Source organism: Oxyura jamaicensis, chromosome 2 (genome assembly GCF_011077185.1).
Source record: "Oxyura jamaicensis isolate SHBP4307 breed ruddy duck chromosome 2, BPBGC_Ojam_1.0, whole genome shotgun sequence".
In the NCBI taxonomy this organism is placed as follows: Eukaryota; Metazoa; Chordata; class Aves; order Anseriformes; family Anatidae; genus Oxyura; species Oxyura jamaicensis.
In genome coordinates this window covers 137,587,066-137,653,393 of record NC_048894.1, presented here as the reverse complement: position 1 = coordinate 137,653,393, position 66,328 = coordinate 137,587,066, and the positions used below count along the sequence as shown (strand labels likewise).

At 48.3% G+C, this 66,328-nt stretch overlaps 1 protein-coding gene and 1 long non-coding RNA gene across 2 annotated transcripts in view; both read left to right on the top strand.

Moving 5' to 3' along the window:
* Positions 1–6,869: 6,869 nt before the first annotated feature.
* Positions 6,870–20,006, top strand: LOC118161071. The gene is made up of 3 exons (XR_004747834.1): positions 6,870–7,756; positions 13,409–13,555; positions 19,909–20,006. It is a non-coding gene; the product is annotated as an uncharacterized LOC118161071 (long non-coding RNA).
* Positions 20,007–57,133: 37,127 nt separating this feature from the next.
* NCALD (neurocalcin delta) overlaps positions 57,134–66,328 on the top strand; it is a 45,435-nt gene continuing 36,240 nt past the window's right edge. The window contains exon 1 of the mRNA XM_035316887.1: positions 57,134–57,455. The gene's annotated coding sequence lies outside the window, so the exon portion shown is untranslated. The remainder of the gene's footprint in view (positions 57,456–66,328) is intronic.

Below are 66,328 nucleotides of genomic sequence, written 5' to 3'. Positions count from 1 at the left end.
AGAATAGAATAGAATAGAATAGAATAGAATAGAATAGAATAGAATAGTCCATTTGTTGGAAGGGACCTATAAAGTGTACCAAGTCCAACTGCCTGACCTCTTCAGGTCTAGCCCAAAGTTAAAGCACATTATTGAGGGCATTATCCGAATGCCTGCTGAACACTGAACTACTCTAAGTAGACTTAGAGAGAGGAAATCCATTAATTAATTAAATTTAATTAATTAAATGCATTAATTTTCCTCTAGTGCTGCTGCAGAATACTTCCTTGTGTCAGCTTCACTCCAAGCACTGACAAGAGAAAACTTTGTTATTGTTCCTTGGGTGGCAGCTGCTAATACAGGTAGAAAAACTGGAGAAACCTCTATTGCATTGACCAACATGGTGCAAGTGAATTATGTCAGAGATCTTTTTTTTGTGGTGTACGCAGTTGAAGGGAACAGTACAAATGCATTGCTCTTTGCTCATCCCTATGAAACCATCAAAGATTTTTCCTTCAACTTTTGGGTAACTTAAGATGCCACTAATATTTTTTTTTCTCTAGTCCGGTGTGTCCTTTTTACTTTTGCCAGTGTTTCCAAGAAGACAGGTAAATAAATAAGCAGGTAAATTTACTTCAAGTGTTTCTGCAATGCAGTTCAGCCCTGATGCATGTCCTGTGGTTGTGTACGTGTGTGTGAAAAGTCTCCTGGGCCCTCTAATAAGCAGGGGGCTAGCACTGCGTGCCAGTCACATCCAGACAGTTTCCCTTGGAACCGTGTTATTTTCCCGCTGAGGTGTTTGTATTGCTGCTCACCACTATGGTTTGATGAGTGCTCGTTTCCTACAAAATTTATCTTCATATCAACTTTGATTGCTTATGACACAATGCTTGGAACAGATAACCAGATTTTTAATGATTTTTTCTTCCTGACATGCTTGGGTTTCCCCGACTTAGTAATACATTCAATGCAGTTGATGTCACAGAATCATCTTTGTTTTATTTTCCTTTCAAGAAAAGCCAAACACATCTTCAAGCATTACCTAAATGAGGAACAACTCACCTCAAACTGTAAGCATCACAAGTTTTGATTAAATAGACCCAGAGTTCTACAGCAAAAGAATTAAGCCAAGGCGCCTGTTGGGACAGGTCCCATTTCTTGGTGTGCAAACCCTGCTTGCACCACGCCTCCTGGGAGTGTTGCTTCACCAGCTTGCCATGCTTGGAGGAGTACACGAGTCCTGACGGGAGAGATGTGAGCCCTGCCGCTTCTGTTTGGCGTGCTGCAGTAGCAGAGGGCTGCAGCAGTTGTCCCCGGGCCGAGGTGATTGACTAGAAGTGATTTTTCACCAGGTGACATTTGCAATAATTACATGGCGCTTTGCTCGCTCCAGAGGAAATAATCAGCGTGACCTTCAAAAGGCTCTGCAGAAAGCGGGTCTTGTAAAAACAATTATTTGAACCTCCTGCCACGGCTGCTCCTGGTGCAGATAGGAAATTAGGAAAGTGTACTGTGTGGAAGGTAACTGCCATAGGTGAGCAGAGAGCCAGGCATGAGGATCAGGAGACTCGAGGGAAATCAGATTTCCTTCTGAAATCCTGCAAGTTCTCCAATTCTGTTTCTTTCTGCCGAGGAGCTGCAGGCAGAGGACAGACTGAGATGAAGTGCTGGGGCAGGGGCTGGGCCAGCAGAGCTCCTGCACAGCTGGAACGAGTCCATGGCTGCCCCCCCCCCCCCCCCCCCCCCCAGCTTCTGGAAAAAAGATTTCAGAGTGCCACCTCACCTGGGATTTTTCATGTGAGACAAGTAGCTCTGTCCCAGCCACAATCATACCCCACAGAGCTCCCAGCACATCTCCTCTCCCCATGCTCCTGGTGGCCCTGGCTAAAATCTGAGCCTGAGCTGCCTGCCTGGGTGCTGGGTGATCCCGTGGTTAGGTTGCCTCCATTTTTTCAGGAGGAGAATGGCTGCATAAATGCCCTGCGAAGAAGGATTGGGTCCTAAGGCGATTAGGGCCACTGAGATGATGGAGGGCCCTGAGCACCCCTCCTGTGAGGAGAGGCTGCGAGCTGGGACTGCTCAGCCTGGAGCAGAGGAGGCCCAGGGGATCTCATCACTGTCTGTAAATCCCTGAGGGGAAGGCGCAGGGAGGACGGAGCCAGGCTGTGTGCAGTGGTGCCCAGTGCCAGGACAGGAGGCCCTGGGCACAACCTGGCCCCCAGGAGGCTCCCCCTGAGCACCAGGAGCCCTTCTGTGCTGTGCGGGTGACGGAGCCCTGGCACAGGCTGCCCAGAGGCTGTGGGGTCTCCTCCTGGGAGCCCTTCAGAAGCCGCCTGGACGTGGTGCTGGGCACCCTGCTCTGGGTGTCCCTGCTCGGGCATGGGTGGCACCAGGTGGCTCCAGAGGGACTGGCCAGCCTCAGCCACTGTCACTCTGTGATTCTGTAAGGTGACATTGAATGTTGTTAGTTCATCCCAGCCACTCAGCCCTCCCACGTGAGGTGCCTCCATGCCAGGCGTGCCGCTCCTGCCCCATCTGTACTGCTCGTGTATGGATGCAGACGTCAGTCTGAGAGAGCTGCGGTCGAAGGGAGCTGCTTCAAACCAGCAAAGCCACAGCATGCAAAAGCCTGGGTTTTGATTTGCTGCACTCAGGCCTTCTCTAAATAAACTCAGTCCAAAAATAACAACCGCTGGTTTACTGATTTTTTGAACAGAATAGCGAAACCAGCTAGTAACAGTTTCTCAATAACAATATTGTTTCTGATATCCCTGCACCCACATCCTTGCTGTTAAGCAAACTGTGTCCAGACTGGAATATTTAAAATTAGATTTATTTTATTTTCAGTGAAATTAAACTTATTCTCTTTTAATTAAAAAAAAAAAAAAAAAAAAAAAGTGAACAAACTTTAAATAAACAACACATAAATACTCATTCTCAAGCTGAGAGAAAGCTGGGACAATGACTCATTTTGGTTGATCCTGAAAAGGAAACCAGAAGTCTTGTCTCCCCATCCTCTCTTCCAGCCAGTAAAGCATGCTGTCTCATTAGAGGAATATAATTAGCTGTTAGCTTAATTGGGGGTTGCTAGACATGCCGTGTGGACATGGTGACAGTGCAGCCGGGTGCCGGCCCCCGGGCTGTGCTGGAGCCCGCAGCAGGGGCAGTGGGATTGCAGGCACGTTTCTGGCTCTGCCTTCCCACAGTGCTGGGACAAAGCCCTGCGCAGTGCTGGAGGTCCCTGCTCGCTGTGTTTTCTTGCAGCTGCTCCGTGCAGAAGCTGGGTTCCCTCCAGCGGGAGCCCTGGGGCTGAGCGGGGACGTGTGTGCTCTCAGCCAGAGGAGCCCCAGCTTTCCCCTTGGGACCGTGCAGGCTTCCTGTCCTGCAGGCTGTGGGGACACCCTGCTGACCAGAGAGGCTGCTTCCACCTGCCTCGCAGGTAGTGCAAACCCAGCAGGGCATCCCCCTGATGGCCAGCACCCCGTTATCGTGATTATCGCACGTCCTTCTCCGAGGAGCCTTGTAAGGCGATGGTAAGGTCTGCGAGCGTGCCAGTTCTTGGAGCCAGGCTCCCCGTACCTTCTGAAGCGGAGCCCAAACATCTGCTGAGCAAGTGTGGATTGGTCGGAGAGCTCCTGGTGACTCAGAAGAGGAAGCTGAGGCATGGGCTGTCTATTTTTAGCTGTCAGTAAATGTACCGAAGTGCTGCGCTGCTGAGCCGAGGGAAGGGCGAGCGATCCCTGTGTGCCCTATTTAGGGAATAAATGTGAGATTCTTGCACCAATTTCTAACCCTGAATTATAGGTAGTGCTGGGGAGAGGGGTGCCCGGGAGGAGGAGTCCCTGGGCATGGCTCTGCGTGGCTCAGGACAGGCTGCTCTGCTGCAGAAAGACAAGCAGCACGCCTGCAGGAAAACACACGAGGGATGTGGGCAGCCACCTCCGAGCGGGTTGCACCTACCTGGCCGTGCTCAGCCCGCCTGGAAAAGGCTGAAAAAAAGTGAACTTCAGGGCACTGCCAGGCTTTTCTCTTACAATGAACAGTAAGAAAGAAAATGATATAACAATTTTTGTATTTATATATATAATAAATACTTAGTAAACATATACACACTGTATGTCGGTATGAAGAAGGTTCTCTTCACTTCGTATGAGAAGCCGAGAAGATATTCAGGGAGACTGACAGCTTCTAGGTTCATAACAAAGACGCAAAGACGTGTTACTCAACCAGAGAATTAGCAGGCAGAGTGTTGCCACCAGATACTGCAAACACCAAGAGTATATTAGGGTTGCAAGAAGGATTAGCCATTAGTATGTATGAAAGGATACACCCAGAGACGCTGGTAAATGTTAACAAATCCAATTTCTGCCTGAAAATTCTTCTGTTATTGTTGACAGTAACTCCAGTTTTGATTGAAAAGGAGAAGAAAAAAAAAACACTTTACTTTCTACAGGACCATGCCTGTGCTGCATGGGCTCGGTTCCTTCTCTTGTCTTTATTTTCAAGACTTTCACACCTCAGATGAGTGAGAAACCTTTCAACCTTCAACCAGTCTTGGCAGTGCAGTAGTTTCATGGGGCAAGACGGCATGAAAGCGTGAGCTGACCACTATGTGAAAGGAGCCTGACTGCAGAAACTGGGTGAGGCGCTAGGGATCTGGTCGGATTGCTGCTGGTGCAGCGTGTGTTCTCTAAAAAGAGAGCAAGAAAGCTTATTCCACCTCCATCTGTCATCGGCGGTGGGGTGGGCTGCTCCGCCGCAGGCACTGCTGTTCCTTAAAAGCTTCCAAATGCCACTCCACAAAGATTTTGTGGAGTTTTATTTGCCTGCAGTGGTTGTGGTCGCAGAGCAGCGTGATGGACTCGGTGGTAGGAGGCAGAGCATCTGTGCCAAAATGGCTTCAGAAATGAGAGATGATTCAATGCAACTAAAAAATTCTGCTGGAGAGCAAAAGGACAAATGACCCCCAGCATGGAAAAGGAAGACGATAAATAGACTCTCAGGTTTTCCTCATCATTCTCTAAGCATTAGCAGTGAGTAAAGGAGATGTAGGAGGATCTGTGCTCTGAATGCTCTAGCTTTCATTTTTAATCAAATAAATGGATTTTCTCTTTGCCACTGCTCTGCGCTGGAGCTTGGGAGGATGATCTGCTGCTGGAGATGGCTGGGTTGATCCAGCTCCCTCCAAGCCCGTGCTGTGGGTCTGCAGGCCTGGGGTTGCACCTCGGAGGTGTGAGCACTGGTGGCTGGAGACATCACGACAAATCTTCTCCTTTGTTCCCTCTCCTCCCAGCATCGCCCACGTGGATGGAAGAGCCAGGCTCATTTGTCCGTTCTGGCAGAGAAAGGCACAGGAGCTACACAGAAATAGCATTTTCCCTGTGTTTTCCTGTAGCAAGCTGGCACTTATTCTATTATTGGTGCAAATGTTGTTGAGAGACTGAAGACTAAATGTTTAAAAGAAAGCTCTGCATGGGCAGCATTGGAGCTAAGTGAGTTTGGTGGCTGAATCACCCAACAGCAATCGCTTTAACTTGCTGGGCTACGACCACAGCCGTATCTTGAAGAATGACACATAACAAAAAATGGATATTAAAGTTCTTAAGTTTCCCCTGCAGAAACTCTATCTGGGATTGCCTTTCCTTGTGGTGGCTTGTTAATTGTCAGGTGTTCCTCATGGAGAGCCACAGCTTCTGCTCTCTGTGCCTCCAAAGCACCAGCCCAAATTTAGTCCCACATGCATGTCTGGGGCACCTGGGCCTCTGAGCGTGCATGTTTAATGTTGAAACGGGGTGTTTGTTGTTTTTAGCAATTTCCTTGTAACAGTCTTTGCTATGGAGAAGGGATCAGCTGTCTGCTTGCTGACCTTTCAGATGATGTGTCCTTCTCTTAGGTCTGGGTGCTCTGCTGCACAGCAGTTGCTTGTGGAACCGCACTGTAATATTGCCATTTCTGCTCCATCTTCATATATTCATTTCCTTTTATATCTCTGAAGAACAGTATTATGTTTCATTATTCTTCTACTCATACATGGGAAAACAGTTTTTTAAAGTGCCACAGCATCATTTGTACCTTTATTTTATTACTTTTTTTTTTTTTTTTTTTCCACTGTAGAAGGTAGTCACTCCTCTTTGTCCAATCACTTCTACTTTAAAATGTTTTGCCTTGTTTTCATCATACCATTACACCTTGGCTGACCTGCCTCAGCTAGCTGGGTTTAATCAGTGAGAAAGTACACGGTGTGTTTGCTTTTCCCTGAAAACCATTTTCTGCTCTGTAACAAATCTGAAGCCCTATAAAGTGCACCGACAGCCTGCACAAGTGCAGCTGGGGCTAAGGGGAGTGGGGTGGCAGCGAGCACAGCTGACTCCATTGGTATGAGAGCAGGAGTTTGCAGCCACCTCTGCTCCTGGCCCGTCAAGGCTGTGGGTGTTTTGGAGCTGGGGCTCTCGCTTCATGAGTAATCCATTGAGCAGCCCCTCGGGAAGAAGCTGGCGCTTGCCCTGCAGATGGGATGGTGCCCATTTTATGAGACTCTCTGCTAAAGGCACGAGGATTTCCTCCTGAAGGAAATCTTAAAATAGAAGCCATGGGCTCCTGTGGCAATGGGCTACAGAGCAGCAGCCTTTAGCAGCTTTGTTTTTACCTGTTTGGGGCTGAGTTTTCTTGGTAGCCTCACCCCAGCTCAGATATTAGAGCTGTGGTGAGCAGAGAGGTCAGTGCCTTGAATGTTTCCCTCCAGGATGCTGACGAAGTGCTTCAGCCCCTGCACACCTTCCCCTTCAATGTGAGAGACCTGCAGCTCTCCCAAGCACCCTGCAGTGGCCATGGGCATGGCTACAATCCCACAACTTTCCTTACTGACCAGGCTGGGACCAAAGCCTTCCCTATCTCCCTGACAGCCCTGTCTTCCCCGGGACCTGGATCCACGGGGCTCCAGCCCAGGCTGCCCAGCTCCCACACCCCTGCCGGCGGATGCGGGGGGGCTGCGGAGATGTAAGAGAAGCAAGCACAGGGTCAAGCATGGTGTAAACACATGAATATATGCTTTGGCAGTGGGTTGGCTGAGAAAGCCTGAGCTGCCTTTACCTGCTCCTTGCTGAAGGACAGGATCCATCCCAAGGTGTGGCGATGGCTGGTGCCCCATCCGCCCTGCTGCCTCCCACCTGCGCTGTATTTTACGTCGCAAAGCATTAATTATTGCTGTAACAAGCATTCCTGACCTCATGCTCTAGCAGCAGACAAAGCAAAAGGCAGTTGGGCATTCACGTTGACTAAGTGGCAGCTGCAATTAACGTACCTCTGCGTAATTACAGCGTGGCACCTGGCCGTGTCTGTGAGGCTTGAGCAGAAGCCAGGCTGTGTGGGAGGAGGGTTTCCCCAGAGGCCCTGGTGAGCGCAGGGCTGGGCGGTGGATGGATTACAGCTGTGTGTGCGTGTTTAAAAATAACCCTCTAACTTTGCAGAGGAATGTATTTGTTATGGAGCCACTGAAAGGCCGGGGTAAGAGACCCGGGAGCAAGCAGCTGCTGGGAGCGAGCCAGGAGACGGCTCCTGGGCACGATGCTCCCCGGGAAGGCGGACTTGGGCTGCCGAGCAAGGAACCTGCTCCTGTTTGTTTGCTCTCTGTGTTCAGGGAAACAAGACTTTGTGTATGGTTTGTGGGATAAATAAACACCAGTGCACCGAGGAAATGCTTTGCTCATCACCAGTTGTGTTGTAGTGGAAACAACCTGGCAAGACCCCACATGTTGGCTAATCCTCGGGCCAGATGGAGGTAACAATATGTTTAAAATGTTAATTAACTAGTTCGCTGCACGTCTGATTTACTCTTTTTGAACAAGTTGCTAAGAAGACTTATTTAACAAATGTGTTTACCAGGGCATCCTGGTTTACTGCTTGCACCCACAAAAGCTCAGCCTTAACAGCGAAGTTGTGAGCTTGGATGTAACAGCACGGCTAATCGCTAGCACGTGTGAAGGTCAGGGCCAAAAGCTGCAAAAGGACAAGGAGCATGGCAGAGAACTGAAATAAGGGACACACACACCGTTATTCCTGCAAGAAAAACACAGGGCTCTGAGGTTTCCTCCTTAAAAATACAGTTGTCAAAATTAACTCTTGATGATGGTGGTGCATCAGGACAAGAGGGAACTCCCTTGAGCATAGGATTCGTGCACGTATTCAGGTGGGTGTTCTCCCAAAGAGCATCCCTACAATACAGCCCCAGCCCACGCTGGGGTGGGAGGGAAGCAGGCGGGCAGAAAACCTGTGTAGCTTCAGTGGAAGGGATTGCCTGTCCCCAAGGAGAGGATGAGGAGGAAGGGTGATGTGAGACAAAAAATGGGGCTGGAGCTGGTGTGCAGAGGAGCTGAGGGGGAGAACATGTGGGGACAAGGCCTAGTGGAGCACTGTGGAGCTGCAGGGCTGTCCTATCTCATGCTGCGTGCCTGTTGGTGTAGACTCAGCAGCATGGGAGGAGAGATACATCAGCTGGTGTGCAGTGGAAGGTAACTTAAGTCTGCCAGGAGTGAGAGCTCGCTGAGAGCTGACTCAGATCTGTGGTTTACCTACGTGTATCTCTGGAGCCACACCGGTGTGTGGGAAAGACCTGCATGGGCCTGGGAGGCATTTATTGCAGGAGAAGAGACAATAAAACCTTTTCTCGTGTCGAGGTCAAGTTGGCAGGGATGGCCACGAGGAAAGTGACTTTACCTTCACAGCAGGCGGTGTTTGCAACCGGAGGGCGTGCTCTCGTGGTGTGCTCTGTGACATGGGCCTGCAGAGGATGGCCGCCTCCTCTGGCCTAGTGCTTGCTGCGGTTCTGTCTGCAGAGTGCATCTGCTCAGGGCATGGCAGAGCTGAGCTCCCCCAGGAACGTGTACAGCACCGTGTTGACTCGGTCCTAGATGCAGGAGAGGTGTTGGGATGTCCGAAGGCTTTGTGTTTGCCCGCTGGGCAACTCTGCCAGTGGAAAAATTCCTCTTGGTGCATCTTACGCCCCAGAAGCTGCCTCAGAAAGCCGTGGCAGCAAAACATCCGTGCTGTAAACTGAACATCCCTCCAGTGGCACCAGCCTGGAGCTTTTATTTAGTCTCGCAGCTCAGGCAGCAGATTTGCCTGCTGCAACGAGACGCGTGGAAGACGGGGTTCTCATAGCTAGAAGAAAATGGTGCTCTTCAAACAGCTTGCAGAGCTGCTCTGAGGAGGAGCTGATCTGTGAGGCAGAAAGAACAAAATTGGGTCATATCTTTCCAAAGTGGAGACGATTTTTAAGTCTTGTATGGTCAAACAGTGCAGAGATGTGGCTGCTGCTTCTCAGGTTGAGCCTCGGCTCTGATTTCCTGCAATAAGGGCACTCGTGGAGGTCTGAGTGTTTCTGTCTTGCTGACGCCATCCCTGAGGCTATAAATCAGCACTTTCATCAGGACAACATTGGCTTTGTTTTTGGGAGAGCCTTTGGGCATTCTCAGAGCTATACAAATATTGCAGAATCATTATTTCCTTCTTCTTAAAGAAAGACACTTTTAAACATTTGCAGGATCAAAATGAGTTCCAAATTTAAAGCTGAGGCCCAGTGGGACATGTTTCTCCCTTCCATGGCTTTCTCCCCCTTCCTCCCTAGCTCAGTAGGTGCAAGGGGAGCACAGGCTGGAGCCTGGAGTCTCTTCTCTGATGAATGCTTCCAAGCACCCAGCGTCACTGGGTGAACAGCAAGCCCCAGAGCATGCCCTCACTGCCCATCCCTTCTCTCCTTGTTTCCTTGAGAACCCAAGGAAAGGAACATGTGGGAAGGAGGAAGCCAATACTCAGATGAACAGAAAAGCAAAACAGTGCAAGAAATAATTTAAAGCATGGGTCAGGCAGTCCTAGGGCACTTAACCCCTCCTGCATGTCCATTCCCAATGGAATTTCTGCCCTAAGAGCCACCCTGTTGATCAGAGGCCTGGCATGTCGGGCAGCAGAGCTGTATCTAACCTGGAAATAGTGGTGACAACAAGGGGAAAAACGAGCAGGAAGGACAAATAACAAGTTTACTTTAGGTATATCAATAACTAGGCATGGCATGTTTTGAAAGCATTGGAGTAAGGTGAGCTTTGTGAAGGAGGCTGAAGGCAAATACGATAGCAGCTAGGTGTTTTCCTGACCTGGCCTTCATCTTATTCATTTAAAGAACTTCCCTCTAACTACTCCTAACCTTATAGCTTAATTGCTGGGACTGGGGAAAAAATGTAAAAACTGCGATAAAAATAGGGCTTTTACATTGGCTAAGCAGCAAGATGTCTTGCCTCAGAACCCTGAAACAGCTGGAGGAAATAAACCACCACAGGATAAGTGTTGCTTAAAAAAAGCATCTCCTTTTCTGATATTTCATGTAATCAGAAATTTTCCATTGCTGCCTTTAGTTACACAGGGGCCTTTCATACACCCGTTATCTGTTGATCTCTGATAAAATTGCACAAAGGAGGCAACTCATTAGCTCTCACTTCTGCTCTGAGCATGTTTTGATGTGCAGATCGCTGACAGCACAAAAAAAAATCCTTTCTAGCTGTGTAGGTAGCTATAATAGCAGTATTGACAGTGTGTACCTGCTGCAGGCAAAACACAGGGGATTCTCCATCTCCTCGGTGTTTCATCTGAGGAATAATGACCAAGGGATGTGAAGAGTGATTGTGGGGTTGAACCTGATACAAAGCACGCCCATGAAACCTGCTTGCCAAAATGATGATCCAGTTCCAGTAATTCAGCACCCATTACGGCATCTGAAGTCAGGCCCTTGAAATAAACTTTAAGTTTTATAAATTCTTGCCATTACCAGCTAGTTATTGATTAAAATAATGATACCTTTTATTTTTATAAAGGCTTTCAAGCTCTGCCTTGTACAGACGGCTTCTCAGACATTTAACAATTCCAGGCATGAACAGTTTATCTGAACATTTTGCTTGCAATGCTGGAGACGACAAACAAAGCACTGTTGTGTTAGTGTGGGGAAGCAGAAAGCAAAACTAAATGAAACACTTCAGTTATCTAAACTGGCTGGAATTAAACAGCATAAATGAGAAGAAAGTCACATCATTTTTTAACTAGAGAAAACGTCAGACATCAAAGCTGGGATCTTTTAAAAGAAAATTGTTGGCAGCACTCTACATGTGTGCGTGATGGGCATGAAACTTTGTTTTTGCTTTGATTTCTTCCTTTCTGCTCTGAAACATGGAAAGAGGTAAAATGACTCCATTAGAGTTAAATGCCTGTGCTCACTAATGGAACAAAGATAAAAAGCAAACAACAAATACATTACTATGACAGTGTGGCTGCTCCATCTTCTTAGCTAGCGCTTGTTTCTTTCCCTATATTAAGAGAGGATGGTTTCAGGCTCAATTTAAGGTGGGATCTATATTCCCTCTGTGGGTAAACATGAAGGCTGCATGCTGGGGCTCTGAGAGAGCAAATGGCTCTGCAGTTTTGGGGTGGCTGCCTGCAGTGGTTTTACCTTGCTAGGCAGCTGAACTCCACCACAACCACTCTGTCACTCCCCCTCCTCAGAAGAGGAGGAGAAGAAAAGGAAAGACAACTCACAGGTTGAGATTAGGATAATTTAATTAAAGGAAAAATAATTATTAAAGGAAAATTATTATTAAGGGAAAAATAAATATTTTAACTAAAGGGAAAAGGAAGAGGGGAGGGGGGAAAAAAAGGAAGCCCAGAGAGAGAGGAAAGAAATTACTCTCTACTTTCCACCAACAAGTGATACTTGACCATGTCCTTGAAGCAGGGCCTCAATATGTGTAGCTGTTGTTCAGGAGGACAGACGTTTTCACAGGAGCCCACCTCTCCCCTCTCCTTTCCTTTTTCCACCTTTCATTGCTGAGTGTCCCTCAAGGAGTTCCTCTAGTTGGAGGTCAGTAACAGTGGTACCCCTGGGTCCAGTCCTCTTTAACATCTTCTGTAATGACCCAGACAATGGGGTAGACAGCAGGTTTGCTGGTGACACCCAACTGGGAGGAGTGGCTGATATATCAGTGTCATGCTGCCATCTAGATGGACCTCAATAGGCCGGAGAAGTGGGCTGACAGGAACCTCATGAAGTTCAACGAGGAGAAGGGCAGAGCCCTGCACCTGGGCAGGAACAACCCCAGGCACCAGCACCAGCGGCCTCCCAGCTGGGAAGCATCTCTGAAGAAATGGACCTGGGGGTCCTGGTGGGCACCAAGTTGAACATCAGCCAGGAATGTACCCCTATTGCTAAGAAGGCTAAGGATATTCTTGACTGTGTTAGGCAAAGTATCACCAACTGGTGAAGGGAAATGATCCTTCTCCTCTGCTTAGTGTTGGTGAGGATGAAAGCCAGGGCCCTGCTTTGCTCTTGCTAACGGTGCTCATCCGTGCCAAGGTGCTGACGCCAGGCTGGCACGGCCCTGCTGCGGCTACAGCAATTTGCAGAGACAGACAGAAAAGGTCTGCTTCTGCACGGCCCAAGCTCCTCACTCAGTCAGTCACAGAAATTTGGTCTCTCCATGAATGGTGGCTGAAATTAGACCTGAGGAAAGTTCGTCTTTAATGTCAAGTGGCACTGTTTCATTATGCAGATTTTTTCAGAGCTGCAGCCAAATCCGTCCAGTGCTGCTTAATTGCTTAATATGATAAATCATGGCTTTTGCCAACTGCTTGCCTAATTATGTATTTTATTCACTGTAAACAACAGCTCTAAAAGGATGGAAGGGAGGCTGCGCAGGGTTTCCATTGCCAATCTGATGGGCCCGAGTACAGCAGCCATCTCCAAAGCTATATTTAGCTTGCTGCCACTGATGCAACAGAAACAGACCTCCAAGAAGTTATCTTTTATACTCCACTTTTCAAAATAATGACCCTTTTCATTATTTCTTTAGGGAAGTTGTTCTTCTGAAGGTTATTCATCCTGTCTCCTGATGATTTGCCTATTCTTTAAAATATCATTTGGCTTCTTTCAGTGTATTCATTCCAGAGTTTCAAAGCAGCCTTTGGCAAGACCTAGGAGAGTCCTCTCCTTAGCTCCTGCCACTTCACCCCAAGACTCCATCATTTTTTATTTTATTTTGTTTTGTTTTATTTAATTTTATTTTATTTTTAAACTCAGTTCCAAGAATTTCTGATAAACTGGAGAAAAAAAAAAAAAAAACCACAAAACATTTTTTCTAAAGCAACTAAAAGTTTAGTTTCAGCTCAGAGCAAATTTAACTTTTTTTAATGGAAAGCTGTGAATTAAGGGATAGGCTGAAGGTGGTGGACACCTGACAATTTGAGGGCAGAAGTTCCCATGCCCTTGGGAGCTCGCAGCCTGCTGGATGTGATCTGAGGGACAGTACCATGCAGGGTACACAAGAGAAGAGGGCAGCACAGCCACTGGTAGGCATAATGTTAGCTCACCACCCACCACACTGCCTTCTCGTGTCAGGGTGGCTGCTCCAGAAGCAGCGCTGGTGGAAGAGGCGAGACCAAACATGTTCCCACCACCACGGAGGTTTCCTGGCGTCACTTCACAAACACCCCCACCCAGCAGCGCCCCGTCAACAGAAAACAGCTTTCCACTTCAGCAGTGCTAGTGAGGTTCATACATTTTAATGCTCATATACTGACTGCTCCTTTCAATCTGCTGTAATTGAAAGATAAGCTGAATTTCTTATCTTGTTCTTCTGCAGTAGGAGTTCAGTCTTGAAGTAGCACGTTTTCCTGCTGTGTTCCAAATACATTTGAATTAAACACGGTCATAATATTGGAGAAAGCATCAACCTCTATATAAAATCACAATTTGTATCAAGGGAGCTGTATAATACTGTATTTTAAAGTGATGGTCATTACAATCAACTGTTTGGGCCATTCCAGCTGAGGAGAAAAGCATCCAAGCCATCTGTATCACATAGTGAAATATAAATGTCTTGTTTTTAAACTGCTGAAAATGAAAGGTGTTTGACTTCAGGGGATTTAATTTTTTATTTTTTTATTTTTATTTTTTTTCTTCAGATTTAACACCAGCAACAAGATGAACCAGTTCTGAATTTGATGTCTCAGCTCCCTGCTTGCAGGTACGCAGTTTTTTTTTTGTTTTTACAGAAAGATTTCAGAAATGAAAACCTGGGGTCCACTCACAGAAATATGTGCATGGACTGTGATCATAAGTGCAAAAACCACTATTTGAGCTTAAAGTAACAACAGGTCAACCCTGCATGCAAGCAGATAAGTGTGTAGTGCCCCCGGACTAGCAGCTGCATGGTGGATGGCTGCAGCTAATTGCTCTGTAGCTGCATGAGCACCTTTGAAATGCATTTTGTGCACATTCTTTTCATGTGAGCTGAAGCCACACTTCCTGTGTTGAAAACTTGCATTAAAATTTATTTCCGTAGAAATTCCAAAAGTTATTAGAATTATCCTTGTATTTTGTGAGCAATGCCTATGTGCTTCCTGGTTATTTCTTTTTTTCTTTTCTGTTTTCTCCCTCTTTTTTGAAAGCTGAATAATTATCATGGGAAGTGGCACTTTTTTTTTCTTCCTTTTTTTTTTTTTTTTTTTTTTTTGAAAACAGTGCTTCAAAGCTAGCACTGTCAGAGGTTACTTGCTGTGACTCAGATTTATGGACAAGGCACTGCAAAATGCTCATTTTAGCATGGTCATGTCCTCCCCATTTGTAGATCTAGCCTCAGACTTTCCAAGATTATACCAGGAAAATACATCCTGAGATTCAGGGAATTCTGCTGCTCAAATCTTTGGATAATTTGACTAAAAAAAAATTTAAGATCATCGATTTTCATTCTCTGGTCACAGCAGATTTTTTAAAAGAACGAGGTAATACACTTGAAATCTGCGCTTTATCTCAGTAGTTTTTCTTGGCGTTAAGCTCATGCTGAATAATTTAGTATGTTTCATCAAAATCATCTGAGAACTGTACAAATGAGAAAACTGTATTTCTAAAGATTTTTTCAGCACTAAAACTGCTGATGCAAGATGCAAAAGCTTTATCTTGTAGATCCCAGACTGAGTTAAAAAGCAACTACACTTGCAGAAGATTAGTTGAGGAGTTTCGTATAAGGTCACCCTTTTGCATTAGACACACACTGAAAGCAAGTATACCATTTTCAAAGCAAAGGCATTGGTTGCATGGATCGACTTTGAAGTGCTCTCCACTGCTGGTGACCTTTAGCTCTTAAATTTGTTCTACACTTAAGGTTCCCAGAAAACTGCCATAAACCTGTGAGACGCCTGAGAAGCGCAAACACAGTGGGCCCCCAGCAAAATGGAAATCCCAGGCTTTTGAGAGCACTTGCTGGAGTAAAAGCGTCTGGGGGAGTGAGGGGCTGTGACATTGCAGATACTGACACGTAGGCTGGGAAACGATGGAAGAGCTTGCAAATACAGGGGAAGTAAATGGCAAGCCTGTCTGGAAAGGCACGAAAGGTTGCAAACCTAAGCAAGAATTGGTTTCACAGGTTACCCCCATGCTCACTCTCTGTGTGCCACCACATATGTGTGGGATTTGAGTAGGAGATGTTACAGAAAGTTATTCTTAGTAGCATAGAGAGGAATGTCTCACGTGGAGTTAGTGAAGATTTGCTCTGTCCAGTCAGTCCCAGGACTGAGATGAGTTCAAAGTGGGTCAAATCTTTAATTCTGTAAACAGCAGCTGTTTATTGTTTTATTGGCTTATGGGAACTATATCATCAAGGACCTCAGAGCTTGACCTTGTCTTGTCCTATGGCAGGCAAACACCATAGATGGATCAAGCAGTTCCGATGCCTTCTAATTCACCATGATGGGGCACTCCATCCCATGGGGTTTTTGTGGCAAAAAGTCATTGTGTGCCTCTCCTTTCTGTGGCTTTAAGCATGGTGTATCCTTGAAGGACTGGAGGACTAGTGCCATGTCAGTTGTACAAGAATTATCACAGAATCACAGAACTGTAGGGGCTGGAAGGGTCCTCGAAAGATCATCGGGTCCAACCCCCCTGCCAAAGCAGGTTACCCAGAGCAGGCCGCCCAGGTAGGCATCCAGACGGGCCCTGAATATCTCCAGAGAAGGAGACTCCACCACCTCTCTAGGCAGCCTGCTCCAGTGCTGCGTCACCCTCACTGTGAAGAAGTTCCTTTGCATGTCGGTGCGGAACTCCCCGCGCTCCACTCTGTGGCTGTTGCCCCCTGTCCTATCTCCACAAACCACTGAGAAGAGGTTAGCCACATCCCTCTGTCTCCCACCCCCCAGACATTTGTACACATAGACAAGATCCCCTCTCAGTCTTCTCCTCTCCAGGATGAACAGACCCAGGTCTCCCAGCCCCTCCCCATAGAGAAGACACTCCAGGCCCCGCACCATCCCTGTGGCCCTCCGCTGCACTCCCTCCAGGATGACCCCATCTCCCCTGCACTGGGGAGCCCAGAGCTGGACACAGCACTCCAGGTGAGGCCCAGCCAGGGCAGAGCAGAGGGGGAGGATCACCTCCCTTGACCTGCTGGCCATGCTCCTTTTAATGCACGCCAGGATCCCATTAGCCCTCTTGGCCACCCAGGCACACTGCTGGCTCATGGTCAACCTGTCGTCCACCAGGACCCCCAGGTCCTTCTCCACAGAGGTCCTCTCCAGCAGGTCATTCCCCAGCCTGTACTGATACATCTGGTTGTTCCTTACCAGGTGCAGGACCCTACACCCACTTCTATTAAACCTCATCTGGTTTCCTCCCACCCATCTCCCCAGCCGGTCCAGGTCCTGCTGAATGGCAGCACAGCCCTCCGGCGTGCCAGCCACTCCTCCCAGCTCTGTGCCGTCGGCGTACCCGCTGAGGGCAGACACCACTTCCCTCATCAAGGTCGTCGATGAAGATGTTGAACAAGACCGGACCCAGCACCGACCCCCAGGGAACACCACCAGCCACAGGCCTCCAGCCAGACTCTGCTCCGCCAATCACCACCCTCTGAGCTTGGCCAGTCAGCCAGTTCTCAACCCACCTTGCTGTCCACTCATCTATCCCACACTTTCTCAGCTTTGCTAGCAGGATGTCATGGGAGACAGTATTGAAAGCCTTGCTAAAGTCAAGGTAGACGACATCCACCGCCCTCCCCCCATCTACCCAGCTGGTGATGCCATCATAGAAGGCAATGAGGTTGGTCGAGCACGACTTCCCCTTGGTGAATCCATGCTGACTACTCCTGATAACATTCTTCTCTTCCAATTGCTTGGAGATGGCATCCAGAACAAGCTGCTCCAACACCTTTCCAGGGACAGAGGTGAGACTGACTGGCCTGTAGTTTCCCGGATCCTCCTTCCTGCCCTTCTTGAAAATTATAAGTAGTTTTGAACTTGGAGAGACCTTGTCTCCATCCCTGTTCTATATTTTCCATATCCTTTCCCACCTGAAAGCCTTAATCCTCAGTTCTGAAGCCCAGACCATAAGCAAATTGGCCTCCAGTTGTCCAAAAAATACTTTCAGCTGGAAATACTTTCAACTGGAAAATCTTATTTGGAACTTAGTAAACTGTGAACAAAAGTAGGAGTAGTTCTCAGAGGCTCTTGTGACTTTGCGGATGAGTCTGCATTGACTCATATGAGTTTCTTGTGATCCAGTGATCCCTGAAGCCCTGTGATTGACCAAGAAAATTCTTTTGCTCCTCAGAAACATAGGTAACTGTGTGGATGATGAATAGTAGGAATATGTGTTCTGTGCATTGTCTCCATACGGTGATGAAAGCCCATTCACAGGAACTCATCACTACCCTCAGGAGTCCCAGGGATCTAGAGCCCTTTCTGTAACAACAAATAGAGCTCATGGGACCTGGTTTCCACCCAGTGGCCATGGACTGCTGACCACCAGGACCTGCCAAGCTCCCACACTGTTGCAACTCTCCACTCCACATCTACACCCTGGGCTCTGCACCTCTGGGTTTGGTTTGCTGTAGGTCTCAAGGAAAGCAGATTTTCTCCTCTGAAGGTTTTGGAAGTCCTTAGGTGGTGCCTCATTTACAGAACTGTTCTCTTCCAGCAGTCCTCATGTAGTACCTCAGGACCAGTGCCCTGCACATCACAGCTAGTCAGCCAACAGCTGGTCTCCAAGCTGTTGTCCCCACCATCACCAGGATTTCCATCTCATCTGGTACCCTGGGGCATTAAGGCATGAGTGTGCCATGTGGTGGGGGACAGTGCAGCCCTTGGCCCCTGCATACCCTGCTTCCAACTGCTTGTCCACGTGGACAAAGGTGTATGGGCAGGGTAGGTGAGAGGCCACATGGGTGTGTAAGCATCTCATACGATAATTTGAGGCACTTGAGAAACAGCCGTGTTGTTGGGGCCTCCAGTCTGAGCGTGTCACACTTGCCCAGTGTCTTGGTATGACAAGGGCCAGAGCATGCCCACCCAGCCCTGTATACAACAAGCCCCCCAGTGGCCCTGGACACATGGAGCATGAGCACTTTGCAACAACCTGTTGGCTTCCGAATGGCAGCAGGGTCTTAATCCAGCTTTCCTCACTGGTTTCCCTTCTGTTTTCCCATGCTCATGGTCTAGTTCTGCTCTTAAAGTACTTGGAAGTTAATTCACCGTGTTGGAGCTTGTGCTGTGTAGTTCTTTTAGACAAAGTGCCAGCCCCATTGAGACACTGAAATCACATCTCCAAGGTGTGAAAAAAACTATTATTTCTAATCTCGCAGTCTGAGTTAGTGTATTTTGAATGTGGGGCCTGCTTTAGGCAGGGAGAGGCTGTTGTATGGCCTTCCCCAGGTACTTCTCTGAGTCTCAGCAAATACAAACCTGATGGGGACCACACAGAGGGTGGAAAAACTTTGTTCAGCTCTGCTCTTGTCGGGTAACTAGAATGTATACTCAGGTACCCAGTGCCCACCTCAGTACCCACCTGTCTCTTTTTTGCGGGGTATTTACTTTTTTAAATGAGCTATTTAAGTACCTATTTATCCTCCAGAAGGTTAGCCAGTTCTGCAGGCCTCCTGTATATCTGAGAGTCACTGGCATTTGGTGCTTGTCAGGGGGCTGACAGACCCAAATAAGTTACTCTTCCATGCTCAGGGATCCTGCTCCCAACCAAGAGCTATTATTTAGGGCTCAATTCATCTTTTGTCTGAGGCTTGCCTTCGGCAGCTGGCCGGAGCTCCTTGCAGCTTGCTCTGTGCTGTGTGGTGCATCGTGGTGCCGGCCTTTTTCTAAAACTCTGCTTGCCTCCCTCTCTCCTGGATTATCCTTCTGCCCCGTGGTGTTTACCGAGCAGTGGCTGTCCCCAGGACTTCTCCAGCCCAGCAGCACGTGTGGTGTGTATGTGGGCTCGGAGACATCCCTGCCATGAGCGTGCAGGGCTCAGCAGGGCCCTTTGTGTCCTCCTCAAGCCTTGCATGCGAATCTCGTATTGTTTCCAGACAAAGGGAGATTCAGTTCTGTGCTGTGCTGGCAGCCTGATACCTTTTTCTTTCCTTTCTTGTAGAATTACAGTCTTGAAAATCAGTGCTATGCTCTTTGTGGAAGGAATTAAGCCCATTTAGCTTACTCCAGTGAAAGCAGCTGCTGTGTTTGCAGAGCAGCAGAGGGTTGGGCCCAAGGGCTGCAGGCTTAAGCCAAAGGCCAGCTGTGACCAGCCCAGGTTTTTCTCACCCAGTTAAAATAGTTAGGGGTGTTTTTTAATTGCAAAATTTAGAGTTTTGGGGGGTCCCCGGGGGGGATGTCTGGGGGATGGCACCACACCTCCTAAGGGATGTTTGAAGCACATTTTGAAGCAAATAAGACATTGGTAAAGTGCCCACAGTACTACAAGGCACGAGGGAAGAGGCCTCAGAACATTTAAATTTGCCTTACAGTTTGTTGTGGCTCTTACTGTAAGAATTACCAAAAAAAAAAAAAAAATCAGAGCTATGTGGGTGGTGTTCAAAGATGTATTTCAATGACATTTAAAGCCTTCTGAATTTTTCCTTGCAGAAGTAAGTCTCTCATTCGCTTTGAGGCTGGGATGGAAGCTGAGTTACTCCAAGCAATGTGTGGCAGCGAACAGATCCCAGTGGCACTGGGTTTCTGCTGTCTTAGTGCAGCTCCTTGCACCGCTCCTCCGTTGGGTGGAGCTGGGTTTTGTGCTCAGCTCTTGCACGAGCAGCAGATCCATTAAATATTTCATTTTTTTTTGTGGCTGTGGTAAACTCCTGAGTTGTTCGTGATTCTGTGCTTCATTTATGGTCGATTTTGGGTGCTACGTAACAGATGCCAGAAGTGTTTTGCTCTGACTCAGCAGAGATCAGTGCCCTTCCCTGTGCAGCATCTGTTTGTGTCTGAGCCAAGTAAGTCTTCCTTTAAAATCTGTCAGCCTTTTCTACAGAAATAAATGCCCAAGAGAGGAGGGGAGAGGCTGGGGACAGAAAAACTGTTGAGGTGTGGATAGGCATGTAAAAATGGCTTGGAATGTCTTCCGGGCAAGGAAATGTGCAATTTGTTAGTACTGCTGGGCTTTTCCCTCTGCTCCTTTGCCTGTGGCTCGTTTCCTCCTATTTATGTGAAGCCCAGAGCTTGTGCTGCAGGCTGAAAGCAGCAGAGTGGAGAAGAGAAGCCAAAAATTTAGGAGAAAGTTAGCCCAGCTTGTGATGCCCTTGGGAAATCAATGCGATGGGAAAGTTGATCCTTTCCTTCCTCCCATTTTCTAATTGCAGACGTTGGCCTTGTCCTTCACCTCCTTTGTTGCTGGCTTGCTTGACAGACAAAAGAGCAGGTCCTGCTCCTCCAGAAGGCTTTGGCAGTCCTGCTCAGGTGCTCTGCCCTCGGGGAGATGGTTCCCCCCTGCAGCACACGTGTCATGGCTGGGAACCTGTCCTGCACTGCAGGTCAGACCAGATTTCGAGCTCCCCTGGCGGTACGCGTGCTGCCCACCGCAGCAACCTCCCGTAGTAATGCAGAACGCAGGATATAAATAACGCAGCCGCGGTGTGTGTGAAAGGAAGCTGCGGGCTCCCCGGCTTGGGGCGGAGGTTCCTCAGCCTCGCTGCAATTGTGTGTGGTACCACCAGGAACCATCTGAGCATAAGGTTAAATGCCTCTTGTCACCAAGCTGTTTGTGGTTGGAAAAGAGGGCAAGGGAAGACACGGAGACCGCTGGAGGAACACAAATAGTAGGGTCACACTCGACCTTGCAAGGACCGCAGCCTTTTTCTCAGGGCGTAGTCTCGCTTCAAGGATGTGCATTGGTCAGGGCTGCTCCGCAGGGCTGAGGATCACACCTCAGTTTGAATCTGATATGAGTGGCTTCTCTCACCCAAGAGCAGTCCCCTCCCAGAGAAGAGCCAGCTGCCTGGAGAGATAGCGCAAGGAGATTTTTTCCTTTTCCCTGTTGCAGATGCCGTGGCTGGATGCAAGGTGGGAAAGAACAAAGACGTTTCTTGCCTTGCCGGCTCCCCTGGTGCTACACAGACATCCACACGGCCTGCACAGTACTTTGTCTGCTGTTGGGGCACCTCATTTCACACTGAAATTAAGCTAGCTGATGAATAATACTTCAGCCAGTTTGATTTTTCTGCCTCCCTCCTAGACAACTATATTTTACCTTTTTTCAAAGCTCTGGTAATTCACCTGGTCCCTTGAGCAATTGCTCATTTTATTTTGGAAAGGAAATGCATTTAGCTGTGTGTTTTTTTAATTCTCATTTTGTCCCCAGAAATATGAATAATGCATGTGCTGTCATGCAATTAGTCCACTGAGCTACTGAAGAAATCTTAACACCCAGGTTTCTGATAGCATCAGGTAGGAAGGCTGTTGCTACCCACATTTTCTGTGCTTCAGTTTTTGGTCACGTACCCTCTTAATCTCCCCTGCTGTTTGACCAGCCGATGGTTTTCATTTCTAATGAAGAAAATCGCTCTGTAAATTCATGATAACCAAAGGTTTAGGATAAATGAATTTCACCGGGTCATTAAATCATAACAGCACAAACAAAATAGGATAAAGGAATCCAAATGTCCTCACTGTCTCTTGGGCGAGGTGGTGGTTGGTTGGCCGAATATCTGAGCCATAAGACGAACCCCATTTTGCTCAGGAGTCAGTTTGAGTTTTGGTTGTTGATTTTAAACATTCTGATTTTTTTTCCCTTAGGTGTGGCAGTTGTCTTAAATGTATTTACTGGTGGCTTTCACTGGCCTGGATTCTGCCATAGAGGTGTGTTTGCACAAGCAGTCTAAGCCTTCTTCTGCAGCCGGCTCCCTGCCCTGGGGGCACCCCTCCAGGAGAAACAAAAATCCAGCACAAGTCCTCTCCAGAGGAAACAGTAAGAGGATTTCTTTTGGTGGAATAATCCTGGCGAGGGGAAGAGCTCAGGGAAGACTTCCCTGATAAATCCAAAGCTGTTTAAACTTCTGAAATGGCCTTTTCGGTTCCAAGAGGGAGCAATAACTATTTTAGCTACATGCTCCATTAGCCTAGTTATGGCTATGGACCACGCTAAGGCTAACAGCTTCAGATAATAAAACGCACAGCGTGAGCCTCAGGAACATTGCTGGTGGAGGAGAAAATATGAATATTTATCTGGGGCCAGATTTAGCCCTTTTAAGTGGGGGGAAGGGAGGGAGGGCTAACCCTTCACCCGAGGTAAAATACTGACCTAAATGGCCAGTTTTATGCTCAGACTGTTTTTTCCTGATGCTTCCTTTTCCTAACTCCCCAAACACAGTGGTCAGGGGGTCTCGTTTGCCGGCACACAAAGTGCCCTGTGCTGCAATGCAGAAGCTGAGCTCCTGCCACCCCTCTGGGATGCCTGCACGGGTGTCTCCCACCCTGCCAGGGGCACCCTGGCAAACAGCTCCGTGTTCCCAGCCATTTCAGATGCCAGGAAAGAGGCACCAAATTTGTAAAAACGTTTGTCCTGCCACACAAACAGGCTGCATCTCCCACTGCCCTGTGGGGGCGCGTGCCTTAAATTAGTTGAGAACGGCTGAGCAGGGAAGGGGCTCAGAAGGTGGTGGTCAGCTGGGCAAATCTCCTCTTCCTCCCCTTTGACACCTGGAGGCATTTTGTTTCCACCCCCAGATCAGATATGCTGGCTGGTTAATAAACTCAGGTGCAGGGCAGCAGCTTGCCTGATGAAACCGAGTAATTGCCTTTCACTTTGCTTGACCAGAATTTTGATTGCCACTGGCGTGATGAATAGGATTTTTCCTACCATTGCTTAAGGAAAGCTGTGACCCCTGGCAAGATGCTTAGTATGTGGGAAATGTAAACAGGCTTTAAAACATCAAAAAGATGAGCAGGGGGCTAAGGGAGAGGCACCGCAAGAGAAGGTCTGACATTTTGGTGGATAAGCTGGGGGGAAAGGAGGTAAACAGCCTGGTAACAAACTGGACACGGAGCACTGCATCAGGTGGAGCTGCAGAGCATGGAGGTCAGTCAGAGGAATGCATGGAGACTGAGAAATAAAACCTGATCTGATGTGGGAGAGAGCAATACGACCCCTCCTCTCATCAGCAGAAAGCACAGACCTGGGGGGAGTTAACATGACCCAGATGTTCGTGTTAATTTATCAAATAACCAACACAGTAATCAAATACAGTCAAACAGACTGTAGCTGGGTGTTGATACGCTAAGCACGAAGGAATGGCATTGGGTTCTCTGAAAGCATTTCTTTAAAATAAGCATTTTGACTTCCATTTTGTCCCGGACCACGTCCACCCTACCCCCACACGTCTCACTCTGCTCTTGTATTCAGGTCTGCTTGCCCCGTGTCCTTCATCCTTGAACCACATCTCCTCCCACCCTTCACAGCATCCTCACCAGCTTTGCTCTCCCCACCTGTTTTCAGTGGTGGCTGCACTCCTGGAGGAACAGCAAATCTGGCTGCATTTCTGGGGCTTGGCTGGCTTCCTCGGGCAGGTGGAAGTGCTCCCAGACAGTCACAGGCATCCACGCCTGGCCAGGATGGGCAGCAGCGTGCTGAGGGTGCGCCCAGCTATGGCAGGCTCCTGGGAAAGCTTCAGCTCTTAAGACCTTGGAGCTTTTCCTAAGGACGTGCAAGCAGGGTTTTTCAAGCCAGATTTGCAGTTCTGCATGGGTGGCAGGCAGCCCAGAGCTGATGGGGTTGGTATCAGCACCTCCTGCTGGGTCACACATCCAGCCAGAAGGGCAGGAGTGATGAGAGCCTTACAGGAAAAAATTACCAGGACTTTTAATGCTGGAAAAACAGATTTTCCATAATCATGTTTCTGTGAAAACAGCAAGAGCAGCTTGGTGGTTTCTGTATTTTTTTTCCCTCTAGAAAATAATAAAAAAAATAGTCTGTACCAGCCGGAAAGGAATCTGCAGCCTGAAGGGACAAGTGCTGCCATGTGTCTGAACATCTCACTGTGGCATCTCATAATGAGAATTTTGGGCAGTGTTAATAGCATCAGCTCCACTTGGGCAACCTGTCAGAGAGATTGGATGCCAGCTGCAGAGCAGAATACAACTCCAGCCTAATTGTGGTCCTCCAGGAGGAGCCTCATGAATATGTATAAATAGCTGAAAAGTATATTATGACACCTAGCTGATTCTTCAAAATGCAGATAATTGCACAGACATGGTGAAGATTGATAAAATTTGTGATTGCTTTGAAGAGGGAAGTAACTTGTGAGTGTCTGAGCTGAGTTAGGCATATGAAATTATGCAAGGGGGTTCTCTACTGAGTAATAATACTCCTCCAGCCTCAGTTATGGTGGCTCCATGATTCCTCCAACACATTTCTCTGAATTCCTGTGCCAGACCAAGAAAGAGACTGTGCATGGGAGCACTTTAAAAATGTCCATGTAAACCAAAAATAAAATGCTTTGGTAAAGAGGCCACTTACCAGCTGATAGGGTGGAGGTACCTGGCGAGGTGGGGCGGGGGCAATGGATGTGGTTGGCAGAGCTGGAACAACTAGAAAGAGGTTTGAAAAGGATGCAATTAAGAATCAGTTTAATTTCTGTGAAAGCTGTATGTGCTCCCTGTGCTATGGCAGAGAAGAAACCCTTATAATGCTCCCTTCCCCGTCACTTCTTAGGTCTGGCTGACAGGAATAGGCCAGGGAATGCAGCATGCCTTTGAAACCCGGTACACACGCATTCGGGAAGCAATCACAGCAATGGACGCACTGCCAGCCCTGCTCGAAGATAGGCTCTCACAGTCCTGATGAACAGAATTGTTCCAAAGGCATTTGTCACTATTTGGTACTAGCGTGACTTAAAGACGGCTCGGTGTATCATGCTGAGCTCCCAGAATGGAGGCGTGAGGGGTGAGGAGATGCAGACAATGATGACCAGTGCTGTGGGGAAGCCAAGTGTACTAACATATTCTCAGCTGACATGCAGCACTCAAAATCCCTAACAGTCTGAGCTCTGCTGAACGACCCTTTGTAATGATTTCTCTTTTTTTTATCATTCCACGTTATGCTATAAATGGATATTTTTCTAGAACGATCACATAAACCTCATAGTAAATAAAAGTTGTAACGTATCAGGATGACAGTCAGCAGCTAGGAAAACACAGCACGGATTGCCTGATTTTGAAGGATCACAACCCAGATTTTAAGGGGTACTTTAAGAATTTCTGCTTAGCAGCTTAACTATTCTGGGTCATATGCTGCTTTGCTTTTCTGGGGAGCTTTTCTGAGAAGAGGGCAGCCCGCATTTGGCTTTTCACAAGTGGGACCGAAGTGTTGAAGTCGTTGCTCTGAATGAGCCGTGCCTGCCACAGCAGGCACTCAAGATTTTCAGCCTAACAAGCCTGGGAAGAGGAGCAGGCTGCACATCTCCGGGGTTCCCAGTGCTCACTCGCTGCTCCCTGGCCGTATGGAGGTGACAACCTGAGGGGCTGGGGCTGTGCGCTTCGGGGCTCAGACAAGCCATTGCAGCCAGAACAAGGGATGTTTGTGCTCCAGATGTAGTTACGCTCTGTGGCTTTAGCATATTTCATCTGCCTCCTCTGAAACAAAAATAGTCACGAAAATTACATGGGAGGGGGGGAAGGTTTGTTCATCTAGGAAAGCACTTAAATGTTTGTATATGTGAGGACGGCTAACGCAGAGCAGAGCAATAACTCTTCGGCAGGCTCGAGAGCAGGTGGTTCCTGTTACCAGTTCCAGAGAGCTTCTCTGTAAAGCCAGCGAGCTGTCCGGGGCTGTGTCCTCACTTTGCCTCTGCAGGCGGTTTACATCCAGCGGGTCTGCTGTATGCATCCTGCACCCTCTGAGCCTCTGGCAAAGGGACTTTGCTCTGCTCTGCCCATTTTACCCTTCTTTTAGCCCCCTCCCCAAGTCCTCTCCCTGTGCGACTGTCTGAATGAGCCTGGTGAGGTTCATTTGTTGGATCTCCTGTGCTCCCTCACCTGCTTTTGGAGATAGGGGCATACACAGAGACCGCAGAGGGCAGCGCCTTGCCCTGGCAGGGAGCAGCAGCTAGCCCATTGCAGCTGCTGCTGGAGAACAGGCAATAACAACACCTGGCTAGGACCAACCTGCCCAGTAGGTCCCACTCAGTCAGTTACTGGCAAACCAGACCGTGTACCGGGGTTTGTTTCGTTAGCTAGCGAGATAGTATCTGGGAGTGTGGCTGGAAGGTGCCCAGAAGTGGCTCCTCATTTACGTGTTGTACGTGGGGGCAGTTACCTTCCTGTAACCCCAATGAATAATGCGTGCACAAATTGTTTCACATTTTGGGAATCAAAATGAGGCCACAGCCTAGTCTAGAGGCAAATGCACGTGCCATCTGGATGGGAAGTGAGGAGAGTGCAGAAAAGATGTATTTTTCGGGGGGCTTTCCGCATTTCATCTCTCCCTGATTCCTGTGTAGGAATGGAGGCAAAAGGGTTTTCCCATATCAGCATCTTCTGAGTTGACCATATAGTCAAATCCAATTCTCATTTCCATATTTTTTTCTCCCTGGATGTGCAACAGAGCCTTCATCTCCTTGGAAAAGCAACTTTCTGCCTGCTGATGGATATGTAACCCCTGAATTTGGCTCCTTGTGCTTTTCTCTCCCCAGTTTGATAGGCTTTGTCTGTACTGTTTAGAGAAGGGCCCTGGAAACGACAAAAATTGTTGTGTCCTTGCTCCTGAAGTATGACTGATGCAGACTGCCTCCCTCAGGAGAGTACATCTGGGTATGTGGAGCTGTCTGGCTGCCTGTCTGCTGGGGTGAGGCTGGTGCTGAAGGTGCCCTTTTCCCCACGTGGTTGGTGATACACAGATACTCCAGGGACCGGTGCTAAGTGACACCTCCTGTAGGAATGTGGTAGATACGTTTTTCCCTTGGCTAATGACGTGTGGATCTGTATCTGTGCTTCAAATCTACTTTCTCTAATAGTGGTGTCTCTCCTCTTGCCATAAACACAAATTCCTAATGCCTAAAATATTACTGATGCCTAAAACAGAGATCTTGGTCTTCCCCCTAGGCTACATATTTCTTAGTTATTGAACACCTTTATCCTTGCACTTACCGTCTGGCCAGCATCTTCAGGCTGGAGATCTCTGCAGATCCTCCCATCCAAGTGATGTCCACAACTTGCAGATTCTTTCATTGCAACTTCTGCATGTTTCTGTCTGTCTATTCTCTCTCCTGAAATTACTGCCCAGCTTTCCAAATGTCTCAATTTCTGCAGGGTCACTGCCCTACCAATATCTGCCCAGATCATGCTCTGAAGGTTGTTTTCCTAGCTCGTTGTTCTGAACACACCGATTCTCTCTATCCACCCCACTGTCAGTTTCCCTCCTCTCTTACAGTGACATTCAATTCCTGTCCCGGACATCATCCTCATTTGCTGTCAAAACGCCAGTGCCTGCCCCAGGATCGCCTCCTACCTTCTCTCCCACATCTCTCACATGTTACATTTCACTGCCTGTGCTGGAAGGAGCTCCTCACAGGCATCCAAAATGCTTCTTTGTCATTGCTGAGGCCTTTTTGAGCAAACCTTTTCTCTCCAACACTTGTAATTAACTTAGGACAGCAAAGCAGCCAGGCTGTGGAGGGAAGAAAATACTCTCTGTTGTGCTGACCGACCATTTTGAGTGGCTTGCCATTATCTGCCTTGGTTTATATTTAAGGGAAAACGTTGGAGCATATGAATTGCACTGCCTAAAGCACAAACCCTCACAAACACATCCCTGCTGACACATTTTGAAAGCTCCCTGGCTGCCTCCCTCCATCCTTCTGCAGCAGGCTGGCCAGTTCCCATGGGCAGCCTGCTCTGTGAGGCAGCACAGCATCCTTTGGCTCAGAAACCTGCAGTGAGGATTTTGGCTGCTTACTGCTCCAGATATATCAGCTCCAGAAAGCTTGGGAAGACAGTAGGGAAGGGAGGTGTGCACAGGTCTGCACAGCCAATAGTGTGCTGTTACCTCTGAGCCACTTCCCAGCCATCACAAGCCCACTGGAAGCAGCAACTGCCATCATGCTGCCACTCCGAAGGTCCCTGCGAGCCCTGGGACAGGGCTATGCTGAGCCGTCTGCTCCCCTTCCCGCTGTGACTCTTCTAAACCACCTCTTTCCCCAGGGTTTACAAAACCCCCGTCGTTTACAAAACCCTGATCCTCAGCCTTAGTCCTTTGATGTAAGCATTGGCCATAAGCTGAACGCTTCAGCTCTGGCATTATCTCCCCATAGCATCCTGCAGCGCTCCTTGAATGTTCCACATGGCAGAGAAAAAAACATGGTTAGTAAAGGGCATGGTAATCATGTAAATTCTTTAATTACCTTGATTAGTCCCAACTGTGATTAGTCCCCTGCACTGCCTGGCAATGCAGCTGAGGTGGGTTGGGATCAGATGGCAGGGGTGGGATGTAAGGGTTTGCCTTCACACAAAACATTCCTTGAACCCTGTGTCCAGAAAGGAATTTGTGGCAGATGAGATGGGGTCAGGGATGCTCATACTGGAAGCACAAAAGGACTGGGATCTGGAGGGCTTTCTCAGAGGATCTGGTGCTCACCAACTGTCTGAAATTTTTGCTCATATCCTCTGCTTCTGGTTACTTTGGAGACTGGATGGTGGCACTGGGGTTGGAGGGACCTCTGCTCTGACCCTATATGACTGCTTTATACTCTGACAAAGTTGCATTTGGTTTAAGAACCCATGCTGGTGAAATCTTGATGCCTTTGAGACTGTACCCTTGAAGTCAGTTCCTTCTGCATCCTACAGCTTCTTCAAAATTCAGAACAAGTAGACAGAAGGAGAGCTTAAAGAGCAGAAATTAATAAGGTTTCATTTTCAAAATAACTTGAGTATTGCTGCTTTATTCTGGCTTTTATTTACAGCAATCCCATGTTGATGATGTTAGAATTACATCATTGAGATTGCCGAGATACTTGGTCTGGCTTTAGTTTTGGTGTGGGATTGCGTATCTCTAAAAATCACCCTCCTTTTTTCATCCTGCAGAGAGTACTGATTATTTCAGAAGAGATTTATTTGACATTCTAAAAATATAACTCAGAAATATAAGTTTCCTCTTTTAAAAGAATATTTTGGAGACAATGGAGCTTGTTGCAGCAAGGCAGGATGTATGGTTTGTGTCAAAATATCAATATATTTTGATATACGTGCACAGTGATTTTGTTTGTGCTCCTCTCTTTTGGTGGAGGAGTCCCTTTGCTGCCCTGGCCAACTCACATCCCATGGCTGCAGGAAATCAGCCACACAGCAGGTTTTGCAGGGGTTTGTCTTACAGCAGAGATTTGTTCCTAGAATGAATCAACCTTTCCAGGATGAAGTGAGTAGAAGCGGGTCCTGAATTTTTGGGCAGTCCTTGGTGCAGACAGCCGCATGAACTTTGTGAATATATAGCTGCATAAATTACAGTCTCGTGTTCTATTTCTTGGGGAATTGACACACAAAGGAAAGAGAACGTAATCAAATACCAATGTGAAAATTGCTTTATATAGCTTAAATCTGCCTTTTGAAGCACATTTTATTTTTAACATCGCATCAGTTGTCTCCAAATATAGAGTGCTGAGAAACGCAACCTGGGGGGAGAGAAATGGGTGCCCATGGATTCCCTGCCCCTGCACAGAGGAAGAAATATCCGTGCTCTTCTTTGCCATCCCCAGGGCTGGGAGGGAGGTTCTCCCCCCAGACGTGTTTTACACCCACCCTGTGAGGCTCCTGTCTGTGAGGCTGTGATGTGGTGCTGATGCTGGCAGGGCTGGGAGGAGGAGGAGGAGTGCCCCACGGGACTTCAGTACAAAAGTCCTTCTCTGGGTCTGGCCCTCACCACCTAACCCAGACCTTCGGCAGAGTTCTGGTGCCTCAGTGGAAGACAGCCCAGCCAAACTGAAGAACGCCCTGAGAAACCATAAGGATAAGCATAAATATGCTTATTTATGCTGCTGCTGCCTAAAGCTGTGCTATTGTGTGGCCACCGTGGCTGAGATGAGCCTTTCCCTCATGCCATGCAGGGGTGAAGGGGCTGCAGAGCCATGTCCAGCAGCTTGCATGGTGCCATGTTAGAGGTGCTGGACACGGCACAGGTGCTCCTGGCAGGCTCTGCCATCTCTGCCTGCATTCAGGTGCATCTCTCAGCCTCCCCCAGAAAACCCAGCTTTTGTGCTTCCAGGCCCTGGGAGCCTCAAACGTGTTCCTTCATGAGAGGGTATGCTCAACACGAGCACCAGGGAGCATTTCTCATCTCTTCTCTGTAAACTGATGGGGGTCACATTCTCAGGAAATGAACTCTGGGTTTATCCATCCAGCTGCCTCTTTAACCCCGGCAATGCAGGCTGTGCCTGGAGAGGTGGCAGAGGAGGCGTGGAGAACCAAGACGTGCTGGGGAAGCCAAAAGGGAGGGCTCTCCTTATTCCTACCTGTGTCATTAGATGGTGGCTGCACCTCGGTGCCCACCCACACTGCTTCCTACTCCTCTGAGCCAGCTGCTCAGCTCGGCTCTGTGTGGAAATGCTCCGCCAGCACCTGCCCGTCCCTTTGTGTGGAAGCAGTGGGTAGGCCCAGCCTAGCGTGGCTGGATGTTGAAGCTTGTGGTGGCCTTCTGTGGGCAGAGGTGGGAAGGGGTGAGCAGCAGGTGTGTGATGTACAGCTGTATGGGGTTCATAATGTCTTCTGGACATCCAGCGAGACCACCATGGCCTGGCAGCCACCCCTCTGCTTGCTGGCCCTCTCCTGCTGCCTGTCCCCATGCCAGGTCTCCGTGGGACATCTCAGAGGCTCTCCATGTTGACAACTCACCCCAGACAGGTGGGGGCTTTCTGTGCTCAGCTTTTTCCCTCCATGCTCTTTCTCTGTGCCCTCTCCCCAGACCTAACCTTCTTCCCCTCCTGCTCATCCCTCGCTTTGAGACCTCCTCATCCCCAGGGTGGTCGGAGTTGCAGCACAGCCTTTCCCTCTCCAGGCTGGTTCATCATTTCCCACATCAGTGGAGAAGTGTCTTTGCAGGGTACTTGTGACAACAAAACCATTGCTGAACTCCCTGTCTCTTCCCTCCCTCTGATAACAGCTCACTTTCCTTTGGCTTTCTTTCCCCCTTAGATTTAAGCTTCTGTTCAGCTTTACACTTACCTTCAAAAATTACTCAGTGTTTGGGCAGAGGTCCAGGACAGCTCTTTTTGCCTGCAAATGGATTTAGTCATCTCTCCAGTTCTTAGCACGGGTGCTGTGCACAACCTGGCAGCACTAAGTCATAGATGGGCTCTCCCAGGAGCATTAGAAATAGATGAGGAATTCAAGGTGTTTCAGAAACTCTCAGCACAGAGAGCCTGGAGTATCACCACCTTCACGGCTATCAAGTCTAGCAGCTATTCCCCAGTGTCCTAACTCAGATCAAATAAAATTAAAATAATTAAGCTTTCCTTGAGCTCCCCATGTAATAGTGTTGCAGGGGCATGAGATTATAGAGACATTTCCAGACATGATCTACAGAGAAAAGGGGCCTGATCCCACCCTGAGCAGCCAGACGATGCCCCAGAACATGGGCTTTTGGCCTGTACCCATGCTGCTAGGCACCACGAGGACATGGGGGCTACAGAAGCCCCTTTCTCCTGTCCCTCAGGTTAAATCCACCCAGCAGCCCATCTAAACACTAGTAATTAGCCCCTGTTTGTGTCCTGGCTCCCGGGACATGTGGTGTTTTAATCCCTTGAAAGGGGTTGGCAATCCCACCTGGGCTTAGTGGGTGAACTTTTATACCTGATTACATATTTTATGGATTTTATAGTTTTTATAGGTTTTATAGTACTGTTTTACAAAGTAAGTCTGTGCAAGAACCACCCAAGTCCAGGCTGCTCTGGTGAGGCTGTTTCGGGAATTTTGCTTTCACATGGGAAGTGGTGTGAGTTCAGCCGTTATGGGGCAGGGCTCCCGAGGTGCCAGCCCCCTGTCCACCTACCTGAGGGCAGGCAGGAGAGAGCGGTCTCTTCCCCAGCACCTCCTTAAACCTCGCTCCAAGGTGATCTTCCTGCAGAGACGCCAGGCAGAGAGAGGCTTACACAGCTCCTGGGGAGACACAGCAAAGACTTAACAGATTTTAAAATGATCCCTGCCCCCGGCTGGCTGCTGCCTCCGAGCAGGAAATAAATTTTCCTAATCACTATTAACATTTTTTTCTCTTGGCATGTAAAGCCTGACTGCAGATTCAAATCTCTGTATAGTCTGGAGCTTGACCTGACCCTTATAGTGTCTTTATGGTTTTGCCTTTTAAAGTTTCATTACTGTGTAATTAGCATATTAATGCTATCAACGCAAGATTCTTCATTAAGGCAGAGCATTACTGTCCTAGATAAATGACCACATCAACCAGAAAGTTACTAAGTATGAGGCTGGGCTAGCATACAGAATGAAGGAAGTGTGTTTCTTTTGAACTCATTTTTCCTATTAATTAAATAAACACTCCCAGCGCAGTTTTGAAGTGCTTGCTCAGTTATAACCCTACCTTCAATCCATCAGACAAGCTCGCAGAGGTAGCTCTGAACAATGTCATGGAGACAGCTGCTTCTTCTGTTTCCAGATGTGTGCAGCAAACACACTGGCAAGGCAACAGAGCCAGGTTCCCTATAAAATCCGTGCTGCATACCAAACCTCCAGAGACATCTCCCAAGATGTGAGGGCTGTGCTGCCCCCCAGGGAGTCAGTGGTGACACAGGTCCTGGCTTGGCCACCTGTCCCCCAAGTAGGTGAGGTGGACCCATGCCTCGGGCACTCACAGGCATGGACATCACATCCAGGGATCTTTTGTTTTAACCACAAGAATCATGTTTGCGGGAGGTGTTCAGCACAAAGTTCTTCAAGCAAGAAGGCGATGGGGGCAGTAGGTGAGGGAGGTGACAACGTGTTGGTGGCTGGAGCCAACAGTGATCACCTTGGTGTGTGCTGAGGGTGTTGTTGGGTGGTGGGGGAAAAAGCAAAGTACCTGGAGTGCCTGAAAGTGGCCGGGTCGCTCGTCCCAATCTTAGCTTGACCCGGCTCAAATAAATCCCCTGCCAGGGATTGTCTTCACCGCTGTGTTTAAATAGCAACGTCTTCATTAACCTAAGCCTTCTCTTGAGCCTCCCGGCTGCTCTCTCTGCCAAGCTTTTCCTGTTGCCTCTATCTCAGCCCGACCTGATCCTTCCTACACTGGTGCTAAAGGCCGCAGGGTCACAGAGATGGTTAAACCCTGATGTGACATCCACAGATCACAAAGATTCACTTGAGAGGAACTTCTCCAGGGGTTCCCACAGAGCGGCATCAAGCATCTCTGCAAACCAAGCATCGCAGATGCATCTTTATCTTTCTTTCTTTTTCTTTCTTTTTCTGTATCTCTTTTATCTTCTATGTGTACATGGGGGAAGATGTAGGTTTTGGAAGAGTCCCGTGGGAGCACATAGCACAAGGTCAGCTTCTCCTCGAACAGGTGGCAGCGGGGCATGCTGGTGGACCTGGGTGGCAGGAGCCTCATGGGCAGCAGTGCCCAGTGGAGGGGTGCAGGGGCACCCACACAGAGCCCGGGCAGATAACCGTGCCACAAGGACTGTGCTCCTTGCCCAGAGCCAGGGTGCTGCCTCAGGGTATCAGCCTGCTTTCTTCCTTGTCAGGAGCGTGCTGATAAGATCACAGGAACGATCTGGGGAGAGAAGGGACCTTTCCCTGGGACTTCCTGGTGCACAATAAAGCCTTCCTGGAGGAACCAGTGACTTTCACTTGTTTACTTATTCTGCTAAATGGGTTTTATTTGTCGGTTCCTGTTCAGGACCTGCCAGACCGATGGTCACGTCACCCGTGTCTCCAGCCTTGCTGTAGCGGTGGCGGCTGATACCCACCTGGGTGCAGGGACTCGGGAGCCATGCTCAGAGACATCCTGATGGGATGAGCTCCCATGAGGTTGAGCTCCCTCTTATGGATGGCTACAGAAGGCTGAGTTAGACTTTTGGATCCTAGAAGTTTTTATTCTCCACCTTTATTTATGTAGCCCTAGCCTTGGATGGAGGTAGAGAAGCTTTCGGAGTGACGTTATGCCATGGACGGCTGTTGGGGCAGGTTTGGGCACATGCAGATGGGATAGTAACACTATTAGACTCTAAGCATACTCACTTGGGAGCACAAACCCACCTGCTGAGCCCGCTAAGTGCAGGAGGGAGGGAACAGTCTAAATCCTCTATTTGCCAGAGACACACAGCAACAAAAAGGCCATTCATCTCCTCAATAAATCTTTCCTCCTTTCCTCCTTTTTTGTAATCAGGATGGGTCAGACCTCCTTTATACAGCACAAGGCTCTAGTTTAGCTGAGTGTAAAAAAAAAAAAAAAAAAAAAAAGTACAGTAATTTTGAGATTCTATGAATGCTCTAAATACAATATATTTAATAAAATCAATCCTGGCTAACAAGGAAGCAGAAAAAACAATTCTGTGGCCATTAAGAACGGTGTTTACTATTCCGGAGCAAACATTTGTAATTTTATCTCCCATCACTAAATATATTGGCGAAATCAGAGCCTCCAGACAATGCAGAAAATAAACTCCCCAGCCCTTCACTGGGCTGAAAAAAGCCAATTAAAAATAACTTTTTAGGCAAAGCATGATCTGATCCTTTCCATTATTCTTCAAATGCATTCAGCTGCAGCTTTGCTCAGTAGGCAAAGGAAATCTTGAACAAACGTCTCACAGTTTTTTGGTCATTATCAAAAGCTCGGTTTCAAAAGCTGAGAGCATTTCTGAAGCATAGCAAATCAGCCGGGAGAGCGTGAAGGCACCGGCTGAGGCTCTGGGAAATCTGCCCTTTGTAGGGCAATTCCCTTTCAGGTGGGCACAGAGAGGTGTTCATGGACTCCCAGCCTCCCTGCTTAGCTCCACCACAGACTCCAGCAGTCTTGGTCCACCCAAGCCTCAAGCCAGCCCTCAACAGCTCTGTGCAGTCCCTCGGAGCTGCAGAAACACTGATTTCTGTGCCCAGGGCAGGTCCTGTGGGGTGGAAGAGGGGTGCCTGTGGTTGGAGGGCACTGGGCACTGATGGTGGAGCCCTGCAGCAGGTCGCTCCCCCGGGAGACAAACCCCAGCCAGGGGCAGGAATGGGAGAACTTTGTAGATGGGTCTGGGGTTTTGCAGTGCTGGGAGCGGAGGGCAGAGCTGCTTCTTGGTGCCCCATTTCCCTCCTCCCAGAATCCCTTCCCCGCGACACCAGCAGCATTGATGTGCATAATTTAATTCTCTTTCCTTTAGAGCTTTTCACATGCACAAGCAGCCGGGGCTGCCACCATCCCGTGCACAGCTGGGGCTGCCCAGGACGTGCAGCGTCTGGGTGCGGGGGTGAGCAGCAGCTCGTTGTGCCCCTTGTTGTGAGGGGATGGCTGATGGGGTGATGAACGGCTGGAGAACAGCATTTAAACAGCATTTAAAATACACGCTTGATACTTTCTCCTAGAATTAGGACAGAATTACGCTGCTTTGCATTCTGATTAATTCCTTTAGCCTACAACTGGCTTTGGATTTGCATAAACAGCGTAGCTCATGAAAACATCACGCTCCGCTACCGAAAGCCGAAAACCAGGAAAATTTTCAGCTTTTATTTTGTTTTCAGTTAATTTCCATAGTGCATTTGTCATTGTTCAGGAACACAAAATGTGTTGCTAGAACTATAATTAATGCCAGCTCAATAGAATAGTGTCAGAACTAAGATGACATTTCATTTAATGTGAATTTTAGCTTTTCTGATAAAAATGAAAAATCCTGAGCCTCGTTTTTAATTGTTGCTGACTGTGCATGTTGCCCTCTGCCCTAAGGACTCCTTGGTCCAGCCTGTGTAGCTACATTTGTAGTTCAGCTTGCAGTTGGTTTCCCTGGGTGAGGCCAAAAGACAGATCAGTAGGGTCAAGGTATGGCAGCAGTCAGGCTGTGAATTTGGGTGGTCAAAGTTGCTCTGATTTCAGCAAGGACTATGTGACCTGATGTGGGCAGCATGGCATCGGGGGGGCTGAAAGGCTGGAAGAAAGGAAATGGGCGCTGTCTGCCTTTGGTTACCGCTGGGTGATCCTCTGCGCAGCACTTGTGGGGCTGCACCTGGAGCACCGTGTCCAGTTCTGGACCCCCCAGAACAAGAGGGAACATGGACATTCCGGAGAGAGTCCACCAGAAGGCAATGGGGATGGTGGAGGGCCTGGAGCAGCTCTGCTATGAGGGGAGCAGGCAGCATTCCCCCCAGCCTGCTGACCGAGGAAGCGCTGCGCGTGTTTCTGTCGGGGAGCCGGTGCTTCCCTGTGAGCAGTGACGGGAGCTCGAGTGCAGACCCTCCGACAGGTCAGACTGCTGCTTGTCTGTGGGCAGTGAAGGGTAACACCATGCTTTGGGGTTCTCTGATGGCATTCCAGTCCTGGTTTAAATGCTCCGGGGGTCCGTGCAACCCCCCAGTCCCAGCGCACTCTGCTGCTGCCTCAGTGTCGGTGCTGGTCTCGGGGTGGAGACAAGGCAACTCCTGTTTTTTTTTATGTGTGTCACAGGCTGAGAGAGACGCTCCAGCTGCAGCTTCCCACCACTGGTGACAGTGACAAACCTCCCTGTTTTCCCAGGTTGGTAAGTGTTATGGATGAAGGAGGTCTCACACTGATTTCCTTGTTTACAAAAGAGATTCCGGCTTCTCTCCTGTCAAGTAAAAAGGCAGAGCTGTCTTGTGTTCAGGGCCCATGCTCTCTGACGTGTTTAGGACCACTCTGATACCAAGGTCATCAGTAAAACAAGACTTCCTTGCTGCATGGGTTGTCCTGGTGATCAGCGGTGCAAGGCAGCAGTGATCCCCACCCAGCTGTACCAGGGCAGCAGCCCACAGTGGGTGCTCAGCTTCTTACTGGTGCTGTGCTGGTGTGACAGCCAAACACCCCTTGTGGGGTTGCACTCAAACCCCAGACCCTCCCCACTGCCCCTTTGTGCTTAGACCCCTTTACACTTTCTTTCTAGCAAGAAGGAAGCCCAAGAGGTTTATCCAGAAGCTGGCGCTGACATTCCCACCCCATTACAGTCTCACACGCTCTCAAACAGCCCAAATACGTCAGGCCAAAGGGCACCACAAGAATTCAAACAGTTTCAGGCTCTTCTGCAAGTGCTTATCTATGTTACATCTCAGTGTCTCAACAGAATATTTAAGTCATGCATTCAGACACAAAAGCTTTCTCCTCTTTCCACCCTTGATTAACCTGCGTGGCCTGAATTAAGCCCAGGTACAAATTTTATAGTTTCCAAGGGTGAATTCCAGCCTTTCCTGAAGAGTGGCAGAAAGCTGTTTGGGGTTTTCTTTCATATGCCTACTTGCTAAGCTCTGAATTTACAGTATTGTTTACCGGATTTCTCAATATTTACATTCAGTTCCCATTCCAGTAAACAGATGACATATTATATGATACTACTGTTCAAAAACCCCAAGGAAATGAAAAACAGAAACTCTCCATTGGAACAGTAGTGAAACTGCAGCAGAAGCCCACAGACATGAAAGACGCTGGATTTAGGTCCCTCCCAATGCCTTTTTTCCGTCCATTATTTATAGATAATGCACCGTTAGTATGCATTTAGAACAGACACAAACTGTTAGGAAAATAGGAATTGCTAGATGGGCTCAGCCTCAGTATTCTTAACTCAGAACCTGTCTCCAGCAGTGACAATTCCCAGATGCTTTGGAAGAAAGATTTCTGTAAGGGATGATAATAGCAAAGCCAGCCTGTAAATCAAATCCTTCTTTACTAGAGGAACGTGGCTTGTGACAAGGAGCATGAGGAGTACAGTCTGCGTTTTTGAAACTCAGTTTAGCAAAGAATGAGAAAAAGTTGCTTTTTGCACATGAATGTCTGGAGCTGTGGGAGTCCTGTGCAGCTCTGGCACGCTCCAGTGTCATGGGCACAGAGTGTTCAGGTGAGCTCCTCTTATTAAACGTGCTGCAGGTTTTTCTTCTGTTAATACAGCAGGCTGCTGCCTGTGCCTTCTTTTCTATTTAGCTTCTATGTAGGATGTTGTTTCTCTCTCCTGACTGACAAACCTATGGTGCTCAGTGGAGGCATTGCACACAAGCTGGTGGCTGGCCAAGCTCCTTCTCAAGTGGTGTCCCTACGTACAGTGCCCTTGGTAAAAGCCAAGGCAAAACCCTTTCCTCAGAGGATGTTTTCTCTGCTCTATGAAAGCAAGGAGGTCAATCTGCAAAAGAAGATGATCCCAGATCCGTGCTGCCTCCTGGATCTACCCTTAGGTTTCCTGCTGGTGAAAGCAGCTTCAGAAGAGCCAGCAGCTGTGAAAGCAAGCAAGTCTCTGTCTGGGGGCAGACCCATGTTACGTGGTTTTGCTCCAGAAAGGGATCATTGTTCTTGCTTCATTGCAGGGAAGTTAAAGTTACCTTTGTATTGCACTTACTGTCCTTAGTTAAATTGAATAATTCTACATAATAAATCGAGCGTTGCACCTGCAGTATGCAATGCAGACTGGTCAAAATGTTCATATTAATTATGTGAAGTTTATTCAAACATGTTAATGCAAGTAACTCCATCTGGCAGGAACAGCAAGCACAGTTTGGCGTTTATTTGCAGGTACGCAAAGATTTGGTTTCTGCAGATTGAAAGGAGATGAGCCATCTGAGGGAATTTCATCACAGTGTTTGATCTACCAAATTAATCGTAAGCCCTGAGAACCTGATAATAGCAAATAAAGCCGTATCAACCTCACCCAGCTCAGAGTTATATAGGGCCTTTTCTAGCATATAATTGAGCTTAATTTAGAACCACTTTTGGCAATGACTGTACCACAACAACCCACACCACAAGGAGTTAAACGAATGACACGGGGCATTTTAAGTATTAGCTGTGGCTGAATTTTAATGTGATATTTTTTTCATAGCACAGAAGAGCTGCTGAGCAATTCTCTCTAAAGACCAGCTTTGAGCTCAGCCACGAAGAGGTGCAGCGTGCCACTCGGTGAGCGGTGACTTCTCCTGGCAGGCTGTACTCACTGTTTGTAGGCTTTATTTTAAAGTATCCCTGGGTGAAGCGATTGTAGGAGAGGCTCTGCCTTGATACACTTTAGCAAGAGAGTGATACTCCTTGTCTTACTACGGAGAGCAAACAGAGACCCCATCTGTGTTGTTATTATTCTGTTTCTTGGTGTGTATTTGTTTATTTTCTGTTAAGAGCAGAAGATTTCTTCTTTCCCAGTGCACAGAGGAAGGCAAACCATCCAGACAGACACATCTGCAGGAGTGGCCAAACCCTTGGTACGAGCTCCTTCATTCTGCAGCTGGACTTCCCAGCATCTGCAGGGATGAGGGGGCAATCTGAAAGAGCAGCGTGTTACTTTTTAAGGGAATGAGCAAATGTACAACCTCATTAACATGAGTTACTGCTGCGAAATAGCCAGGAGATATGCAAAGAAGAAGCAGGTTGGCAGGCCCTTGTGCTTTGCATGCCAAATGTATATGAAGCTGAAGAGGTTGCCATGAAAAGGAAACTTCTTGCATATTGATTTACCGTGCGAGTGCCTAACCATAAACCAGAAATACTTTAGTGGTTAGGAAATACTGAGATATAATATGTATTTCTGTGATGATAAAGTAAATTCTTCCTTTTATAATAGTATCTCCTGCAAAGCTTCTTTTTAAAGCACTCAGTCCACTAGATATACAGCAGATACAGGATAGGGAGAGCTCGGCTTTCTGAAAGCCACTGCAGGCAGAGTCCCTAGTCCTGGTATCTGTGGCTAATCTCACAAGCATTTGCACAGACTTTGCCCAAGATGTGAGATTTACAATATAAACCATAATATAGAACAGCCTCTTTATCAGCTGTCTACTGCAGCCTGTGGTTTGGTTTACCCCACAGAAGAAAAATAAATAAATAAATAAATAAATAAATAAATAAATAAGGTGTTTTGCTGCTTTGTCTTCAGCTGATTTTGTGGGAAGCAGAAAACTTGGTGCTCAGCTTACTGTAAGCTCCAGCACGCTTCACCATAAAGCTCCTGCTCCTCGATTAGGGAGCCCCAAGGCATGAGAAGCAGCAGTGAAATCGCCTGTCACCCACGGGACATAGCTGCCATGCAAACAAGCACCTCTTGTAAATGGCTTTTTTGTGCAAGGTATAGCTCAGACTACAGGCACCGTGTCCCACCAGGCACCCCCAGACCCTCAGAGGGGCTGCAGGAGGGCACGGCAGGACACCCACTGCCACAGCCTGGAGATGGTGGCAGGAGCTACCTGCAGCACGTGCTGCAGGAGCAGGCTGATGGCAAACTCATTTCCAGGGCCCTCGGAGAATATTCAGGCAAGAAATTATGTCCCTGAAAGAGATGCTACTGTGGGGGGAAATGGTGGGAGACTAACCAGTGATAATGGCAGTTTGGTTAATCAAACTTGCAGACTTCATTACTGCTGCTCCCATCTCCATGTAAGGATCCTGAAGCTGGCACACAGTTGGGTCTGGAGCGTCCATGTGCTGGCTGCTGTTTGAGCTGTGAGGTGATGATGATGAAAGAATAGAGGCACAAGTCCCACCATCACAGAAAGTGTGGGCACAGTCATAGAGTCACAGAACGGGGACCATAGAGCCCATCTCTTTCCAACCCCCCAGCTCTCAGCCTCTCTATGGAGGAGAGGTGCTCCAGCTCTCTGGGCATCTTCATGGCCCTCCTCCGGACTGGTTTTAATAGGTCCATGTCCTTCTTGCACTGGGGCCCCCAGAGCTGAACACAGAGCTCCAGGTGGGGTCTCACGAGAGCAGAGCAGAGGAGGACAATCACATGCCTCGCCCTGCTAGCCATGCTGCTTTTGGTGCAGCCCAGGATACAGCTGGCTTTCTGGGCTGCAAATGCACACTGCCGGCTCGTGTCTATTTTTCATCCACCAGTGTCCCCAAGTTCTCTGCAGGACTGCTCTCAATCATTGCAGAACATCTTTTATGATGCATTTTGAATACAGGTCAGGGACTGGTCAGAGGATTTCTCACCCCGTGTTGTGTCTCTGAAGGGGGGGGGAGGGATGGAGGAGGATGAAGAGTCCGAGCCAGGCCTCTGGATGGGTATTGGGATTTGGCATTGTAAAGGATGGATGGAGCAGGCTGCACACAGCTGTGTGTCCTCAGAGAGGGCAGACTTTCCATCCCCAGCATGGCAGAAAATGCACGATGGAAAAAGTCTTGAAAGAGAGGAAGGAAGGGATCTGGTTTGGATCATTGCTGTGGCAATGTCTGCAGAATAAGGTCAGCATTGTGCTGGAGGAGAAAAAAAAATAATAATGCCCAGTGTGTCAGCCTCAGCAGAGCTGGGCTGCTGCCCGGGCCCCATCGCTGCCCCTGCTTTGGTCTGTGCTCACACTCAGAGCATCCCAGAGAGGAGAAGCATCTCCATCCCCATCCCCATCCCCATCCCCATCCCCATCCCCATAGCAGCCCTGGCATGGCAGGGGGATACCTGCGTGTTTCTGGGGTGAAGTGTCCCAGGTTTTGTTAACTGCTGCAGGAGTGGAGATGGACCTTTCTGATATGAGATCCCACTCCCCACTGCAGTGGGTCCCTCTCTCTGTGCCTTCACGATGGGCTCTCTGCCATGGGGACATCTCTCCCCTTCTCTCTGTGTGTCTTCCCCAGCTTCTGTGGGAGGCAGATTTGTTGGCAGGATACACAGGATGAGGTAAGATGAGCATTTCTGCTTTTGTGACAGCTGTGGGCTGGTGGCTGGCTGCTGCGACATTCCCCTATATCTCAGTGATTATTTTTGTTTAATACGTTGCAGTTCGATGTTTATTTTGCAGGTGTTTATTTTGGAAAGGGCTCTGTTTACACGTCTGTTTTTATGCGACACACACATATGGAGATGTTTGCTTTGCCGGGACCTCGCATTCCTCCCCACACACACAACACACATGGCCCAGCTGGGACAAGTGGGGGGCCCCCTCACTCCCAGGTCCCCACCAGCCAGCCCTCGTCCCTCCCTCGGGCAGCTGGGACAAAGTACGTTCAAGCTGCAAAGTGTTTTCAGCCAAAGCATGGCCAAAGTCTCTCAAAGTGCAGTCCCCACCACCCTGCATGTCAGAGGGCAGATGTCATTTCCCTCACATTTTAAGGCATCTCAATCAGAGTGCTGCAGAGGCCCCTTCTTCCTCTCCTGGCCCACGTCACCCTCTCATGGTGGCCGCAGGTCAGCTGGAGTATCCCCTCATGTTGGAGCTGCACCAGCACAGATCCCACAGCAATTCTTCCTCAGCTCCATGCTGGTGGTGGACAAGCAGGTAAATGGTATTTCCATGCCCAGCCTGTGGGGTCAGGCAGAAGACCTTAGCTATTTCACAGAATCACAGAATCACAGAATTTCTAGGTTGGAAGAGACCTCAAGATCATCAAGTCCAACCTCTGACCTAACACTAACAGTCCCCACTAAACTATATCCCTAAGCTCTACATCTAAACGTCTTTTAAAGACCTCCAGGGATGGTGACTCCACCACTTCCCTGGGCAGCCCGTTCCAATGTCTAACAACCCTTTCGGTAAAGAAGTTCTTCCTAACATCCAACCTAAAACTCCCCTGGCGCAACTTAAGCCCATTCCCCCTCGTCCTGTCACCAGGCCAACCCCCACCTCGCTACAGCCTCCCTTGAGGTACCTGTAGAGAGCGATAAGGTCACCCCTGAGCCTCCTTTTCTCCAGGGAGACCTCCTTTTCTTCAGAGACATTGCACACCGGGTTGTGCCCTCCCTGCCGGCTAAAAAAGCAGAATGAGGATGTACCATGCGTCAGCCACTCTCTCAATTACATCATCTGTCCCACCAAAAACCACAGATGACATTTCTAGGAAAGGGGAAATAATATTAATTCAACTTCTGTCTGCAGGTGAGATGACTTCCTCTTCTGAGAAACCTCTGCATATTGTTGGCGGCACCACTATTCAGCTGGCGGCTTCCAGGCTCGTCTGAGGAGAAATGCATGTGTTCGTGGCCTCTTGCCCTGCGTGTGGTCCCTCTCTGACACAGTGCCACCATCCTTTGCCCTTTTACAGCTGTCTCTATCAGTTTCACCAGGGCTTTATAGACGGGAAATGCAGCCGGTCACTTGAGGGCAATGTAGGCCTCTCCAGAACAGAGCCTTGGAGGAAGCTCAGGAAGGGCCTTGCGAGGTTTGCATCACAACAGAGGAATACACAATAAAACCTCCAGAGGGAATCCCAACAGACACCTGTACGGATTGCACAGGTGGATCTTGAGGTGTGCTAATGTAAAAACCAGTCATTTCTTGTTCTGTGTTCTTACGCAGTCACACAGGTGCATGTGTTACACGGGTAACATGCCATCAATAAGTCATTTGACTGAATGCGCATCTGTCTACAAAGTCAGAGTGTGTATGTATTTATTACCCCTCAAGCCAGCAAAGTATACATTATTTGTCTTCTTCTGTATAACATAGGCTATTACTAAAAAAGAGAGAGAATTTTCTCCTGACAACCTCCTTTGGCCAGACAGGGCCGTGTCCCAGACCCCAGGTCTGTGCGGAACCCACAGCCCTGCACACCAACGGTGGCAGGGGACATGAGCTGCCTCCTGAGAGTCACCTCCTATCCACAGGTGTGTGGTTTTGTGGGTTGTAGTGACACACGGGAGCGACAAACTGGGGTTTAGTGGATTCTCCCAGGGGAATCCAAACAGCCTTGAACCATGCAGTAAGCAACCGAGTCTTTACCTCACTGGCATTTTGTCTCCTTATGCTCTCTAAGGCTGAGAAGTCCTTTCACAAAAGCCAATGTCCAAACCCACAAAAATAGTTAGGCACCTCAAGTAGTCCCTAGCTGAGCAGAGGGCACCCACACCCACAGCTGAGGTCCTGAAAACCCTTCTTGGCCTGCCATGGTCTGACACTTAAAGACAATGGCATGGGCTCTTCTCTGTGGAAGACCTCAGCCCTGTAGCCCTCAGAGCATCTCCAGCTAAGTGGGCAGGGGAAGTGGGGGTTATATATAATCTTAATTGTATATTAATCTAAATTATATATATATATAATATGTTAAATATCATTTGTATAGTTCATTTTTATTTTATATAATCTGTATATTTTATGCCCACTTAATCTTTAGATACTCTTAGGTCATAGAAATCCTTAGAATTTGATATTTGTGAGAGTCTGCCTGATTGTTGACCAGCACATTACAATTCTTCGTATGATCTTGCCACAGAGCTCATGGAAAAAAAAAAAAAAAAAAAAGCAGGAGTACATATTTGCATTCATCTGCCTCCCATCCTTGTCTGCTTAGATAAATGAAATGAGTACAGGGAAGCCAACAGCCAGGAAATCCAAGAGTGGCAAGGTCAGGATTTGAAAACTATACGGGAGTTCAGAAATGAGAGAGAGAGCACTTATTCTTGATGTGCTCACGCAGGTTCACACAGCATTATAGTCCTCTCATTTTTTTGTGAAGGGTTCATAGGTCTCTGCTGCCCAGTGAAGATCCTGCTGATAGCCTGATGTTTCAGGAGTGCTCACAGTGCAAGTCAGAGAGCCTTAAAGTGGTCCCCAGCTGCTTTTCAGACTGCACAGAGAAAAGCAGTGAGGGCTCTTGAATACAAAATATGTGATGCCTGCTCAGTCATGAAGACCTGATAAAAATGTGGACATATTCTCAGTTTTTCCCTCTTTTATTTTATTTATTTTTTTATGAAAATGCACTGATTATAAAAATGGCAGTTTCCTAGTGAGGGATGAAGTTTGGTGCAAAAGCGAACTAATGAATGGCAGCCGGTGGATCCTTTGCTTGGTGCCCTGGTGCCCTGCTCAAGCAGGTGCCCCCTTGCCAGGCAGACAAACCAACATCTCCATAGCCCCTGCAGGAGCCCCTGGCTTTGCCCTTGAAATCCCTGCCACCTCTTGACGCTCCATACAGGTGCCACTGGGGAGGACAACCTGTCCCCTGCCCCCCATGATACCTAGCACCCCAGCTCAGTGATTCAGGGATGTCCCCTTTAGGGCTTTAGGGTCAGTCATTAAATGTATCTTTAAATATATTTCAAGTTAATATAGTTAAAGCCCATTTCAGACCATTACTGGAGAGCTCTAAGACGTGGAGATTCAGAAAAAAAAAAAAAAATGAGTTATGCTGGTTCCAAGGTAAAGGGATGCAAAATAAGGATTTTAATAGAATTTCTCATTACAAAGCTTTCTGACTTTGTTCAACTTCTGCTGTGTTCACATCACTTGTTTATTTTTTTAATATGAATTTACTTTGCAGAAACACTTGCTCCCCTTTCTCTGCAAGCCCCACCTGTGTTCAGATGCACTTTTTTGGCTCAGAAATGGGGCGGTTTTTGTTCTCTGTTTTCAGACTTGGCGTGTTTGCAAAACACTTAATGACAATAGACAGATCTTGAACTTAAGTACTGAAGAAAGATTGAATAAGTTTTTTTGTTTGTTTATTTTGTTTTTAATATTCTTGCAAATATGCCCCACGCCTGTATTTCAAGCATTGTACTTGTTAGTCACTCAGGCCCTTATCCAACAACTTTTCATGTCAGTGGAAAGGCTGATGCTGGCTTCAGGGGCTGCTGGATTAGGCATTACAGTGCAATAGCACTGACCCTTGCAAGATATTTTAAGCTGCTCTTACTCGCCTTATCCCGAGGTGTGAACCTGTTTGCATCCCTGTCTCCTTGCATAAGAGGGACGTGGCTCGGCGGGAACCCTGCCTCATCTCACTTGGGCCCTGGCACCGCGTTCCTCATTGCAACTCAGTTTCCCAAATTCTAATCAGGAGGACTTTTCACTACTGCTCCAGGTGGGAGCTGTTCCCTGACAGCAAAACGATATAAAATAAGCAGATGTACGGCTGCAGAGCAGAGCAGCCAGCAGTGGCAGGAAAACCTTTGTAAAGGCTCGTGCCGCCCACCTCCGCACGCTCCGCGGTGACGTCCTCCAGCAGCCACCTCTGGCTGGGACAGCTCTCCCGAGCTGCTGCCGACAGCACGGACAGGCCTGTGGGTGCAGTAACGAGTGTCTGCTGAAGGGCTGAAACGTGCCAAACTGTGTCCTCAGGGCTTTCAGATTGTGGGGTCAGCACCTGACTGAACTGGTCCTGAGTCAGCTCTCCAAAACCACACCTAGCCTGGTCCCTGGGAAAAGGGACCAGATGATCAGAGACCTCATCAGGGTGACCCTCGAGGCCAATTGTTTCTCCTCGCCATGTTATTTATGATGATCCCGGGGGCTGTGCAATGCACTCTCATCCCACCTGCCCTCGGGCTGCAGGGGTTACCCCTGCTATAGGACGTACTGCGCTGGCTATGGCAATGTCCAGCTGGCACAAGCACGTGTGTTTGTCTGAGCACTGTGTGTCTTGCATACACACTGGAGACAAGACACAGTCTCTTAAATTGGTTAAGTATGTCAGCGCAGTGGAGTTGGGCTAAATCACCTTTAAAAATATGAATCTGGATATGTTTCCATCCTTCTTTGTCCAAAATCTGTCTCTAGCTATGGTGAGCTAAGTAGTGAGTGTGTGTGTGGAAAAAAAAAAAAAAAAAAAATTGTTTCCAAATGTTTCAAGGATGTTCATAAACACCGTCTATATAAAGAAACCTCTCATAAATATCCCTGAGATGTTACTGGTAACCTATGATATAATTCACTTACTCAAACCAGAATCTGACTTGCAGTCATAACTCTATGGCCTGAACCTCTGCAAATGTGAGGCGTGTTTAGATGGAGCAACATTTTCCTCGGGATTCTTGAGAAGATCTCTTGGGGTTACTTGTGGCTTCAGGTACCAGCATTAATCCCTTCAGGCACACAAGGTGCCATGTTCCCGTCCCACAGTCTTTCATCCCGTTATTGATTACACCTGGATTTGCTTCATCGGGCAGGAAAAGCTAACAAGGAAGGAGATAACTTCGTGTGATCAAGGAGCTTGCAGGGGGTGGGAGCTGCGTCACGTTATTTTAGATTTCTGCAACAGGGTCTCTGGCAGTACCACTACTGAAAATAACCACCCTGCTTCATACCGAGACAGCAGAGCACCAGGCTGGGGACCACATCCAAGATCTCAGCAGGTCTGCAGATCTGTTACTTTTGTTCTGACCCAATTTCACTGGGCTGCCCCCTATTTGGAGAGAAAATAGAAGGAACTGCTAAGCCTTATCTTCAAGACTAAGAGCATGGAGCAGCATCTAGCATCTCAAGCAACCTCCCCATAAACATTGCCTGAGAGACTTTTAAGCAGCAAAAATACCCTGAGAAAAGAGAGTTGAGCTGGAGGTGAAAGTAGCCACAAAACTGAGGAAGACCGTCTGCCTGAAGAGCAGTAAAAATGACAACCAGCCTTTACATTTACATCGCTTCTTTTGGAGGAGAGTGAGCTACCAGTTCATGCAAGATGCTGAGGGGCTCAGTCTCTTCTCGGTGGCAACAAAACCACCTGAAACCCCGGGGCTTCCCTTTGAAGAGTGCTCCAGGAAACACAAACATTGAGGAAACGCTCCTCAGTGCCTGAGAGAGGCTTGAGCTATTGCCTGGGAGTACAGCTTGTGCTGGAGGACAGCCCAGGGACGTGCAGTGGGCTGTGCACCCCAGCAGAGCCCGTCCCAGCTCAGCCTTCGTTGTATTACCCTGGTGTTGTTGAAAATGTAGTAGCTCGCTTGAAGATTCACTTTTTTCTTGCCTACCAAAGGCAGTTTCAGTATTTTTGACACCTTGTGGCTAATTTCACACTACTTTGGGACTATGTGAGTTCCAGCAGGACTTGTAGAGTAAGGTGGCAGGATCAGGAGCACAGCTGGCTCAGTTACCTCGTGCCATGCCCCCCAGGTCGCTTTGGAAAGCACTGCACAAATCCAGTCCGACTGGCAGAAGGGTGGAAATTTCAAGAAGACCAAGTTCTCCTGTGCTTTGTGGAAACTGGTCACTTGTTGAGGAAACCAAAATTAATGATCTCTCACCCAAGGGTGCACAGGGAGAGGTCAGGACTTCTTCATTCAGTTTAATCAGTTAGGACACACTGCTGGATTGGCCATGGAGTATGCAGTGAAGCTCAGGGTTGCTACTGCATCATTTCTGATCCAGCTAACATGACCAAAGCTGCCAACATGGAGTCGAAGTTAGGGCCTAGAGGCCATGAGGATGAGCTGGGGGCCCCTTGGGAGCACTTTGGAAATAGCAGAGAAAAGCTGGGAGGATTTTGGAGCTTCTTTGTAGGTGTGGGGGAAACCTGTGAGCTTTGTAGTGAAGAGTTGTTATGCACACAGAGCAGGTCTGGAGACACTGCAGCAGGGAACACAGGGGCCACATGATGTGGCTCTAGAGGAAACCAGGTTTCACTCTTGGTTCTTGGAACAACTTATTTAAAGTGAAGATTGCTGCTGTTTTGGAAATTGTAATGTGGGTCTTCTGCTACACTAAGCAGATGGCTAGAGCAACACCATATAGGCGGATCCAATTTATCAGCAGTACTTAATCACCAGCTCCAAATAACACTTCTTCAATAATCAGATAATAGTGAGTTTGTTTTGGCAATGTAGGGATTTTTTTTTTTCACATTTCCTTGTCCCTTTTCATAGCAAAATGGATTTATTTTAACATGTAGTGGGAACCACAGTTTCTGCTGATCCTAAGAGCTTTCACAGTTGCATTATTTTCATTTTAGCAATGCATTTCTAATGGCTTATCTGCTTTGCTGGCTGTTTTCAAAATCAAAGGTAATGAACATAAAGTGAGAGAATTACTTTTTTCCTTTTTGTTTTGACTTTCCCCCCATCTTTTGATCAGCTCCCTCCATCTGGTCCTTGCCTGTCAGTGTCAGGGTGGCACTAACAGTCTTCTGTAGATGCAGTTTATTGTGTGCCCTCAATTTTACTGCTTTATGTTTATTGTTGCTAATTCACCAAAGACCTTGAAATCCAATAAAATTTGCCCCTTGGCAATGTGAAAATCTTCCTCATCCAACTTATTCTCCAACACAGAATTTCCAGGAGAGGAATCCAGGCTCCTTTTATACTGTTTTTGTTTTTGCATTGCCTAGTTATGAAACTTTGCATGACAACATCTTAAAATGGTGACTAATTACCAGCCCAGTGGAACTTGCTCCTTTCGCCTTTTAGGAATGAATTCTCCTGCTTTTTTTCCAGGACAGAAGTACCTTTCAGTAAAACAACTCAAGAGAGAAAACACTGCAGGCAGTTAAGAGAAGTCAAATACTTGAGCTGTTTCTCCCCATCAGAGTGGACTATAGCTTCAAGGAATCAATACCCTTTGCCAAATACTTCACTTATCTTGAAAAGGAAAGTTTTGAGTCTTGAGTATCAGCCCAGCAGTAGGGTGTATGGGGAGATGCGTCATCAACTCCCTTTGTGTCCTCCCCTTTTGTCCTATACCTGGGGAACAGGCAGGAAGTAAACGGGATCAGTAAGGACCACTGCTTCATACCCTTATGCCTCTTTGGAAAATAATTTTTGGCTCTGCCACTCTGATCGGAGCTGAAGGGAATGATGCTGAGAAGCCAGGCGGGCTTCCCATTCCCCAGGCATTTCCATCTCTTCCTAGTTGGAGTTTGCTTGTCCATCCAGCTCTTCCTCTCTGACACTGTGACATGTTAGCAGTGTCATCGTCACCAAATTTCACCAGCACAATGTGACGCATTAAATACTGACACTCTCAAGCTTGGTCCTTGAGGCGTTCTGCTGGGGTCTGCTTGTCAGCCCTGTCTGGTCTCAGCAAGCTGTTGCTCACCAGCCAGTTCTTCCTCACTCATAAACTTGCATTAATTTGTGTAATCTCTGTTTTAACCACTAATTTCCCATATCTTGTCACTTTGGGTGGTTTAGCAGCATGTAGGTAAATCTCTTTTCCTTCAACTATTCAAAAAAGTAAGTTTCTCTCAAAAATAGTGGATTAGTTGGACACATCTGTTTGGTAAAGGTATGGACTTGTATTCTTTTCCTCCATGCTTGTTCTTCCCTTAAAATTTTGTTTTATGCTTTGCATGCTACGTAGACCATATAAAGTGCCCCCCTATTTGTGTTACTTACAGTCCTTTTGTTACAGACAGCCTGAAGCACACTGCAGTAGAAATAGTTGTTAGAAATGCATGCTGCCAGACTTACCATTTTATTTCATAGAATCATAGCATCATTAGGGTTGGAAAAGACCTCCAAGATCATCTGGTACTACCATCCCCCTACCAACAATATCACCCACTAAACCATGTCCCTAAGCACCACGTCCAACCTTTGCCAGTTCCTCCATTGTTATGTGATTCTTAGAGATCATCTGGCCCTCTGAAAACCCTTCAAATTTTATTCCATTTCAGGTTTGGCAATTTTCATCTCCATATTCTTAGCCAAATTATCTATCCTGCCTTTGTCCTTCTGCTCATTGTCCTCTATTTTTTACTGCAAGTGGAGCTGAAGGATTAAGTTAGTTTGGGGACCATACCAAGGTTATCTTTAATTTGGACACTCTGCATAATAACCGCCCTTATTTTTCTCCTCATGCTTTTCTCACTAGACTGGCTACTTGGGTGAATTTCCTTTGCAAAGCTAACACTGTTTTGGGTTGAGATGTTACTTGACCTGTTTCAAAGTTGCCAGTTGCTCATAAAACACTTTCGGGCCTAAGCCGTTCATCAGATTCAGCATTAATAAACAATCGGTCTTCTGTGTGAATCTCCTTGTAGCTGCCCGTCTAAAAAAAAAATAAATAAATAAATAAATAAGAAGATTTAATGGGTACACCAGCTGGAAAATGCTGCTCTTGCCCGTGCTGCCAAGGCAAGCGTGGGCCACAGAGGCCGCGGAGGCCTGGGGCCGGTCATCTGGCTTGCCGAGGCCCTTCCCTTTGCCTCACGGTGACGGCTTCGAGTTTTCTCCAGTTTGTTTTGTTTTGCTGTGTCTGGTTGCTGGGATTTAGCACAGCTGGGTGACTTGCATTATCCCACTCAGAGATAATGTGGGAAAACAGCCTTGGTCGTCACTCGCTGAGGGGAGGCCCGGGACATCTGCTGTGGCTGGACAGTGTCAGCCCAGCGAGGACTGAAAGGTGCTTCGTGCGGTGAGGCCTGTCGCCGGAGGTTCGAGTATGACAGTTTTTAGTTCCTAGTACAGACAGATGAGAGAAATAAATGCAGAAGATATTAAAAAAAAAAAAATGTTAACTGGATCTTGCAGAATTTGGCTGTTCCTAGCTTGCTTTCATTTATTTTGGGGGTATTTCTACATGTTTTTGGCAGGCACTTTGTAGGCTCTGTCTCACCTGTGCTCTGCAGCAACCAGTGCACTTACCTTCTTAGCTTCGTTTTCTCTGTGCCTGTTTTTTTACCATGTATACCATGCTCAGGTGGCTTTCACTCAGTTCAAACCAGGGGCAGATGGAGTTCATAATCTCTCTGCAAAATACCCTGTATATGTGCCCCCAGAGTAAACTGAAGCCAACAGAAGGACTCCTGTTGACTTGCACGAGCCTGTCTATGTTCAGGTTGACATAAAGCATCATGTGGCTCAGAGCACAGCTAGGACGCACAGCTGGTGGTCATGGCTGTTCCTCTGCACCCACCTCCCCTCACGGCATCAGGCAGTGCCAGGTCTGCAGAGCCTGTGGTATGAGGACAACCCCTACACCTTCCTTTTGCATGAGCATTGCAGGCTTGCACCACAAGTATGGGACCAACCAGCATCCACATCTGTCCTGTCTCACAGCAAGGTCAGGGGGATGCGCCATGCACCAGAAGTGCTGGATCTGGGGACTGCAGAGACAGCCGGGAGTGCTGGAAAAGGTGAAAATGCGGATTGTCCAAGGGATGCAGCTTGTCACTGCTGCTGGGGCTGGTGTTTGGGCACCACTGGGTCATCCTGATCTTCTTTGGCAGAGGTGATGCTGAAATAACAGGGTTCCTCCACACCCCATAATGATGCCCTCTCCAGCTCCTCCTTCTGTCTTGGACATTTATCACAAATTTATCATCATTTACATTGTGGGTATCAAAGGGAGAAAGGGGAAAAGTACATGCTATCAAGGAACAGGCAAAGACAACCGGTGCAAGCCAGAAAACATGCCAAAAATGCTTTCGTTACTATCTCTTCAGCAGCTACTGACACCAGGAAGCCTTCCTCTGTTATCTGTGGAGAACGAAGTTACAGAAACGCCTGCCAGAAGTGCTGTGTGACTGCAGTGTGTGCAGGAACAGCCCGTTCCCCTTCTGAGAGTGAAACTCCAGGGCTTTCTTCAGAGCTCACATCTTCAAAGTGCTCTGAACCCTGCTTGTCCACTAACAAGGAGTCAAGGGCATGGCAAAGCCTGGCCATGTAGAGGACACCCACCTAGCAGCCAGGAGCACCGATTAGCTGCTGTGGGAGGCACCAGGGGGTCTGGAGGGAAGGAGCACAGAGGTGTCCTGATGAGGACTGGCAGGGAAACGAGGCATAACCAGCTGTTCCTTGTGTCCAAAGCTGACCAAGATGAATTTTTCCCCTGTGGTCAGATAAAGCTGCTTCCTTGGGATCTTCTCTATTTGCCCATTTTTCACATTTACCAGGACCCTGATGCCTGGTGACGGTCTAACACAAACAGCCTGACATGTGTGTGCAGCCCTGGGTGGATGGCCACCAGGGCTGGGCTCTTCCCACGCCTGGCGTGCAGGGATGCTCAAAGAGGCACCAGCAGGGCTCCTGGGACTGGGCTACAAAACATCATCATCTTTTATGCATGAAAAGGGTTCTCCAATGCCAACAACTTATCTGTCTCTCGGGACCTCAGGGCAATGGGAGCTGTTGTGCCAGGGTGGTGGTACCTTCGCCAAGGATGGATAAGGTGGCACCAGGACTTCTGAGAGAGGGCAGTGAGATGCCATTAACAGGGCTCTGAATTTTTTATTTTTATGTTCTTTTAATAAATCAGGCCATTTATGTGCTGGTATATTTAGTAAGAGTGTGATATAGTGCTTCCATGTGAGGGTGCAGGCTGGTGGTTAGTTATTACAAATTAAACACCAGCAGCTACTTAGATAAGATAAGCTTCATGGGAGTGGATGGCAGCAGCTCAAGGAAAGGGGTAAGAAAATATGGAGGAAAATGAGGGAGTGGAAGCACAAGAGAAGAAAAATGAGAAAAGAGCAAAAACATCTGAAATTTGCCAAGTGTGATAAATGTTGAGAATATATTTTTTTTAAAGCAGGAAATGTTCTTTTTCAGTATAGGTGGGACTGAAATACAGATGACTGAATTCCTGTTAAAGATTTCTGTTCCTTTCTCCCTGCTGGAGAAAGATTAATTAGGGAGCAAAGGGATATTTCTATCTTGTTTCTTTGTTTATCTGCACCCACTATCGCTGTGTGCACAGTTGGTTTCCACCAGGCTGTCAGGCACTTGGGCCCTCATCCAGCAAATACTTAAGCACACGTGTAACATCCCGGCCAGCGTAAGGTTATCCATGTGCTTGGATGACTTTGGGTCAGGATCTTAATATCTCTGCCGCTCAGATGTGACTTCCACACAGCAAGGAGGAGACGCGAAAGAGCCAGACAATTAGAAATGTCTAGAAATTAGAAATGCCAGACAATTAGAAATGCCAGGACAGAGATCCTGGCAAGAGGGCTCAGGGGGTACTTCACTACTTGACATTAGGGGGAAAAAAAAAGAAAAAAAGAAAAAAAAAAGGCACATCAATTATTCTCCAGAAAGTGCTGCTTTGGGGCATTGGAAGCAATCAGCCAATTCAGTCCAAATGAGCCAGGTTAGTTTAAAACATGGGAATGGGAGCGGGGTGAGCAGTGGGGCTGAGAGCAGAGGGGCCGTGCATCCTGGGAGGGTGGACGCCAGCATGGTGTATGACGCTGACCCCTCCTGCCCACACAGCTCTTCGCTAAAGCCCCACTGCAATCAGAGACCTTTGTCTCCAAATAGCCTTGCTTGTTTTAAAAATGTTCAAAATGCCTTCTTTGATCCAAAGTGATTTTTTCCTCCCAGCACGTTGCCAAGTAATCCATTCTTCTCGATCCAAATGGCTTTTCCTTGGTTTCTTTCACTTTGGCCCTCAAATGAGAAAAAGAAAAAAGAAAAAATAGGAAAAAAAAAAAAGAAGAAAAAAAAAAAAGAGAAAAAAAAAAAAGTGCACATGGCTCAAACACATCAGTTAATGGGAAGCATCCACGTTCGGCCGCAAAGTCAGTCTTCTGGCTGGTCCCTTAGGAGGCGCTGACGGCAATTACTAGATGATGGGGATTTTTTCCAGCTCGGAGTGTTCCAGTTTTCATCCTTTCTCCCACATTTTTGAACTTGTCTCCTGGTGCTTCAGTGCCCTCCAGGTGGGATCCCTGCCCCATCCAGCAGCCCTGCTGCTGCCCAGAGGCCACCTCAGCTCCTCTCGCTCTCCTGGCTGTGACCAAAGACATCTCATGGTGCAAGAGCTCTCCAGAAGCCCTGGGCAGCACACCCTCGAGGTGTTTGCAGGAAAAGGGATGCTCACTGCCCATGCGCACACCTCCAGCCTGGTGGCATCTCCTACTGCAAGGACAGGGAGTCCCCAAAACTGTGCTGCAGGCTGCTGCACGGGAGCCCAGGACTGCTGCTCCTGGAAGGGGCATCGCTCAGCCCCTGGGAGCAGGAATAGCACCACTGTAGAGCCCAGGCACATACACGGAGAGCACGGGGTTTTCTTACAGCGCTGCATTCCTGGGAAACCATCTTCCACCTGATTTGGCTTGAACAATAATTCTTTCACTGGGCCACCTTCAGTGAATGGGGTGGGCCGAGCCACTTGTGCTCATTGTTTTTCTCTCAGCACCCCCTTCGCCTGCAATGCCATGTCAGCTGCATGACAACTAAAATGTCTTTTCCTGCGGGTGTTTTTTCCACCCTGTTTTTCTGCAAGAGCAGAAGTCAACACGACAACATTTTGCTGAGCCCTGTTTCTGTCTCTTCTTTATCTGTACTTCTGATGCCAATGGAAACATTACCCCTCTTTCAAACAGCAAACTGCAGCCACCAGCAAAACACATTGGCTTTTTTTTTTTTTTTTTTTTTTAATGTAGTACATTACAATCTTGTCTACTTGCTTCTTCTTTTTCCCCCCCTTCTATTTTAAAAAGCAGCAGAAGTCATGGATATTTGAGGGAAGATTTCAGCACAAAGCACTTTTCTGAGCATCATTTTTGTAAGAGAAAAGTCAAGTGGTTTCCCAGCTGCCAAAACGATGCGGATCCTTTCTGAGGACAGGTTTGCCTTGCTGACTGATACCAGGGCAGATTGAGCCTTCTGTGGGTTCAAAGACCAAGCCAGATAGTATTTCTACTCCCAATGTGTATTGTGGTTTATGGGCAAACAAATGTTATCTATTGTTAGCTCTGCAGAGCCAGAACAAGAGCGGGATGGAGAGCTGGACCCGGTCCCGCTCTGCAGTGCTGTAAGTTATTGCATATGTCTGGATGCGAGCCTGCTCGGGGTGTTTTAGATAGATACAGATACAGACAGATATAGATACAGATACAGATATAGAGATTATAGATAGCGATGTGTGTGCTATGATCACAGCACATGTTACTGCGCTCCTTGAGGCTCCAGCAGCCTGCCCATCGTGCTGAGGGTGAGGGAGGGAAGGTCCCAGGTGCAGGACGGACACATTTCCCACACCAGGATAAGAAGCGTGGTCCCAGGTGGCTGAGACACATTTGCTCCTCTGAGGGCTTCAGCCCTTAAATATATTTTTATGCATTTTTCTAACCAGTGCCAGCATCTCGCTGCTTTGTGCTCGCTTGGCTGACTGACACTACAAAAGAGACAGATTTGGCACTGGGGGTTTTATCATGGAAAAGTGAAGCTAAGTCAGGGAATATCCACATTTCTGCCACATTCAGCTGGATTTTGGGGCCTTCAAGGGATGAATTTTGTTGCTTTCATCTCTGGGTGCCTGGGTGGTGTACAGGTCCCTGCCCAGCTTCCCCCCAGCCTTGGCAAAACACCTTATAAAATGCAGAGGTTATAGCATCTGCTTGTGCGAAAAGGACTTTTAAAGACGTTAAAGCCTTTAAATTCTCCCCCACGTGCACACATTTCTGCCCGAGCAGCAGTTTGGCAGTAGCACACCATGCAGTGCCTGACTGATCTCTTTCTAAACTGAGATCCCAAACTTTCTGTTGTGTTTTCCAAACATTGCCATTAAATGGAGAAACATATCTGCGTGTTGTTATGGTACGGCTTTATTGGTCGGTGTTGACATGAAGCTGCAGCCCTCTGTGGTGGATTAACACATGTGGTTATATGTAACACATGTAGCATATGCCGGGCTTTTAAAAATCCATCACGTTACCCTTGTTCTGCTAAACTGTCGCAGGCTTTTCAGCGAACCGTGAATATTTTCTTTTTAAGGCAGGGTTTTCAGGCAGCTGGGGCTGCCTTGCTGTCTTGCAACCACTCCCTGAGCCCTCGCCGCTCTAAGGAGAGGTACGAGCGGCAAGGCGGCGGAAAGATGTGCACCACGTTTCATTCTCCCTGTCCATCCTTCCAGGCAGCCCACATATTTTAAAAGCATTTTCCAGTTATCTGGGGGCTGAGGAGGTGCCTGGGGCCAGGTGGAGGTGGGAGCTGCTTTGTCCACCTCTCGGGATGCCCTGGTGGCCGCGCGTCACCGAGGCGCCCCATATGCGGATGCCCCATCGTGTGGGTGCACCCGGCAGAAAAGTTTGGTGGTGTTTTTTTTCCGCTGCATGTGGGGATGCAGGAGGAAGAGGAAGAGGGAGGTGCATTTTCTAGCGGGGACACGTTCACCATCGCTGCAGTGCCGGGCCGAGCCCCGTCCGGCCGAGCCCCGGGTGCTCGGGCCGCCCGTGCTGGTTGGGATGCGCGCCCCGTGTGACAGATGACCTATTGAAATAATTTCGGAGCAGTGCTGGGGTTGCCACGACAACCAATGCTCTCTTGGCTTTCATCTGGCCATGTGACAGCCACTTTGACGTCAGCTGGAGGCAGAGCCTGTGGTTTCGGCCGCGCAGCCAAAGCCTTGTGAGAACCTAGTGGATGCTGGATTTATCCCCGCCGCCGCCGCCGCTGCTGCTGTTTCTCAGGGGCTGCCAGAGCATGGACTATTAAAAACTTGCATTTCTGCAGTGTGAGGTAACCGTTTGCTTTATGTTCTCCTCAGGTATTCCCCCCCCCCCCCCCGCGGGGGGTTTTTTTTTGAAAAAAAAGGGGATAAAAAGCAGTTTATCGTGACCGGTATTTCTATCACTTGTTTGTTTTGGCTGGAAGTTTGCCTTGATGAACAAGCCCGGCGCTATCAGATAAATGCAAAGCAGCTTCCAGCCGCTAATTCTGCATGCAGACTGCTGAGCAGAGTTAAATTTAGATTAATGATCTGTGAAAGCAGAATAAAATGATATTGTTCTCGTTGGACACTGTAGGAATAGTGATGAACACGAGCAATCCTAGGCTAACCCATCCGGGGGTTCAAAGAAATCGTGCCTGGGTGTGTTGCTGCTCTGGGCATCTACACAGCCCTGTACCTCTGCTGGAACTTGGGTATTTTTTAACACTGCCCAATCCGGGCGGTTTTGTCCCCAGCGTGCGCAGGGAGCGGAAAGCCCACGACAGATGCTGCTGGGAGCAGCTCGCTGCCGAGCTCCCTGAGCTGGCGGCCGTAACCCAGCTTTGTTCGCCCCCGGCAGCCGGACACGGCTCATGCTTTCTGTCCTGGCCGGGGGCACGCTCTGGGCTCCCCAGTGCTCGCTGAGGGATGGATGGGGAGCTTCCCAAAAAGCCATCTGCAGTGTGCCAGGGGAACGAGCAACTTAGGCGTTTTCCCTTTCTCCCACATGCACGGCTTCTCTGTCTGCATTTATTCTGTTGGGGGTGAAGAGTGGTTAGAAGAGCTAAAAGAAGAGGCGCAGCCTGAGCAGCACCATGGCAATTGAGAAATGAAATGTCATTTGGGTGTTTTTTATCAAAAAAAAAAAAAAAAAAAAAAAGGACAGGGAGCTCAGTTGTCTGTGTTATAGTGGCTCAGAGGGGGCTGTTCTGGAGGAGATTGCAGGGTTGCTGAAGTTGAGTGCCGCAGACGGAGTTGGTCTGTGTGTGACCATCTATGTGTTCGCCTTGAGAACAGGCTGCAGACGAAGCATCGTGTGCGTTATTTCCTGGAAAAGTACGTTAGACCGTTCTTATCTTCTCTAATTAAATACTCCTGTTCCCTTCCTCCCAAAGTTCAAAGGGTTTATTGATAATGGTAATGATTTGCTAAAGCAGCTGCCACTCCGAAATGGCTACGGAGCTGCCAAACAATTTAAAATGCAGTGCAATAAAAGATAAAAAAGGGGAAAAAGTGTAAGAATTATCCCGATGTCACTAAGTGCAGCAGAAGTAAGGGTTTCAGAAAGGGAGCCAAGGCAGAGATTAAAACTTAAGGCACTTTTGTAAGGAAAGTTATGGCTTAGTGCTCTGGGTTTGGCATTCTTAGCAGCCCCACAAGGATAAACGCAGCTGAAACCCCTGAGCCATTTCACTTGGCGTTATCTGCTCTTTCCAACGTAACTCTTGTGTCCGAATTATCAATGTTTGGAGAATGAAGTATTTTGAATTGTGTTTATTAAATTCTTTGCCTGATGCCAATGCATCAGTGCATGAGAAATGCTCACTCGCTCCTCATAGGTGCAGCTTACAAGGGTTTACAACATCGTGCGGTGGGACAGCATCCCGTGCCTGCCTTCCCTCTGGGCTGCCCTTGTTTCGCCGTGGCCATGGTCTGTGTCCCCTGCCAGCCTGCAGGCACCCCAGAAATGTCCACAAGGGGAAAAATAATTGAGGCAGCATTTGCTGAAAAGCTGTTCATTAGAAGTATTTAAAAAATGGGTCCCTCGTCTCCAGTTTAATGGGCGTATCTCGCTTTAGCAATGCGGAGCAAGTCTTCATAAGGATGACGAACTGCCTCGCATGTCACCAGGAGGGTCCCAGCGGTGCTGGGCAGGAGCACGAGAGGCAGTGCTGCAGGGATGTGTCCTGCCTGGCTCCATCCCCTCTGGGGGGCTCTGGGCACCCCACATCCTCTTGGAGCCCCGGGGACAGGGTGGCCGTGACAGTCAGCGAGGCAGCTTGCAGGTGCTGGAGTCTGCAATGCATGGGGACGGCACAGGAGGGGAAGTGAGAGTTGTTTTGGGTCCATGTGCTTCTTTCTGGTGATTTTGTGCTCGTTTTGTTGGTCAGCTCTGTACCAAACTCACCAAACGCTTAGGTTTTACCGTCGTATTGTGTGAAATTCCCAGGAAGCAGAGTGCTAATCATCCCTCCGTCCCTTCACCCACCATGAGAAAAGACCAAGCAGCCTTTGGGTTCCTGCCTCCTTCCCAGCGCCGAGGAGCAGGAATGGGACTGCTGCCCACCCCTCCTCTCCTGCCCGGTGCTGCAGCCTCAGGCTGCAAACTTGGGCTTGGAATCCTCCGACGCAAAGAGAAAAAAGTGCAGGGGCTCGCTGACACTGCGCCTTCTTCTGGGGACACCAGATGGACCCCCACAGCTCCCATCGGCCCCAACAGCTCTTGCACCCTGTCCACAGGGAAGGGTGAGCAGCCCCATAACCACCCCGGTGCAGGAGCACTTCACCTAGGGGAGACCTTGCCTGAAAAGAGGACCAAGAGCTCCTTGAGTCACTTCTCACAATTGGATGCAGCCGGGGAAATTAAAAACAGACTCAAGCTGTTGATGCCTCCAGCCTAGTAATAATAGTACGCTCAGGCCCTTAGTGTGCTCTACCTTGATCTGGTTGAGTTGATGGGCAATGGCAATCTAAATCTAGGCTAGGAGCATAATAAAACCTAAAAGAAAAAACAAAAACAAGCAAATAAAAAAAAGGCACTTGCAGCACAGAACACTGACTCCTTGCATTTCTCAGACTGAGGAGGTTTCTGCTGTCATCTTAAAGGTCCCAGATGCTACTCAAGGCAGTGTTTTTAGGGGGAATAAAATCCCCCCATGGGGAGAATTGTCAAACAGTGGGAACTGATGTAGCTGTATTGAGTTTCAGGCTCTTAAATTACACGCTGCAGAAGTTGGTTTCCACCCTGCTAAAAACCATTACGTTGTGCTAATTTAATGTCCCGCATCAACTTGAGCAACAACTGGTTTAAATGATAGCCGAGCAGCAGCAGAGAGCTGGCAGTGTAATCAACAGTTGCTTTTCCAATTAAACCCAGATGCCACGCGTGTGGTACTCCGAGTGCAGAATAAAAGTTGACCTCATGGCTGGTTCCAAGCTCGAGCGCAGAAATCCCCGCTCTGGAATGCTGTTGGTAGCCATCTTTTAGAAATATCCTTCCCTGGTGAGCCAACGTCTACGCAGACAGCTACAGTCAGATAACAGTCTGAAAAATAGAATATGTTTTGGCTGTACTTTCGCTGCTGTTAAATTTATCTTCTTAAATAGCAGGGAGTATGAGCTGAGGTTGGAGAAACAGTAATTTTGTAATTATTTTACATGGATCGAATTATTCTGTCATCAAATTTGCATTTCAGACAGCATTACAGTATGAAAATATAATTAGAAACTGTAATTCAGGAATTGCTGAATGTGATATTTCCCAGAGGGAGCACCGCGAAGAAGAAGCTGCCCTTTTTGCGGCTCCACCAAACGTTGAAATCCTATAGGTGGAAAACGTGGGCACCGAGCTGTAAAGTTCCTCTCCGCTCCGTGACCATGCTGTGGCCTCAACATGCTGTTGACTTTCTAATGAATTTTTTTTTTTTTTTTTATCTTTTTTCTTTTTTTTTTTTTGGTGAGATTCATTTCCACAGAAACTTCTAATCATTGAGAGCTGAAGTGCTCAGATCCTGTTCTGCTGAATTTCAGTCTGGCTGTGCTGATAGTTGCCGAATTGCTCGCAGCCACAAAATGACACTAAGATAATGTAAGGATCTGTTTTACACCCAGAAAAGCCAAGAAGCTCTCACTTTGGGCTGAAATGCTGTTTTGAATTTGCCCAAAGCCTGAAATTCTCCAATGCTCCCTCTCACTGGGGCCTGGCTTAGCTCTGTTTCTCTTCTCTTGCTAACTCTAGGTGTTTTGCTGTCTTTGTTCAAAGTGTTGTACAAAGTTTTAGCTGCATAAATCTCACTGATGTCAATCCCTAAGCTTTTATTATAATGCTGATCATGATCTCTGGCTTATCATAGATATATTAGCTGGAAACAAGCACAACCTCTCTTTGTAGTTGGGCTCATGCCGAGAAACCCCTTCCTATTTTCCTGGAAACACATGCTCTGTGGGAGAGCACCATCCCTGGCAAGTTTTTCCCACCACCTTGCTGGGACATTGGACAAGGCAGTGTGCAGAGCAGGGCTCGTGGTGCACAAAGCAAAGCTGAGAGGAGGCAGAAGCTGTGTGTGAGGCATATTTAGTGTTTCCCTCTCCTCATATGTCCTTCACAGTCCTGCTAAGAGACGGACCCCGTGCCCCCTTTTCTCATCCCAAGGACCACCTTCTGCACCCGGCCATGCTGCAGGGGAAGGCATTGCCCCATCACCTGCATTTTGGGTGCAAAGCATCAGCACCACAGCATCAGCACAGATGACCTGGGAAGGCAATTTTGTTAGGGAGGAAGCAATAAGGCAAATTTGCGCTTCCTGGACTGCCCTGCGGCAGGAGGGACGGGGGAAGCAGATGAGCATCACAGCCAGCTCCTCTCCTTGCTGACGGTCCCAAATTACCAAAGCACAAGGGATGCAGCTCATCTGAAGTGCCCAATTTCAGCCGGGTGGCACCCGGGGAGGCTGCAGCCATCCCGCCCTGAGCACTTGTAGCTGGATCAGAGAGCTCTGCTCCCGCTGCGCAAATGCTCCTCGCGGCAAACCCCAGATGCCAGGGGGAAGCAAGCACAAAGCTGCTGATTATTTCCCCGACTGCTGCATGCTTCCTATCACAACACTATTCTTTTGTGCAGAATGGCAGCCTGATTGCACAGCCCTCTTTAACTTTACCATTTTAGCCAGCCCAGGTCCAATTAGAGCAATTATATCTCTGCAGAAACACTGCCTGTTGTCCTCTGGACCTGCCTGTCAATGTCCCATTCAGGGCTGTTTGTCTTGTGTGGGGTTTTTCATACAGAATCACTCTGACCCTACTAAAGCAGCCTCATCTGAAGGACAGCCTGCATTTCTGTAGAGTTGTTTCACGGGCTCACGTGTAGACTTGCGGCACCAAGGACGCATCTTCCAGTCTAACCACCGTCTCCTCTTGCTTGAACACTGCTGCTGATTTGAGGTGGCGTGCAGGACTCTTCCCTTTCTATTATTTTACTGTTAAAAATTGACCACATGATCAGAATTTGCAGCTCTTCCTTGCTGTGTTGGATGGTTTCTTCGATCAAAACCCCCAACCTGAGCTTCAAGTAGTGTTTGATGGCACGTGCTGTTAGACCCGCACGGTTCAGAAGCCTGTGTGGTGTTTGGTGATTCAGGAGCGCGGGCACTGCTGCAGGAATCCCATCTGCATGCAGTTACCTCTGCGGTAAAGGCTTGATGAAAGAGCTGAGGGACTCCTGCAAAGGAGGTCTTGCTCGCCACCTCTAAAATAGGAGAAGAGAAGCGGAGCCATGTGAAAGCAGAAGCCCTGGGACTCAGGAATGTCAGAGGTGGTGGAAAGAGGAACCGGTCTCCTGAACAAAACAGTCTTTTATTTTCTCCTACTTCCCCTGGAATGGGAGATTTAGGGAGCAGGTTTTTCATGTGTTCAGACTTTCCTTCCCAAAATGAATTTAACTCTCCTTTGAGAATTCAGAAATGAGGAGCTGAAAGCAGGAGCTCAGACCTGAGCTACCATTCCTCCAACAGCATCACGACAGCGGCCCCACCGCACTCACCCCTTTCCCGTTTTGCTGCTGCTCTGCTCGGCTTTTGCAGGAGGGCGGCTGTCCCCTTTTGTCAGGAGAAGCTACAGCGGCAGTGTGGCTGTCAACTGTGCCTCGCCCCCACCAGGGCTGCCAAGAGACCTTGCAGATGTGTGGCCTCACCTGTGGCAAGGATAAAGCAGAGCTGGTGACACAGCGGCACGCTGCGCCTCGCACCAGCCCTGCAGGGGCCTAGGTGAATTTAGCTGTCTAGGTCTGCAAAGGGTCACCCGGACCCGCAGCCCAGGCTGATGCAGCTTCCTTCCTTGCAGCAATGCTGGCTTTCCTCCAGCCAGCACTGCTTCTGTGCAGCTCCCAGTCACTCTGTCCACATATTGCTCGTGATGTCCCAATTAGAAAAACACATTATTTATTTTTTTTTTTTTTAACATGGGAAAAGGTGACAGAGGAGCTTGTAGGGTGGCCACTTGCTTGATTTGTGCTCTCTTCCAGTTAAAGACTGTAACCCTTGCAGAAACCCCCACCGCACTTAATTCAGTGTTTGATTTAAAAGTGTACTTTTGCTGATATTTCACTCTACCTTAGCAATGAGCTCGCTGTGGCCTTGCTCCCACACTGGGAACCCACAGTAAAATCCTTTCCCTGCGCGCAGCTCCATCCATGCTCGAGGATGGCATTCATTGCAGCGTGGCAGAGAAGGGGTTAAACCAAATCATGGTTACCCGTTCGAGGCCTTTTCTAAAAAAGCAGCTTTTCTTTTGTTTGCTGAATTCCCCGTGCTTTTCCAGTGCTGCTCCCATTATTCACTTCTTTCCCGAAATAACAAGTTTTTAACCAGAGGAATGGCCGGGGCTGGGAGAGGAGGGGACCTGCGGCCGGGGCCGGACAGCTGCAGGCTCTCGTGTGTCTGCACGAGCGAATGCCGGGCTGCAGCGGGATGTTGGTGGGACACCGCGGGGCAGGTGGTGATTCCCAGCACCTAAGGCAATCGTGTCAGCCGTCAGCCTCTTTGTGGCAGCCCTCAGCGGTGCTCCTCGGGGCCAGCTGCAGGAGCTGCCCCGGAGTCACAGCACAAGGCAGCAGGCACCGGGGTGGCCGTGCCCAGAGCAGTCACCCGCTGCTTGGACAGATGCTGCTGCTAAATTCAGGGGGCTGGACACACCTCAGCTGTCTCTGTGGTTCGGGGGATGAATCACTGAGGCCTTCTGTGCTCATTGCTGCCAAAGGCTGAGCCCACCAAGGGCTCACCCCTCAGAGCCCCAGCATGTCCAGCACAGAGCCCGAGGTGCTGGCAGAGCATGTCCCACATGATCTGGAGCCTAGTTCCTAATTCCTTTCCAACCCCTCTTTCCCAAGAGGTAATAGCTTGCTTCCCCCAGGTCCTGGCACTCAGGAAGGTGAGGATGTTCAGCAGAAAGAGGAGGGATTTCCCTGTCAGTCAGCCCCTGTGCTGAGGAACGCTCCCAGATGCATTTGCTTTGTAATCGCAGGTGATGTGGTGTATGCTGTCATGTGTAATGAGGTGGAAATTCGTGGAAAAACTCTTAAAAACAGAAAAGCAGTTTTCCTGAAAGCTGGTGCTGGGGGAGCTGGGAGCTCTGGCTGCTACCAGCAGGAGCCCAGCCACAGGGGCTCGACCCCCAGGCTGGCAGCTCAAGCCTGTCACACAGAGCAGTAGGTTCTAGCATCCCGCCCGGTTTGGTTTTAAAGCATTTTCAGTTCACAATGAGTTTATTTTAAATATGTGAAAATTGCAGAAATGGATATGCTGTACTACACCCCTTCTTCTCTCCAGTTCCTCCAGAATGAGTAAATTGTTATCATCTGTATTAACCCTCTCAGAGATCAGCACGACCCACTTTTCCAATGCTGTATTGTGCCTAATATCCGGGTTTTAAAGCCCACCTTGCCTGCAGTGAGCCCTGTGTGCTGTTTAACAGTCCTGCAGCTCCCAAAATTGCCCCCAGCATCACCTCCACCCTGCAGAGCTCTGATGCATTTCATATCTTCCCCTGAAGGAGGGAAGAGTGCTCTCATTGTAAAACCTGAGTGTTGGAAGAGACAGAAAGCAAAGACAACGGCTGGGTGGTGTTTTCTCCCAGTGGTGCTTTTTTTTTGTATCCTACAGTCACATTTTTGGCCTTGGAGCATCGTGAGGTGGGCTGTGCCACCCGGCAGCAGGCACAGTCTGTCGTGCTGGGACTCTTCAGGCTGGGGTCCTCATCCAAACCCCTCCGCTGACCCACTTGTAACCTCAGGCAAGTCCCGATCAGGCACACAGGACCATGACTGTGATGTCTCGGCAGGCCCTTTCATGGGAGCTGTCACACGGTACCCTCTGATATTATTTGCTGCTTTACATCAAAGCCAGACACTGGCTGGGCTGCATTTCGGACTGGGCCGTTTGTCAAACCAGGACCCCAAAACGTGAGCATGCCCACATGAAATTCCAGATTTCCCCCCTTTTACTTCTAAACATAAATTGTTGGGCTCCTATTGCCCCAAGTTATGCAGGGATTTAGGAAGGCTAGCATTAAGACATTTTTCAGAGTCACTGAGTATTTTTTAGTCCTTGTTAGCCTTGAGCAGTTGTCTCCCAGTGAACTCACGGAAGGGTAGGTGTAATTAAAGATGTGCCCAGCGCGGCCTGCCGTGCACACACGGCCACACGGCTGCTCTTTGTAGTGAAGCTGAAATGTCTTTCTGAACGACAGCGCAACAATAGGAAACAGTTCTTTCTGAAGTAAAACTGAAAACAAGCTTTTCTTACAGGCGTCATCAGAAAAAAAAAAAGGCAAAAACTTCCTTAAATTTCTAGTTCCACTAAGCATCTGGCTCTAATGTACAGTTCCTCGACTTTGTTCATTCCTTAACCAGAATGTGCTCCTGTTTCAAAGCACAGTTGTTTCATCTGCTAATAAAAGCCTATTCAACTGTCTGTGTGCTTCGGCAGTGTTTGCGTCCATTGTTCTGTGTCATCTTTTGCCTTCTGCCTCCATCTTCCCACTAGAGGATCGGCGATGTCCACATCCCCACTCACTACTCCTTACAGATCAAAGCTGCTCATCTGAATCTGCTGGTGGGTAATTTCAGTCGAGATTTCACAGCGTGCTGAATTTTGTCCATGCAGACAATATGGTGACAGGTTTTTCCCCC